Source organism: Notamacropus eugenii, chromosome 5 (assembly GCF_028372415.1).
Source record: "Notamacropus eugenii isolate mMacEug1 chromosome 5, mMacEug1.pri_v2, whole genome shotgun sequence".
Lineage (NCBI taxonomy): Eukaryota > Metazoa > Chordata > Mammalia > Diprotodontia > Macropodidae > Notamacropus > Notamacropus eugenii.
This window is the reverse complement of record NC_092876.1, coordinates 3,107,127-3,177,744: the sequence shown is the minus strand read 5'-3', so window position 1 is coordinate 3,177,744 and position 70,618 is coordinate 3,107,127. Positions and strand designations below refer to the sequence as shown.

General features: G+C 39.1%; 1 long non-coding RNA gene and 1 pseudogene across 1 annotated transcript; one reads left to right on the top strand and one right to left on the bottom strand.

The window, feature by feature from the left end:
- Positions 1 to 32,324: 32,324 nt before the first annotated feature.
- LOC140508194 (uncharacterized) lies at positions 32,325 to 36,227 on the bottom strand. The gene is made up of 3 exons (XR_011968326.1): positions 34,945 to 36,227; positions 33,894 to 33,989; positions 32,325 to 32,783 (listed from the first exon to the last, which is right to left on the bottom strand). It is a non-coding gene; the product is annotated as an uncharacterized lncRNA (long non-coding RNA).
- A 7,850-nt stretch (positions 36,228 to 44,077) lies between these two features.
- Positions 44,078 to 44,576, top strand: LOC140508180 (nuclear cap-binding protein subunit 2 pseudogene; annotated as a pseudogene).
- Positions 44,577 to 70,618: the final 26,042 nt, after the last annotated feature.

The following is a 70,618-nucleotide window of genomic DNA, read 5'->3' as shown; positions in this document are numbered from 1 at the left end:
GGGCATCTCTCAGAGCCCCTCCTCATCATCACTACCAGAGGACTGGGGACTTTAGAAGATGGGAGGGGGTGAGCCAGGAAGAGGCGACCTGGATATGGCCAGAAAAGCACGTGATTAACAGCGAAACAGGGCTTAGTTATGGGATGGAGGTTGTTCACAAAATGCTGTCAGTTGGCATGTTTCTCCTAAGTTAAAGTAGAATGTGGGCTCATTTACAGCCAGATCCCAGGGGCATCATTGGGATCTTTGACCAGCTAAGGGCAAATCTACCCTTAATGTAAAATACACTTAAATGTGGCGTGTGAGGGGATATGTTTAGGAGCTGAGAGAATGAAAATTAAATGGAAGTGGATTCGAATCACCCTGTTGTCCTCTCTGAATGCATTCAGGCTACAAGGTCAAGGAGAACTCGATAAAGTGGTTTTTATATCTAAGAAAAATATGAGCTACTCAGGTGAATGGATGCTACTTGACTGGCAATTTTGTTTCATGTGTTAAAATTGTAACATTCTTTATGTTTTTATTATGTTTCACATTTTTCTCATTTAGGGATTTGGAGGAAATCATGCTCTAAGTTATGCTCTTAATTTGAAAGATTTAAAGGAATATTCAATTGTGCCCTTACAAAAGGAATGTAAACCAGCCAGGGGTTAGGGTTAGGGTTGAGAAAGTTCTACGGTCTGCATTGGCCAATCAGGAGACACATTGTTGCCCTCTCTGAGCTTAACCTTCCATAATGCCTTGTGTTCTCTGGCATAACAGACAGTGAACTCCCCTATGTATCTCTATGTGTATGATCTACTAGCTTTGAGAGAAATAAACAGGCACATGCCACCTAATTTTGTTTCTCCATCAGACTGTTGACTGATACAAGGGGACACCTTTCTGCTGAGTCATTGCATTTTTTTTCTCCCTTCTGTCTTGGGAGGCTGAGACAAAGCTGCTAGGAGACTGCTAGGATGGGAAATTCAGGGGAGGAGATCTTAAGGACAAGCCCCTAGTGTTGTGCTGTAACACAGCCTGGACTCCACATAATCTAGAAAAGTGATTTGTGAAAGGGATTTCTAAACCAGACAAGCTTAGTGAGAAACTGGGCTCCAAGCAGAGTGAAAGACATTGTCACTGACAAAGGTAATGAACAAGTTTCCCTATTGGTCAACTTGGAACATTCCAGGGAACCTGTGAAGAAATAGATTAGGGTGATTAACAGCTTCAGTTAAGTAGTGAGATACAAAGTAAGTTCAGGGAAACCATCAGCATTTCTGTACAGTATTTAAGAAAACCAGGTGGAAGAGATTGGAGGAATTCCATTCTAAGACTTCACTTACCAAGGGAAAAGAAAGACATTCAAATGTAACTACATAATATTTTTAATAGAATTAAAGGAAAACAAGTAATTACAGAGACTCAGTGCTTTTTCAGATTGCGTGGCTTGTGCTGAGCAATTTTCCACCACCGTGTGACCTTGAGCAAGTCACTTATGTACTCTTATGTCACTTTCTATATCCTTAGAATGAAAGAAGATAATCTCCAAGATCTTTCCAAACTGTAATCCTGTTCTAAGATTTCATGCCTCACATTGCTCAGACTTTAAACTGAATTTCTTTCATTCTTCCTGTTCAAATGCCCTTGATTAGGAGCTAAAACATTCCTTCCAGAGGTCCAAATCAGGCACAACTAATGTACATAAGAAGAAATTTGCCAGAATTCAATGAACAGATATTTCACATCTCATTTTCCTTGAATATATTCATCGTTTTAAAAATCAAATTTATTTTATTTTCATTTCTAAATTCTCACTCCCTCCTCTTGACCTCCAGTCATTGAGAAAATAAGAAAAACAAAACCCATTGCAGAGGATATAGTCATGCAAATGTACATACTCTTAATAATCATTTTGGGGTGGGGTCCCTCTTGCTGTGGCTGAAATGGACCAATGCAAGACCAGAGCTGAACCAGACAGCCACACCTCAGTGAACAGGGAGGAGAACCTAAGCCCCACAGGGGTGGACCCAGCAATCATCAACACCAGGACCCCAAGTGTGCCTTAGCACCCCAGGAGAAATGGGAAGACACTAGCAGAGATGGGTTCGCCAACCACTGAGTTTGCCTACGCTCTACTTCAGCAGAAGAGACCTCTTGTGGCCAGACTACCCCTCTACCACATTAATGCAGCTAGCTACAGGGTAACTCCCTGGAAACCCAGAAAAACTTTACATGATCTCTGCTTTGGAACATCATCCAGCTCAGCATCGGGTAAGCTGCAGCATTTTAGCTTCTACCTGAAAGAACCAGAGGCCACAACAACAAAAGTCTCAACTTCTAGGCACAAGAACTGTAGGACAGAGCCCCCTGTGCCCCAGACAAAGAGATCTACTTTAAAAATCAGGAAAAGGGTGATCATCATGAGTAAGAAGCAAAGCAGAAAAGAAAAGACCATAGAATCTTTCTACAGGGACAAAGACCAAAACACAAATACCAAAGAGGTCAGCATTGAGACTGTACTCCCATCTGAAACTTCAGAAGGGAATATGAACTGATTTCAAGCCCAAAGAGCATTTTAGAAGAGCTCAAGAAGGATTTTAAAAGTCAAATTAGAGAAATAGAAGAAAAACTGGTCAATGATTTTAAAAATAGGGGAAAAAAATTCACTGAAGAGAACAGCTCCTTGAAAAGGAAAATTGGACAAATGGAAAAGGAAGCACAAAGCCTACCTGGAGAAAATAACTCCTTAAAAAGAACAATTGGACAAACGGAAAAGGAAACTCAAAAGTTAACTGAAGAAAACAATTGGATAAAAATTAGAATTGGGTAAGTAGAAGCTTGAAACATCAAGAATCAGGCAAACAGAATCTAAAGAATGAAAAGATAGAAGAAAATGTAAAATATCTAATTGGAAAAACAAGTGACCTGGAAAATAGATCCAGAAGAGAAAATCTAAGAAGTATTGGTCTACCAGAAAGACTTGATGAAAAAAAGAGCCTGGACAATGTCTTCCAAAAAATCATCAAGGAAAACTTCCCAGAAGTCCTAGATCCAGAGGGCAAAATAGTCATCGAAAGAATTGATCATTTATCTCCCCAAAGGGATTCCAACCAAAAACAACAAGGAATATCGTTGTCAAATTCCAAAACTATCAAGCAAAGGATAAAATACTACAGGCAGCCAGAAAGAAATAATTCAAATATCGAGGAGCTGTAGTCAGGTTCACACAGGACCTTGCAACTTCTATATTAAAAGACTGAAGGGATTTGAATAAAAAATTCAATAAGGCAAAGGAACTGGAACTACAACCAAAGGTCAATTACTCAGTAAAGCTGAGCATAATATTTGAGGCAAGGAGATGGACATTCAGTGAAATAAGAGATTTCAATACCCTCCTGATGAAAAGGTCACAGCTCAATAGAAAATTAGATCTTCAAACACAAGCCTCAAGACAGGCATAAAAAGGTAAACAGGGGGGAAAAAACTTTGTATTCAATGTGGGCAAACTGTTTACTTCCCTATAAGGGAAGATGATACTTGTTAATCTTCAGAATTGTATATCTATTATGATATATACAAGAGATATACATAGATAGAGGGAATGTGTATAAAGTAAATGATGTGATGATAAAAATGTGATTTAAGGGAGCAAAGGGATTGTAACAGAAAATGTGAAAAGGAGCAGGTAGAAAAAGGTAAATTACATCACAGGAAGAGGCACAAAAATATATTACAGTAGAAGGAAAAGAGGGGAGGGAGATGAGTATTGTCTGATTGGGTTCAAGGAGGGAACAACAAACTCAGTTAAGTATAGAAATCTAACTAGCTCTATACACAGTAGGAGGGGAAGAGGGAAAGAAAAGGGAGGGGAGGCTAAAAGGGAGGGAAGAAGTAGTAAGGGGAAAGGGGAGTAGAAAGGAGGGGGACCAAAAGAAGGAAGGGAAAACTGAGGCAAGAGGTGGTCAACATTTAAAACTCTATAGTGGAGAGGAAGGGAGAAGGGAGAAATAGAAGCATAAACAGGGGGAAAGAGGATGGAGGGAAAGACACAGTAATCATAACTGTGAATGTGAATGGGATGAACTCTCCCATAAAATGGAAATGGATAGCAGAATGGATTAAAAACCATAATCCTACAATATGTTGTTTACAAGAAACATATTTGAAAGGGGGAGATACACACAGAGTAAAGTTAAAAGGTTGGAGCAGAATATATTGTGCTTCAGCTGATGTAAAAAAAAAAGTAAAGGTAGCAATCCTAATCTCAGACAAAGCAAAACCACAAATAGAGTTAATCAAAAGAGATAAGGAAGGAAACCATATGCTGCTAAAAGGCACCATAAACAATGTAGCAATATCATTACTAAAAATATGTGCTCCAAATGGTGTAGTATCCAGATTCTTAGAGGAGAAGTTAAGAGAGTTATAGGAAGAAATAGAGAGCAAAACTATACTAGTAGGGGACCTCAACCTCCCCCTCTCTGAACTTGATAAATCTAACCTCAAAATAAACAAGAAATAAGATGAGGTGAATAAAACTCTGGATAACGTAGATATGATAGATCTCTGGAGAAAATTGAATGGGGATAGAAAGGAATATACCTTTTTCTCAGAGAAATGGCACACATAAAAATTGACCATATAGTAGGGCATAAAAACCTCACAATCCAGTGCAGAAAGGCAGAGAGAGTCAATGCATCCTTCTCAGATCATAATGCAATAAAAATTCTATGGAATCAAAGGCTATAAAAAGATAAACCGAAAATTATTTGAAAACGAAATAATCTAATCCTGAAGAATGAGTAGGTTAAACAATAAATCATAGAAATAATCAACAACTTCAGTCAAGAGAATGACGATAATGAAACAACCTACCGGATCTTATGGGATACTGCAAAAGCAGTGCTTAGGGGAAGTTTTATATCTTTGAATGCCTACATGAATAAAATAGAGAAAGAAGAGATCAATGAATTGGGCATGCAGCTGAAAAAAACTAGAAAAAGAATAAATTGAAAATTCCCAAATAAACACCAAATTAGAAATACTGAAAACCAAAGGAGAGATTAATAAAATTGAAATTAAGAAAACTATTAAACTAATAAATAAAACTAAGAGTTGGTTTTATGAAAAAAACTAATAAATTTGATAAACCTTTGGTCTGATTTAAAAAAAGAAAAAAGAAAACCAAATTACCAATATCAGACATGAAAAGGGTGAACTAACCCCCAATGAGGAAGAAATTAAAACAATAATTAGAAATTACTTTGCCCAACTGTATGCTTATGAGCATAAGACAATCTAAATGAGATGGATGATTATTTTTAAAAAATGTAAATTGCCCAGATTAACCGAAGAAGAAATCGAATACTTAAGTAACCCCATATCAGAAAAAGAAATTGAACAAGCCATCAAGGAACTCCCTAGGAAAAAATCTCCAGGGCCAGTTGGATTTAGAATTGAATTCTATCAAACATTTAAAGAACAGTTAATCCCAATACTATATGGACCATTTGGGAAAATTGGGGAAGAAGGAGTCCTACCGAACTCTTTTTTTTAATACAAATATGGTTCTGATACCTAAACCAAGAAGAGCCAAAACAGAGACAGAAAATTATAGACCAATTTCTCTAATGAATATAGATGCAAAAATTTTAAATAAGATATTAGCAAAAAGAATACAGCAACTTAATCATGAAAATAACACATTATGATCAGGTAAGATTTATGCCAGGAATGCAGGGTTGGTTCATTATTAGGAAAACTATTAGCATTATTGATCATATCAACAACAAAGCTAACAGAAACCACATGATTATCTCAATGGATGCAGAAAAAGCTTCTGACAAAATACAACATCCATTCCTATTGAAAACATTGGAGAGCATAGGAATAAATGGAACTTTCTGTAAAATAATATGCAGTATCTACCTAAAGCCATCAACAAGCATTATATGCAGTGAGGATAAGCTAGATGAATTTCCAGTAAGATCAGAGGTGAAACAAGGATGTCCATTATCACCACTATTATTCAATATGTTATTAGAAATGTTAACTGTAGCAATAAGAGAAGAAAAAGAAATTGAAGGAATTAGAATAGGCAAAGAAGAAATTAAGTTATCACTCTTTGCAGATGATATGATGATATACTTAGAAAATCCCCAATAATCAAGTAAAAAACTACTTGAAATAATAAACAACTTTGGCAAAGTTGCAGGTTACACAATAAACCCACATAAATCGTCTGCATTTGTATATGTTACTAACAAAGCTCAACAGGAAGAGATAGAAAGAAAAATCTCATTTAAAACTATGGTAGACACTACAATATATTGGGGAGTTTACCTTCCAACAAATCCAGGGACTATATGAACATAATTACAAAACATTTTTCGAATAAATAAAATCAGATCTAAGTAAGTGGAAAAACATCAGTTGCTCGTGGGTAGACTGAGTCAATATAAAAAAAAAACAATTCTACATAAATTAATTTACTTATTCAGTGCCATACCAATCAAACTACCAGAGAATTATTTTCTAGACCTAGAAAAAAAGAATATCAAAATTCATATGGAAGAATAAAAGGTTCAGAATATCAAGGGAACTAATGAAAAGAAATGCAAGGGAAGGTGACCTAGCCCTACCAGCTCTCAAATTATATTATAAAGCAGCAATCATCAAAACTACTTGCTGCTGGCTAAGAAACAGAGGGGCAGACCAGTGGAATGGGTTAGGTACTCAGGACACAGTAGTCAATGAACATAGAAATCTACTGTTTGATAAACCCAAGGAACCCCGCTTCTGGGATAAGAACTCATTATTTGACAAAAATTACTGGGAAAACTGAATAACAATGTGGCAGAAACTGGGCATAGACCAATGCCTGACACTATACACAAGAATAAAGTCCAAATGGATACATGATCTAGGTACAAAGACTGATATTATAAACAAATTAGGGGAGCAAGGAATAGTATATTTATCAGATTTTTGGAGAATGGAGAAAATTTTGACCAAACAAGAGATAGACAACATTATAAAGTGAAAAATGGATAATTTTGATTACATTAAAAAGTTTTTGCACAAACAATCACAATGCAACCAAGATTAGGAAGGAAGCAGAAAACTGGGAAAGAGATTTTGCAACTGGTGTCTGTGATAAAGACCTCACTTCTAAAACACATAGAGAACTGAGTCAAATGTACAAGAATACAAGTCATTCTCCAATTGATAAATGGTCAAAGGACATGAACAGGGAGTTCAGAGGAAGAAATTAAAGCTATCTATAATCATATGAAAAAATGCTCTAAATCACTATTGATTACAGAGATTCAAATCAAAACAACTCTGAGGTACCACATCACACCTATCAGATTGGCTAACATGACAAAACAGGAAGATGATAAATGTTGAAGAAGATGTGGAAGAGTTGGAACACTATTTCATTGTTGGTGAAGCTGTGAGCTGATCCATCCATTCTGGAGAGCAATTTGGAACTATGCCCAAAAGGCTACAAATACATACATACCCTTTGGCCCAGCAATATTGCTTCTGGGACTCTATCCCAAAGAGATCATAGAAATGGGGAAGGGTCCCACATGTACAAAAATATTTATAGCGTCTCTCTTTGTGGTAGCCAAAAACTGGAAATCAAGGGGATGCCCATCAATTTGGGAATGGCTGAACAAGTCGTGGTATAAGAGTGTAATGGAATACTATTGTGGTATAAGAAATGATGAACAGGAAGACTTCAGAGAGGCCCGGAAAGACATGTACGAACTGATGCTGAGTGAAAGGAGAAGAACCAGGAGAACTTTGTACACAGCAACACCCACAGTGTGGGAGGATTTTTTTTGGTAGACAGTACTTCATTGCAATGCAAGGAGTTAAAAAATTTCCAATGGACTTGTGAGGCAAAATGCCTTCCACATCCAGATAAAGAACTATGGAATTGGATCACAGTTTGAAGCAGACCATTTTGTTTTCTATTATATTTTGTTTTGTTTTATTGTTTCTCCCATTCATTTTAATTCTTCTATCCAACATTACTAAGGTAAAAACATATTTAATAGAAATATATGTGTAGAACCTATATAAGATTGTATGTGGTCTTAGGGAGGGAGTGAGAAGGGAGGGGAAAAAATCTAAGATATATGGAAGTGATTGTAGAACACTGAAAACAAATAAAATAATTTAATCTTGAAAAAAGAAGATAATGTTACCAGGAAGGGGATAAAGAGTCCTCTGAGTATTCCCTTGCAAGCCTGTTTGAAAGAATGTTGACTATTCCTTCCCCCATCTGCTCCTGAAAGAGAGCAGAGAGGAGGAAGGGGGAGGAGGGGGAACCTAAATTCTGGGAAGGATCATTCAAAATTGGCTAGAAATCAGTCAGAGTAAATAAAAACTCTGTGTTTTTGACTATTCTGAATTCAAATTAGAAATTGGTGTGCACTCTATAATGCGTGTTAAATGTCTTGTCTGTGTGTGTTTGTGAAGTGTTAATTGTTTTGTGGTGAGAAATTTCTAAGGTCTGTAATTAGAGAAAGAGAATAGTAAGAGGGAACTCCCTCCTTAGACTTTCAGTGAGACATTAAGATTTTTTCCTTTGGAGTCCAACACTGGCCAACTTGGAATACCAGACTAAAAGTTAAATAACAAAAAGCCAGTAAAATAAGGTAAAATTTGTAAGAATAAATCGAAAAGGCAGGCACAAACTCTGCTGGAAACTGGTGAAAATTAACAAGGTCTTTGCAGAGGCTGGGAATAAAAAAATGTGGCTCCCTTGATATGTACTGTTGACCTGCAAGTTTGGTTGAAGTCGAGGCAATAGGTTAAATGCATACATTTTATTATTTAGTTAACTTATGTATTCATTCTCTTTAAAGTAACAGTACATCGATTCCACAGAGCTAGATATTAAATCTAGCTACCAGATACCAAAAAGAGCCAGGCTTAAATCTGTTCTAGGACAATCGAAGGCAGTCTGTGTCCTTCAGATTTATGGTCTCCATGAGTGATTAACTAGACTATTAGAAAGGAATTTCTTAATTACATAGGTTGTAAATACAATAAAATAACAGAGTTTGACACAGTTTCAATTGAAATTATGACCCAAGATGTCTGTGTTTTCTTTACCATTAAAATGCCATAAAATGCCATAGTATATGTCCACAAAATATTAAGATATGGAAAACATTTCATTACTCAGAAAAAGTGTCTTAGGTTAAAGGTCTCTTAAGGAATATTATCAACCCCATTTTCTCTGTTGACATAGAAAGAGGCACTCTCTGAGTTTGCTTCAGAGAGAAAAAAGAGATTATTCCAAAAGTTTTATATTAAATATTATCAGTACATTTTTGGTCACTTAACTTCTCATTTTCTTTTTGAAGGAGCTGGAGGCTGGAAGAGATTAGTGAGTATTTGATTTATTTGAAATGTAAAGGCAGAAAGATACAGGTGGTACAGCACCATGTCCATGTGCTAGGCCCTGGAGCTTTTAAAAGCTACTCCCTTCCCCTGTCTCCTCATTCCACTTCAGAAAATGTTTAGCCTGATTGGGAAACCAATAGACAAAATTATGGAAGGTTATTGAATTTATAAGTTATTACGTTTTCAAGGTCCATGCTTGGAAGCCATACCTTGTCAGCTTTGAAGTTTTTTAGATGGTTATCCCATTTATTTTAAGAACTCAATAGGGAAGTGGCCTCTTTAACATTTTTTTAATGTTTTTAATTTTTTAATGTTTTAATTTTAAAATATTTTAGAAAAAATTTACATAACAGCATGTATGTAAAGGCATATTTTCCTAATTAAAAGAGAACTCGCATTCCTAATCATAGGTCTTCCAACATTGCTGTATTTTCCAAATTCAACCATACAAGAAAAGTTAGAAATCTAAGAAATAGCATGTTTGTTTGTTGTTGGTTTAGATACAACACCATATTTGTATCTCAAGGTCTTTTGCTGTGAAATTTCAGCTATTCAGTTAGACAAAATCTTTTTTTTAAAAATTTATTTAAGTTTTCAACATTCATTTCCAAAAAATTTTTGGGTTCCAAATTTTCTCCCCATTTCTCCCCTCCCCCCACCCCAAAACACTGAGCATTCTAATTATCTGTATCACCAATCTGCCCTCCCTTCTAACATCCCTCCCTTCCCTTATGCTCATCTTCTCTTTTGTCCTGTAGGGCAAGATGACTTTCTACACCCCATTACCTGTATTTCTTATTTCCTAGTTGCAAGAACAATACTGAACAGTTGTTCCTAAAACTTTGAGTTCCAACTTCTCTTCCTCCCTCCCTCCCTACCCCTTCCCTTTGGAAGGCAAGCAATTCAATATAGCCCATATCTCTGAAGTTTTGCAAATGACTTCCATAATAGTTGTGTTGTGTAAGACTAACTATATACATTTCCCTCCATCCTGTCCTGTCCCCCATTACTTCTATTCTCTCTTTTGATCCTATGTCTCCCCAAGAGTGTTGACTTCTAATTGCTCCCACCTCCCATTGCCCTCCCTTCCATCACCCCCCCCACCCTGCTTATCCCCTTCTCCCCCACTTTCCTGTATTGTAAGATAGGTTTTCATACCAAAATTAGAGTGCATTTTATTCCTTCCTTTAGTTGAATGTGATGAGAGTAAGCGTCATGCTTTTTCTCTTACCTCCCTACTTTGTCGGTCCTCTGAAAAGTCATTTACTTGCCTCTTTTATGAGAGATAATTTGCCCCCTTTCATTTCTCCTTTTCTCCTGCCAATATATTTCTCTCTCACTGCTTAATTTCATTTTTTTAAAGATGTGATCCCATCCTATTCACCCTATGCTCTCTGTCTCTCTCTCTCTATCTGTGTGAGTGTGTGAGTGTGTGAGTGTGTGTGTGTGTGTGTGTGTGTGTGCAATCCCACCAACTACCCAGATACTGAAAAAAGTTTCAAGAGTTACAAATATTGTCTTTCCATGTAGGAATGTAAATAGTTCAACTTTAGTAAGTCCCTTATGATTTGTCTTTGCTGTTTACCTTTTCATATTTCTCTTCATTCTTGTGTTTGAAAGTCAAATTTTCTTTTCAGCTCTGGTCTTTTCATCAAGAATGCTTGAAAGTCCTCTATCTCATTGAAAGACTACTTTTTCCTCTGAAGTATTATACTCAGTTTTGCTGGGTAGGTGATTCTTGGTTTTAATGTAGAAGGTGCTAGATCTTGTGTTATCCTGATTGCATTTCCACAATACTTGAATTGTTTCTTTCTAGCTGCTTGCAATATTTTCTCCTTGACCTGGGAACTCTGGAATTTGGCCACAATGTTCCTAGGAGTTTTTCTTTTTGGATCTCTTTCAGGAGGTGATTGGTGGATTTTTTCAATATTTATTTTTCCCCCTGGTTCTAGAATATCAGGGCAGTTTTCCTTGATAATTTCATGAAAGATGATTTCTAGGCTGTTTTTTGATCATGGCTTTCAGGTAGTCCCATAATTTTAAAATTGTCTCTCCTGGATCTATTTTCCAGGTCAGTTGTTTTTCCAATGAGATATTTCACATTATCTTCCATTTTTACATTCTTTTGGTTTTGTTTTGTGATTTCTTGGTTTCTTATACAGTCATTAGCCTCCATCTGTTCCATTCTAATTTTGAAAGAACTATTTTCTTCAGTGAGCTTTTGAACCTCCTTTTCCATTTGGCTAATTCTCCCCCTAGAAATAAGGAGGGAATAGAATAATGTGTTCAAGAGAGCCAGAGATCAGGGTGGAGCTAAGGAAGACCTATCCTGCAGATATCAGCATAGCAATGTGGGAAAAAAAGTGTATGGTCAATGACAAAGAAGAGTCTGAAATATTTTTTGAAAGAAAACCATAACTGAAGAGATTATTTACTTCTCAAACAACCCAAAGAAGAGAAGGCAGGAAGAGTGAATAATTACAGACAATAATGACAACAGAGTGACAATAGAAAGACCAGTAAGAGTCTTCTTTCTAAAGTACACGAGAGACAGGAATGAAGGAGGAAATCTGGTAGCGGTAACAGTGAACCGGAGGGAGTGTTATGGACAGAATCTTGTGACATCCTATTACAGGTGAATGCTTTTTTTTGTGGGATTACATTGCAACATGGGAAGAAACCTAAAAGGTGACAGGAAAGGAGGAAGACAGAGAGAAGAAGAGAGTGATACGCCCAGGTCTTATCAAAGACCACAAATTTTCTTCAATTTTACACACATTTATGAAGCACCTACTATGTGCTAGGCACTATGCTAAGCTTGTGTTTGTCTTTTGTTCTCCAAGAGGACCAAACTATGTTAAGCACTGGGGATACAAAAAGAAACAAACAGTCCCAGCCCTTAAGGAGTTTACAATCTAATGCAGGAGGCAATATGCACATAAAAGTATAAAAAGCAAACTATGCAAAGAACAAATGGAGATACAATTTAAAGAGGGAAGGCATGAGAATTAAGAGGGGTTAGGGAAGGCTTCTGGTAGAAGGTGGGATTTTAATTGGAACTTAAAGGAAGCTTGGAAGATCAGCGGTCTGATCTGGGAATGGAGGGTACTCCAGGTATGGGGGGAGGCCATTGAAAATACCTAGAGCTGAGAAAAGCCATGAGGCCAGTGTCATTGAATCAAAAAATACATGTTAGGGAATAAAGTATAAGAAGACTGAAAAGACAGAAAGGGGCTAAGTTATGGAGGGCTTTCAATGATAAATAGAATATTTTGCATTTGATCCTGGAGGTAATTGGCACCACTGGAGTTCCTTGAGTAGAGGGGTGACATGGTCAGAATTGCATTGTAAAAAGTCACTATGGTGACCAGGTGCATGACTGGAAAATGTTCTGGATTAGACAGAGGGCTGATGGAGGAAGACCCAACAAGAGGCTATCTTAATAGCCCAGTTGTGAGTGATGTAAGGCCTGCACCAGGTTGGCATCAGTATCAGAAGAGAGCAGCGCTATATTGTAGAGGTGTGATGAAGGTGAAGTAGACAGAACTTGGCACCATATTGGATATATGGAGTAAAAGATAGTTGGGAGTCCAGGATGACTCCCATGTGGTGATTCTAAGGGAGAATAGTATAGCCCTCTATGATACAATGGGAAGGACTGATTGGGAGAGAGATCACAAATTTTGCTTTGGACATATTGAATTTAAGATATCTATCTGAGATGTCTCTAAGGCAATTAAAGATGGAAGACTAGAGGTCAATATAGAGGTAGGGGAAGGTACGGTAAATTTGAGGACCAAACTGGAGCCTCTGAGATCATTAAGTAAAGTAGTATAGAGGGAGAAGAGAAGAGGAACCAGGTTAGAAGCCTGAGGTTCACCTATGTGTGGTTCAAGGGTATACTCAGGAGGACAAAGAAGAAGGCATTTGAGAAGTAGGAAGAAAACTAGGAAAGAAGGGTGTCCCAATAACCTAGACAGAACAACACATTAAGAAGTAGAGAGGTATCAAAAGTGTTGAAGGCTTCAGAAAAATTAAGAAGAATGAAGATTGAGAAGGTGACCATTAGAGTCTCAGAAAGAGAAAAGTATAGAAGGAGGATAGGTGAGGAGAGGGGAAAGAATGAAAAGGTAGAGAAAAGGAGACCTCACTTTGGAGGGGGCAGGGGATTCTACTGATGAATGTTCTTATGGGCTAATGGAGACAAGCATTTCACACTGAGGCCTGGGGGATTTAGTGTTTAAAAAGTCTACTTGTTGTGGAAAGGAGTAGGGAGTTGGAATCCTGGGGGCAATTGCACTAAGACGACTAAAAGAGCAGGGACATAGGGATATGATTTCCATGAAATGTAGAGAAAAAAAAGTTACCAACAGATTCTATAGGTCAGTAGGATGAGATGTTCTCTACCATGGAAGGATACCAGAATTAATACACATTATTCTGAAAGTAAGGCCCAATGAAAAAGGGGAAGCCACGGCGTAAGTTCTACAAGGCAGTGTCAGAAAGAACCTGGAGGATGGAGCTTAAAATGGATATATTGGAGGATCTGAATGAATGAAGTACACAGAGAAAACAGAGAGACCAGATGCTTACAAGGGTCACCAGTGTATCAGTGAAAGAGGGTCTAGGTAAAACCAAATGAAAAGATGGATAATGAAGAGAGTGAAAGAAAGGGGTACAAAATTGATGGAATTAAAAAACTAATAAGCAGGACGCCCTGAAAGGGAAGAGTAGAAAGGGAATTTACATGCCTACAGAGGAAAAGGGAGGGGAAGAAGTAATACTAGAACATAAAAGCAGAAGAGATGAGCAAATTTCTGGGGAATCTAGAATTAAAAGACTTATGGTACCTTCTAAATGGAACAGCAAAGGAACATGCATATTTCTTTGCACCACATGGAGCTTTTACAAAAATTAACCATGGACTATGGCACAGAGATAATACAAAGAAATGCAAAAAAGCAGAACTTATGAATAAATCCTTTTATTCCATAATGAAATAAAATTAGGGACCACAAAAGATATTACCCAAATGGATACTTAACAACATCTTCCATAATGACTGAGTCAAAGAATAAATTACAGAAGTGGTTAATAACTTTGTAAAAGAAAATGATTATAATGCAGTTACTTTTGGGGGATGCAGCTAAAGCAGTCTCCAGGGTAAAAAACACTTATGTATTAAGAAAACAGAAAGAAAGCTAACAGAAGATTAATCAAAACATGCATTTTAATAAAATAAAAATCAGCAAATAAACATAAAATAAGCAGAAAAGGGAATGTATTAAAAATTAGGAGAGAAATATATACAATGGAAGCCAAAACCTCACAGAAATGATAAATCAAACTAAAAGGTGGTTTTTTAAAAGAGATGGATAAAATCGATAGTCATTTAACCAATCTGATTAAAAAGACAAAAGAAAATTAAATCAGTAAAATGACAAACGAGTAAGGTGAAATAGCAGCAAAACTAGAAATGGATAATCAGAACATATTACACACTATTTTATGCTAATGAAACTGAGAACCAAAAGAAATGAAAAATATCTCATTAAATTACTCAAGAGTATCAGAAGATCAGATAGAGAAATTCTGAATAACCTGATCTCAGAAAGGGAAATAGATCTCAATGTAAAGGAAATACCAAAGGAAAAAACTCCTGGGTTTCACAAACTCACAGGAGATTTCCAGAATCTGGTACCCAGACATCAGAAATAATTTCTCCAGATAAGAAAGTATCCTACCAGAATCCTTTTATGAGACAAACATAGATGTAATATTTAAACCAGGGATAGAGAAAACACAGCAAGCTAACTACAAGGCAGTAGCACTTACGCAAAGTGACTCAAAAATGTTCAACAAGAAACTCTCAACACAATTGACAGCAGACCAGCTGGAGAATTCCAGAGAGAATTCCAACGTGGAGAGATTGACATGAATGGATACAGAGGGAAGGGAGCAGTATATCATATACAGTAACTGCCGTATTGTATGAGGAACAAGTGGGAATGACTTAGCTCTTCTTGGCATTTCAATGGTCCAAGATAATCCCAAAGGAATCATGATGAAGAGTGCTATGTGCCTCCAGACAAAGAACTGATGGTGTATGAATAAGGGCCAAAATACACTACTTTTCATTTTCTTTCTCTCTTTTTTTTAGTTCAAATTGTCTTCCACAAAACATGGAAATGTTTTACATGATTGCACATGTATCCCCAACCATCTCTGGAAGGGATTGGGCAGGAAAGCAAGGGACAGAATTTAGAACTCAAAACAACAAATATTAAAAATTGTTTTAAATGTAATGGGGGGAAAATAAAATATCATATAAAAATGACTACAGTGAATTATTCAAGAACTCCTCTAAATGTCTCCCCTCTCTGCTATTATTTGATATAATTCTGGGAATGCCAGAGAAAGGAATGAAAGAAATACAAATAGATAAAGAAGGGATCAAATGATCCCTGTTTGCTGCTGATATGAAATTTTACTTGGAAAATCCCAGGGAATCAGCAAAATATTGAGAAAATCAATAGCGTTTCTATTGTATTAGTAATATAATAATAAAATACAAAAAGGAACAAGAGAGAGAAATCGCATTCCAAAAAAGTAAAATCCACACATAATATTTAGGGATCAGCCCCCCAAAGTACAGCACAGTTGTATAGATTCAAGTACAAAGCAATTACTTAAAGACATGAAGGATGACCTAAACAGCTGGAGGAATATTCAATGCTCATGGCTTAGTTGAACCAATATAATAAAATTGACAATACTAGCTGTAAGAATGAATATTATTATATCATGTTTTGCTTCCACAAATATTCTTGAGAAATAGGAAAGCTTCCAGGCTGATGGGTTAAGTATGAATAACCTGCTTTGCAAGGACAATGGTCAAGCACATTCTGGCTTCATTGGGAACTAGAAAGATGGGGACATGATAAACAGCTGGACCCTAGAGGTCATGTCCAGGTCACAAGTGTCCTCACTACTACACCTGTTTAATTTGCATAAGGAAGGAATGTAGGGTAATGAAGACTGTAACTATGAGGAGTCTGGACCAAACCTAACTCTTATGATAGGGATAGAACTGTTTAACCTCCTTCCAGGTTCTGCATCAGTATGGGTGTTCTTAGTGAGCACCACACCCACTTCCTCCTGAGAACACCTTCCTCTGCCCACTCTGTTTCTGAATTCTTTCAGTGAGAATGGGTCTATCACATGGGTCTTGGAGAAGGCACATTACCAGGGAAGCAGTGGACAGCAGTAGCTAACCTGGGCTAACTCCCTGACCTTACCTGGGAAGTCCTAAGCTCCCCATAAGCATGTTTCTCACACTAGCCAAAATTATTTACCCTTTTAATGCTATACTAATAAAATTATGGGGTCAGCTAGGTGGTACAATAGAGAGAGTGCTGGGCCTGGAGCCATAAAATTGGCTTCAATGTACCATACTTGTTATGTGACCCTGGACAAATCACTCAACACTCTTTGCCTCAGTTTCTTCATCTGTAAAATGAGATAGAGAGGAAAATGGCAAACCATTCCAATATCTCTGCCAAGAAAAACCTAAATGGGGTCACAATGAGACGGACATGACTGAACAACAACCATAGAGTTAGGAAGGAGATCTTTTACAGGGCTGAATAAAATCATATCAAAATGCATTTGGAAAACAAAGGATCTACAAGATGAAGGGAAATGATGAAAAGAAGGACAAAGATGGAACAACACTTCCAGAAGTCAAATCATTTTATAAAGCAGCAGTCATCAAAATCATCCGACTTTGGTAAAATGACAGAGAGATATCAATTGAAGAGATTAAACAAGGGAGATGCAGAAACAAGAGAACCCAGCATCTCAGTGTTTGATAAAGGGGAAAACAAGCAACCTTGGGCAAAATGAGCTGTTTGGTTTAAAAAAAAAAAACTGTTGAGAAAACTAGAAAGTCAGGGAGAAAATGCGGCTTAGAACAACATCTTAAACCACATTCTACAATATATCCATAAGGATGTTACCATTGACGTTCAGTTGTTTCAGTTATGTCCTATTTTTGGTAATCCCACTTGGGGTTTTCCTGGCAAAGACACTGGAATGCTTTGCAGTTTCCTCCTCCAGTTCATTTTACAGATGAGGAACTGAGGCAAACAGGGTTAAGTGACTTGCCCAGGGTCATACATCTAAGTATGTGTCTGAGGTCAGATTTGAACTCAGGTCTTCCTGACTCCAGATCTGGGCCTCTATGCACTGCTCCACATAGCTGCCCTTTCTATATGGATATGTGACCTTAATACTAAAGATTACACTACTAAAAAATTAGGAGAGAAATAGATTATGTACTTCTCACAGATACATGTAGGGGATGTTTTTTGGCTAAACAAGAGACAGAAGCAATTAAATAAAATAGAAAACTTTGATTATTTGAAACTAAATAGCTTCTTCTGCACAGACAACATTATGCATGCAGGATAAGAAAGTGGTTGAATGATAAACAAAACCAGCACCAAAAACCTTGGTATCAAAGTTCTGTGATAAGAGTTTGGTGTCTAAGATATATACACTATTAATAAGGTATGTGGAAAGATGGTCACACTAATACAGTATTGATGGAGCTAGGAAATGGTAGAAGATCATGAAGATCTGAGTTCAAATCCAGCCTCAGACACTTACTAGTTATATGACCCTGGTAAGTCAATGAACCTGTTTGCCTCAGTTTCCTGAACTATGAAATAGATATAGTAAGATCACCTCCCACAGAGTTGCTGGGAAGATGGTTAAAAGTGGATTTGGGGGAGAAAGTCACTTGTGTCTGTCATAATTCTTTGCCTTTGAGCCTAATGCCTCCTTGACAAGAACTGGGTGTCTCCTTCAGTGCCCCCTTTCCCCCACTGGAAAAGAAAACTCCCAGAACTTTGAATAATTCCCCAAACTCAGCCCTTTCCCTATATCCTCTCTATCAAGGGAAGTCCCAGGCCCTTCACAAATGCTAATGCACTAACAGCTAAAGAAGGTAATCTTTTCTTTGGCTTGGTCCAAACAGCTCTACTAAGGGCCTGTGAACACCTGAAGCTAGTCTTTGGTGTCCAAGATATATACACTATTAATAAATGTAAGACTAACAGTCAATCCCCAGTAGATAACTGGTCAAAGGATATGAACAAAGAATTCTCAAAAGAACTGCCAAGTATTTCCAAGCACAGGAAAAAATGCTCCAAACCACTAATAAGAGAAATGTAAACCAAACAACCTGGAGCCTTCATCTCCTAGTCTGTAAAATTGACATGGAGGTCAAAATTGACCATTTCTGTACCTTTTTCTGCTTAATGGCTCTATCTGGTCTTACTCCAAAGTATTTTGACTGTCTCTAGGTTTGGTAGCTCAGGAGTAACGGACACACACATACACGCACACTTCAAGTCTCAGCTACATGTGTGTGTGCACCCATGTGTGCGTGTACGTTGTATGGGTCACACACAAGGGCAGCATGCCTGTCTGGCTGCATCCTGTGCTGCTTGATTCAGGCTATTTTCTAGCAGGGCCCCAACAATTCTTGCAAGAAGAGAAAAAGAGATTCAGTTTGCAAGGTTTATGGCACACGGCTGACAGCACATAAGCAGCCCCAAATCACTTCTTAGACCTTCCTCCCTGCCAGCTCCTCTCTGACCTAGAGACAATGGCCTCCTGGCTGATCCTTGACCAAGACCGTCCATCCCCTAACCCTGTGCCTTCCCAATGGCCGTCTCTCAGGCTTAGAAAGTCCTCCCCCTCACCTGCACCTCCTGGCTTCCTTCATATCTCAGCTAAAATCTCACCTTCTGAAAACAAGCTTTTCCTGATCCCTGACACTGCCTGAGTCTTCCCTCTGAGGCTGCCTCCCATCTGCACAGTACAGAGCTTGTTTGGACACAGCTGCTCCCAGGTTGTGTCCCCCATTTTAAACCAGGAGCTCCTTGAGAGCAGGAAATGGTTTTTCCCTCCTTTGTGTCAACTGAAGTTTTGAACAGGACCCAACACAGAGGAGCAGCTTTCTAAAGGCTGGTGGACTAAGAACTGGCAAATGAGAGGGATTTCCTGGGAAAGCATGTGTGACCCGAGGCAGGAGGACAGGAGCAGCACCAGGACAATTTCTGCTCTGCTGACATGCCTGCAAAGGACCAGAGCTGGGGGAGCCTTCAGGGCTCTGCTCCAGGCCTGGCCAGGCAGGACTCAGTGAAGGGGTTTCTTGGGCCTTAAGCTGGTACCAGGGACAGCTCCAGCACAAGAGACAGAGGAGGAGGGAGAAGGGGGTGTGGAAAGAGGTGTGTGAGGCATGCATAAAGAGACCAGAGACTGACCCCTACAGGGCAGGAAGGGACCAATGATCATCTTTGTGATTCAAGGATCATGAAGGAGAATTTAAAAAATGAACATGGGAGGGCAGAAATTGGCACTGGGGGGCAATTTGGTGGACAAGATGCCAACGTTTCAACAAATCGGTTCAAAACACAGGAGAGAGCAGGGCAGTGTTGTTACTACTGTTTTCAATTTCCTGTCTGTTTTTGTAATGAAGCAATTGTTAGGAAAGGTATCATCAACCTCAGAGACAATTCTCTAGGTCTGTGGAAAAGGTCTCTTTGGCTGATACTGGCTAAGTCTACGAATGGACTGCACTCACCTGCGCTGCGGGTCTGTGGCTCCCAGGGATCATTCCCTCAGGCTCCAGGCTCCCTGCCTGGGCCAGGCCTTGGTTCTCTTCTGGCTGAGTTAGAGAGAAGGATCCCAGAGGAGCAGAGTTTCTTCCGTTCTCTTCCTGGGCAGGAGGCTGGCGTACAGGGATTTACAGAGGGTGAGGTCCCATAGGAGTTAAAAAGAGCTTGGACAGAGACCCCAACATACAGGGAGAAAGAAAGCAGGTAGGGACAGTTTGGAAATGGAGGTAGTCTGAACAGGAAGACTACTTCCGTCCCTCTCCTACTCTGTCTCTTCTATCACCTTCCCCTCCCCCTTTCTCCTTTAGAGGCCTAACAGGCAGAAGAGGCATGGGATCCCAGGTGGGATGAGACCAATCAGAGCCTCAGTGGCTCCTGAATCAGAGATCTCTCTCCAGCTGGTCCTCTGCCCTCCCTGAACCTTCTCTCCCCAGCAAACACACACATTATCTAGACAACAGACTGACTGCTTGCTCTAGGGAGGAGGGAAGCTTAGGAAGGTAGGGGATGGGGAGGGCTCTGGGATGGGACTACCAGGAATGACCAGGGGAAGCCTGAGGCGGGGAGACTCAATCCAGTCTGAGATTTTGCCCCATGGCAGGGGCTCTGAGGGCTCTGCAAGAAGAGGGGGCAGGGAAGCAGGAGGCCAGGGGAAAGGGAGCCCAGGCAGGGTCTGGGAGGAAGACATTCTACCCTAGGGGGACACTGAGCCTGGGAGAGCAGGAGGCCTGTGTTCTGGGGTCTAACTAGGAGCTGGTGAGGACACCTGGGACCCTCTGTGAGAGCTCAGGCCTAGAATCCCCCAGGGGAGACCAGACACAGGGAGTCAGTGGCTGGGATCAGATAGGGAAGCAGCCCAGGGGCTCTGATAAGAGGGGACAGGTAGCTTTGGTTCCTGCATCCAAAGTGGAGTGCTGAGAGTTTGAGGGAAAAACTTGTGGTTCCTTCCAGAGAGGGCCAGGTCTAAAGGCAGAACAACCAAATCTCTAACCAAAGCTGAGGGACAGGAAGACAGGTCACCTGGGTCCTGATGGGAAGATGGAAAGCAGGATTCCTGGGTCCCTGTAGGCAAGGTCTGAATTTTAGGAAAGGGTGAGCCAATGGTAAATCTGGGGAAGGTGACCCCGGGCATTTGGAAAGTGATTGGGAGTCTGGAAAAGAGTTAGGGATATGGAGTTCACCCAAGAGCCTGACGTGAGAGTAACGCATTCTCCTGGTGGAATTGTAAAACACTGAGCATAAGGTCAGACGTGGAGGCTAAGATCCAATGGTAAGAGCAACTAATAGAAACCAGGAGGTGGAGGTGAGCTGAGGTGAGGTGGGAGGGACGAGCTCGGACCTACCTGGGACCTGCACCCACAGAGCTGGCGTCCAGAGGGCAGAGATCTCAGCTCTGGGGAAGAATGAGGCAGAGATCTCAGCTCCCAGGGAGGGGATAATAAGGAGCCATCTCAGCCCAAGTTCCGGTTCTCAGCTAACCCCCTGGGGAGGGTCCTCCCTCCCTCTGCCAGCCCCCGAAGCCCCAGGGTGGGCCCTTTCCTCCAATCATACCCAGGGCCAGGAGCTCCGCCCCAAGCCCCGCCTTCCATCACGTCAATTACCTCCCTCCCTGGGATGAGCCCTCCCCTGCCCCAGACCCCTCCCAGGCCTCCAAACTCCACCCCCGGGCTTTATTCCACCTAGGCCACCACCCACCAGGCTGGGCATCTCTCAGAGCCCCTCCTCCCCCATGCTTCCATCACCTGATTCCTTACTGGAGGAAAGATTGGGGAATTTAGGTGTTGGTTGGGGGAAAGCCAGGAAGAGGCAACATTGAAATTTCAAGAAAACTAAGTGATTGACAGCAAAATGGAATTTAGTTTTATAATAAGAGTTGTACATAAAATGCAGTCCATACGATTATCCCATTTCTCCTAATCTAAATTAGAATGTGGGCTCATTTAAAGTAAGATGTGTTCTCCCAAGAGGACAATTGGAATGTTTGACCCTCTGAGAATAAATCTACCCTTAATGCAAAATACACTTAAAATTTTGCATTAAATATAGAAGCTATAAGAATTAAATGTAATTGGATCAGAATTATGCTGTGTTATTCCCTGAATGTCGTCAGTCTAGAGAGAGGGTCAAATGGATAGATGGGTAAAATGATTTTTCTAAGATAATTCAGATATACACTCAGCTAAATTGATGTTTTTCATAATTTTGTTTATGTTTTAGAGTTGTAATATTGTAATATTTTTATACTTTTAATTTTTCTTATACTGGGATTTTTGGGAAGCTGTTTTGTAAGAAATGTTGATTTGAAAAATGATTTCTAGAGGGCTATGTAAATGAACTCTTCTTTTGATCCAAATAGTGTAAAATTGTGAATTAATATGTAAGAGAGGAAGATTACAATGTTTAGAAACTGTTACATATTTAATTGGATATATTTTGCTTTGGTTGTTGTTCTTCGTCTTTGCAGAGGACCAAAATGACACCGCCATTATAAAGTGATATATCAGTGTGTCTGACTGTGGCTGATCAGGCCAATGCGAGCTCGGAATGCTCTACCACAGCTTGTGCACAGATAGTCCGTGTGAATATTTGGGGTGGGTATCCCAAATTTGTGCATCCTGTGTTTACTTTGTGCTGTCTCAATTCTGTTTTACTCAAAGAGCACAGTACCTTTTCTTATGTGAGTACGCCATGCTGAGTGATTCTGTGCCAGCATCTCCCATGTTGCACAGTCAAATCCAAAGTTCTTCAGAGAGACCTTGAGAGTGTCCTTGTATTACTTCTTCTGACCACCATGTGATTGCCTGCTCCATGAAAGTTTTCCATAAAATAGTCTTTTTGGCAAGCGTAGGTTTTGCATTTGAACATCGTGGCCAGCCTGTCAGAGTTGTACTCTGAAGAATAGTTTGAATACTTGGCAGTTCTGCTTGAGCTAGGACTTCAGGGTCTGGTACCTTATCCTAAGACAGTTCAGATGGAAGTGATTTAGTTTCATGGCATGGTGCTGGTAGACTGTCCATGTTTCACAAGCATACAACCATGAGGTCAGCACAACGGCTCTGTAGACCTTCAGTTTGGTGCTTTAAAGTCAATAGTAATAATAATAACAACAACTTACTCTTTTGAGAAAAGTGCAAAGGAACTAGTAAATTATCCTTTTGGTTAATAGAAAATTACTCCTTCAGACTTTGCTCTGATTAAGGAGACAAAGCTCAGGACTAAGAAATAAAAAGGAGCTTATCTTCATATGTCAAAGTAGAAGCACATTGAGGTGCTGATCACTGCAGATCCACAAGGGATTCAAGATGGAGCCAGTTTTTATTGATAACATTCATCATGAGATAAAAGGCAATCAGTAAAATGGGATGGACTATTTTATCTTGGGGTCTCCCCAATGGCCAGTACATGAGAAGTCAAGGTACAAAGAGGTACGGGTGACTTGATATGAAATGAATATCAGATAGTAACAAAGCAGAGGACTGGGTAATGCTTCCCCCAACACTGGCTGCATTATTGTATGGAAAAGGTTCATTTTATAGTTTTGTTCTTCTGAATTTCTTGTGAGCTTTTCAGTGTCTTAATACATTGTCAGTTTGTGTGAAGGTGCCGTACACAGCTGAAAAACAGGTACACTCCATCCTATTTTTATTTGGATTTCTTCAGGAACCTATCATATCTAATTTTTCTAAAATCCTATTCTTTTCCTTAATTCTTTATTTTATTTTATTTCATGGTTAGATTTATCTAGGCATGAAAGGTGTAAATTGTGGACCCCTAAATTTACTATAACAATTTGCTGTGAAAAAAATACTAAAACCAGTGTATTTATATTATTTCCTCCTGTAAATAATTTAGCTTTTGCTTCATGATTATGGATACTCTGCTATTTGATACATATATGTTTAGTATTGATTTTAATTCATTATCTATGGTATGTTTTTAGCAAAATATAGTTTCTCTGATTATTTTGTTTAATCAGGGCTATTTTTTTCTTTTTTCTTTTTGTTTTGAGATCATGATTTATACCCCTGCCTTTTAAAAAACATTTTTTTCTACTGAAGCATAATACTTTTTACTCCAGCCCCCCTTTTTAACTTTGTGGGTTTCTTTTTCTTTCAAGTATGTCTCTTATAAACAACATATTGTTGGGTTATGGTTTCTAATCCATTATGCTATCCTCTTCCATTTTATAGGTAAGTTCATCCCATTCACATTCACAGTTATAATTATTAATTTTGCAGTTTCCTCCTTTTCCTCTTTTATTTATTCTTATTATTTTTACCCTGCCCCCTCCTCAAAAGTCTGTTTTGCTTTTGATGACCAACTCTAACCTCCCTGAATCTACCTTCCCTCTTGCCCTACTCTTTCTCTTAGTCCCTTTCTCTCCTACTTCTCTGTTAGGTAATACGAATTTCTCTCTTCAACTGTGCAGCCACACACAAACACACACACACACACACACAGATATATCTATGCATATGTGTATATGTATGTGTATTGCATGTGTATGTACATTCATATTTTTAAATGTATGTATGTATATGTGTGTATGCTACTTACTTTGAACCAGTTCATTTCTCTCTCCATTAAAAATCCTATTCTTTACATACCTCTGTTATATGAGATAATTTCCCCATTCTTCCTTTCCCTTCCACCCTTTCCCAGTGCATCCATCTTTCTTATCTTTTCATTCTTCTTTAGGGGTCATCCCAACAAAATAGACTCATACTCATGCCCTCTGTTTAACTAGTCTCCTTCTCACCACCCTAAGGATCCTGAAGGTCTTAGGAGATACGTGTATCATCCATCCCCTCAGATTGGAATGTAAACAGTTTTAACTCATCAAAACCCTTATGATTACTCACTCATATTTACATTTTATACTACTTCTGCATCTCATATCTGAATCTCAAATTTCTTATTCAGCTCTAGACTCTTCAAGGAATGCTTAAAAGTATTCTATTTCACTATATATTTGTTTGTATATAAATAGATCAATTCTCTGCTTCCTGTGCTAATTTTGGCCTAATAATTTACACCAAAAAAACACAGGTGTTCCATCAGCCACCACCACACCATCCATACATGGAACCAATGGTTACAACAAACAGAGAGGTTTTGAATGCTGTGGATAAGTTCACTTACCTTGGTAGTGTAGTTTCCAGGGATGTACACATTGACAACGAGGTTGATGCATTCATTGCCAGAGCTAGCTCAGTGTTTGGGAGGCTCTGAAGAAAGCTTTGGGAGAGAAGAGGTACTAGACTGACTACCAAATTGAAGGTCTACAGAGCTGTTCTGCTGACCTCACTGCTATATGCTTAGGAAACATGGACAGTCTACCAGCCCCATGCCAGGAAACTGAATCACTTCCATTTGAACTGTCTTAGGAAGATTATGAGGATCACCTGGCAGGATAAGATACCAGACACTGAAATCCTTGCTTGAGCTGAACTGCCAAGTATTCAAACTCTGCTTTAGAGAGCGCAACTCTGATAGGCTGGCCATGTTGTTTGAATGCAAAATGTACATTTGTCAAAAAGACTTTTATGGAGAAATTTCATGGAGCAGGTGATCATCACATGGTGACCAGAAGAAATGATACAAGGACACTCTCAAGGTCTGTCTCAAGAACTTTGGATTTGACTGTGCAACATGGGAGACACTGGCACAAGACAGCTCAGCATGGCATGCCCACATCAGAAAGGGTGCTGTGCTCTATGAGCAAAGCAGAATTGAGACAGCACAAAGTAAATGCAGTATGCACAGATTTGGAATATTCACCCCAAATATTCATATGGACTATCTGTGCCCAACATGTGGTAGAGCATTCTGAGCTAATATTGGTCTGATCAGCCACTGTCAGACACATTGAAATTTCACTTTACAATGGTGATGTCATTTTGGTCCTCTTCAAAGATGAAGAACAACAACCAACCAACCAACCAATTCCTATATGCTGTAGGAATATACAAAGTTTGCTGGGTACCTTATTCTTGAATTTAATCCTATATCCCTTGTTTCTTAGAATATCATATCCCAAACCCTATAGACTCTAATAGTAATATCTGCTAAATCTTATGTGATCCTGGTTGTAACTTCCTGGTATTTGAATTCTTTCTTTCTAGGTGTTTACAGTACTTTCTCTTTGACCTAAGAGTTTTGGATATTGCCTATAATACTCCTGAGAGGTTTCTTTCTGGAATTTCCTTCAGCTGGTGGCCCATAGATTCTTCTAATGTCTCTTTTTCCGTTGAATTATAAAATATCTAAACAATTTTGTTTATGGTTGTTTGATATTGGGTATCTAGGCTCTTTCCTTGATTATGGCATTCAGATAGACTAAGAATTCTTAAAATATCTCTCCTTAATCTGTTCTCCAGATAAATTTGTTTTCCTATAAAATATTTCATACTTCTTTTCTGTCTGTTATTTTATTGTTTCTGGATGTCTCAAAAACTCATTGGCTTAAATTTGACCAATTCTCATTTGGAAGGGATTATTTCCTCATTTAATTTTTTTATATCATTTACCATTTGGCTAATTATAATTTTTAAGGAATATATTTTTTGGTGTTTGTATGACTTTTGCTAAACTGTTAATTCTTTTAACATCATTTTCTTCCATTACGCTTATTTCTTGTTCCAGTTGTTCCTCTAACACTCATTTTAATTTTTTTTAAATGCAGTCTTTTAAAAAAAAAATCTCCTTCTTGAGCTCTTTCAGGTATTTGGGATTTGTGTCCAATCCATATCCCAACTCGCTTCCTTAAGGCTTCATTTTTAGATGTTTTCAAGTCATCACCATCTATGTTTGAGTCTTGAGCTTCCTTGGCACCAAAGTTTGACCTTCTCTTATGGTCAGGCTCTGTATTGTTGCTGTCGTTTTCTCATTTCCCAGCCTATCTCTGACGTTGTACTTCATGTTAGAGTTGGGCTCTGCATACCCTTGGAGTGGGGAGCAGGGAACATCTGGTCTGAGTTTCAGAATTTTATATCTTGCTTCTCTTATGTTAGGTCTATGGGCCTGTAGGTTTGGGTGCTTCCAAAGTTCTGCGGTCTAGGAAGAGATCTGTCATTTTCCTCCTGGTCTGCTCTCTGGTCCTTACACAGCTCAGCCCCCTGCTCCATCACAATTTTCACCACTCCCCCCTAACTTGAAATTCTGAGTGGGAGTTGAGTCATGAGCAACAGAGCTCCTATTTTCAGTTCTGTTATTATGTTGACTATTTCCTCCTCAACTCTGCTCCCCTTCTTGAATTGCCATTTTCATCTTTCCCTGTATTTCCTTATATCCCAGTTGAACTTAACGTACCTCCATACCAAAATACCCCTTTTTGCCTGGATCAGGTAAAATGGAGGCTCATGATTCATTGCTTCTTCTCAAACTATTGCCCTGTTTTTATATGAATTGGAGTCTTTTGCCTTTTTCTCCATCCCAAGCTTACTTTGTCCAGTGCTTAGAACATAGTAGGCACTTAATCAAAGTTTATCGATTGACTGTCTGGACTCAGGGACAATACCAAACCCTATCTCATACCTCAATCCATGGAATCTGGTCTCTTTCCCAGTGGTCAGCTGCAGGTTTTGGCCTGAGTCATGTTTTCTGTCTCCTCCTTTCACCTATAAGAAGGGACCTTTTTCTGGCTCTAACTGGAATGGGACCTGACCAGCCTAATTACTGGGGATCACAAAGGCTGCTCAGGGTCTCCTGCTGTGAGTATTCTGGAAAGTATGTCCCTTGAATGTCTTTTTGTTAAATTTTTAAAATTTATTTGTTTTCACTTTTCTACAATCACTTCCATAAGGCTTAGATTTTCTCTCCCTCCCTTTTCTTTCCCTCCCCAAGATGGCATGCAACCCTGTATAGGTTTTACACATACATTCTTATTAAATACATTTTAATGTTAATCATATTGCAAGGAAAAATTAAAATGGATGGGAAAAACCATGAGAAAAACCCATAGAAAACAAAACATAACACAAGAGAAAATATTCTGCCTTATTCTGCTTTCCAATTCCACAGTTCTTTCTCTGGATGTGGATGGTATTTTGCCTCGAGTCCTTTGGGAAAGTTTTAGGTCCTTCCTTTGCTTTGAAGGGCTAAGTCTACCAGAAAAATGCCTTGCACATTATGGTTGTTACTGTGTTGATCTCCTGGTTCTGCTCCTTTCACTCGGCATCAGTTCATAGAAGTCCTTCCAGGCCTCTCTGAAGTCTTCCTGTTCATCATTTCTTACAGCACAATAGTATTCCATTACATTCATATACCACAACTTGTTTAGTCATTCCCCAGTTGATGGACATCCCCTTGATTTCCAGTTCTTAGAGCAGAGAGCTGCTATAAATGTTTTTGTACATGTGGAACCCTTTCCCATTTTTATGATCTCCTTTGGATACATTTCTAGAAGCCATATTGCTGGGTCAAAGGGTATGCACATTTTTTTAGCCCTTTGGACATAGTTCCAAATTGCTCTCCGGAATGGTTGGATCAGCTCACAGCTCCACCAACAATGAATTAGTCTTCCAACTCTCCCACATCTTCTCCAGCATCTATCATCTTTCTGTTTGTCATGTTAGTCAATCTGATAGGTGTGATGTGGTACCTCAGAGTTGTTTTGATTTGCATCTCTCTAATCAATAGTGATTTAGAGCATTTTTTCATATGACTATAGATAGCTTTAATTTCTTCCTTTGAAAATTCCCTCTTCATATCCTTTGACCATTTATCAATTGGGGAATGACTTGGATTCTTGTACATTTGACTCAGTTCTCTATATATTTTAGAAATGAGGCCTTTATCACAGATACTAGTTGCAAAAATTCTCTCCCAGTTTTCTGCTTCCCTCTGAATCTTGGTTGCATTGGGTTTGGTTGTTGCATCTCTTTATATCCCCAATGCTTAGCACAGAGTGTGGTGCATAGCTGGGGCTTAAATGCTTGTTGACCAGAAGAAAGTCTAGGAAGGAGCTCATGTTAGACAGTCCTTCTGAGACAACTTCAGGAGAGCACAAGCCTTCAAATGCCAAATATAATCACCCTTATGGGATCATAGATTCATCACTGCAAGGGAACTCAAAGACCATAGACTCCATCCCCTTTCATTTCATGGATGGGGAAACAGAGGCTCAGGGGTTTAGGGACTTGGCCAGGATTCCACTGCTAAAAATGTTTGAAAAAGAATTGCAAGTAGGTATTCCTGCCCCAAGGCCTTTCACTCTGACTTCTTGTGATAGCAGCCTCATGTACGTGAGGCTCACTCAGCTGCCCAGGAGGTTCTTGGGCCTTCCTGCTCCATGATCCATGGGGCTTCCCTGACCTCAAAATGGGAGATCACACCTTCTCTGCAACTAATAGTCCTGGGCATGAGGAGCAAGGAAGGGGTGAGGATGGAGAGACAAAGGAGGCATGCAGGAAGGGCCACAGGATGGTTCTCAGGGTTGTTCAATAGTATTTATTGTTAGGAACTTTGGTGGCAGATGGGAAGGAGATCATTTGGAAGTAAATTTGGAATCAGAAAATCATGTTTTCTTCCTTTACAGAAGGATAGCCTCCCATCAGCTGTTAATGCAGTGGACAGAGCCTTGGGCCTGGATTCAGGAGTTCAAATCTGGTCTCAGATACTTATCAGCTCTGTGGGCCTTGGCAAGTCATTTAACTTCTGTTTGTCTCAGTTTTCTCAACTGTAAAATGAGATTGATAATACCACCTAACTCACAGGATTGCTGTGAGGTCCAAATTAGAAAATATTTGTAAAGGAAGCTCTTTGCTTGGCACATTGTAGGTATATACAAATGCTTTTCTCATTCCTTCTTTTCCCACCATTAGTGGTAGAATTTGGGGAAAGTATGAAGGAGGACCAAGGATATGCTGGCTACACTAGGCTTTTGAGATTAAGACCAGGAGCAATGAGGTACAAATTGATGCCTGTCAACAAGAGGAATTTCCAAAGACAAGATCCAACCAAAGGGAAGAGGCTGGTTTGGGAGGTAGAGGCTTCCCTTCACTGCTCATCTCCACGGAAAAGCTGCCTCAGCACTTTCCAGAGATTTGGCAGACCAAATTCACATCCAGGGAGAGGTCAAACTAGATACAATCTCTGAGATGACTTCCAAGTCTGAGATTCTCAACACAGGTTTAATCTTTGACCTCAGGGAACTAGTAAGAGACCGCATCAGGAGCAACAGAGTATAGAAATGGTTCATTTGGATCCCTTCTGTTTCCTTATCAGTATTAGTCAGTTTGCTGTGATTCCTTAGGGGTAGTGATTATACAATCTGCATATTAGGCCCCAGAGCTGTGCATTATAGATTGTAAGTTCAGTTGCTTAATCATAGGAAGTTAACCAGGCCCCCCACCCTGGTTTTTCCTTGTTTCGGTGAGCTAGGCCATCATGGCAGAGGTTTTTCAATTACATAGAAAGTCCCCCAACTTATGTTTGTATCTCCAGATCACTCCAGACCACCAATCCAACATGAGTAAGTGACCATCTTATGACCACTTGTTCAGTGGAGATGCCCCATGCTTTGCCAGACTGGAGACTCCCCTGCTGACATACCATTTCTAGCTGATGCATTGTTTTTGGACCTCGAAGCAAGGTCTGTCAACCAATGGAATTCTCTTCATCGTGTAGCCAGCCCTTCTAGAATGTTCAAGTACTGACTCTGGTATCAGGTCTTATCAAATTCAAGCCCTGGATGATGGAGGCATCTCAGACTGTGAGTAAGGTCTGGAGTCCATTTTATTAGAGGGGACCCTTTAATACCTTTAAAATCATGGACCCATTCGCTCAGAGCTCTGCCTCAATGGTTTTTCTTTTTTTGCAGACGGGGCAGCTATAATCCCCACAAAAGGACACCTCCTGCTCTCTCTCACGTAGTGCAAAGACTTCTTACAGGAGAACCAGGCAGCAGGAGGACCTTGTCTTTTGGACATGGGAGACCAACACTTTGGCCTTTCTAATAATTGATAAATACTAAAAACCCTGCACACTAAGGAAGGAATGAAGGTAGTCCCTTCCATGATAGATTCATGATAGATAGGGTTAGCCAGAGAGAATAGTTTCTGGGCAGTCTCCAGCCTGACTTTCTTGTACAACTCCTTCTGAGGATGGTCCAAGAGTCCCCACTCCTCTGGGCTCCAGTTCAGAGCCACATCCTGGGATGTCACCCACTCCTAAACCATCAAAAGTCATAGGACTGCACAGGTAGGAGGCACAGTGGATAAAGCACCAGCCTTGGAGTCAGGTGAACCTGAATTCTGACCTTACACACTTCACACTTACTAGCTTTGTGACCCTGGACAAATCAATTTACTCTGATTGCCTATAAAATATATCATAGGACTTAGAGCTGAAAGAGGCTTCAGAATGCATCTAGTCTAACTGTCATCAGTTTATAGGATGAAACTGAAGTGCAGAAAAGAGGTTTGCCCAAAGGTCTTACATACCCTTGATGAGTGTCAGAGCCAGCGCTTAGAAACGCAGTCATGAAAAGTCGAATGGAATGCTGAGGAAACACTTTTCATATTTGCAATTAGAATAAAATGGAGAAACCTGTTACCATAAATTGCTTCTCCCTATGGAATCAGAGATGTTATGTGATCTCTCAGTGAGATGTGAGGATCTCTGGAGCAGAGAGATGAATTTTTTTTCCTCATCAGAACAGAGATAAGGTATGTGTTATAAAGAAAATTCTATGAAGAGTTTGTGGGAAGAGTGAGAAAATGACAGCAATAACCCGGTCACTGGGACCAGAAATTTGTAAGGGACCAGTGCTTTGGGGGGACTAGAGAGGGGGTCGAGATGGGGTATAAGTTAATTGGCCCATTGCTGAGGACTGTGGCTGATCTGATACAATAACACTTACTCCAGGTTTAGGGTTAGGAGTTCTGCATAATAGGATGAAGGTGGTGGTGTCTGGGCTATAACATGACATGTCCTACTTTGGGTTACTTGCATGACAAGCATTCAGCACAGGGCACAGACATTTATGTGTCTACAAAACAGAGTGGTGACCACGCATTAGCTAACAAATGTTATCTGTGATCACTGAAAAGAGAGTAAAGAAAAAAATTTAGTTCATTTCCTGAGAGGCCGAAAAAAACTCTTAACTAGATAAAGCATGAAGAGGATCTAGAAGAGATAGGGATCTCAATCTGGACTGAAATGAGTGGTAGGGAACACTTTCCAGCCAAGTCAGGGTTGAGACTTGTTATACTGAGGGCTTGACGTGGCTCTGGGCAGGATGTCTCATGGCCAAAAGATCTTGGGCCTTTACTTTATGATTGTTTCATTTGTCAGTAGCATATATTCCTTAATTATGATATTTAATCATCTGGAAATAAGAGTAACTCTGATGGAGAGAGTTCCTCCATTGATTAAAAAAATAACATTTTATTAACTTGAGTTGGAGTTTAAGCTAATTCATGAGAAAGCTATTGCTAGTTTCCTTATGAGAAATAAATTCTCTAAACATTCCCCTAGAACTCTCAAAACATGAAAGAAGTCAAGAGAATGAGTTAAGGGGCTGACTGAGAAGTGACATATGGGAGAAGCTGGCCAGATCTGAAAACATCTTGATATTTCCATGGGGCCATCTGTTTTTCCAACCTGCTACATGCAGAAAACATGTTTACCCAATCTGGCAGGAATCTCATGGTCTTCTACCTCATTATTTTCCATTTCCATCTGAAGAAATTAATAGATTAAGAAGGTTTTATGAATAATTATTACTCATCAGTGGATAATTTCATACATATCTCTTCATACAAATAGTCTTTGCATTAAGCTAAATACTAGAATGCTTTTTCTAAGGGTTAATTCATTTTTCCAGTTTAATGGGTAAGTTCTTCTTTTCTTCAGGCTCCTGAAGTAGACTTCTTTTTCTAGCAACTACAGAAATCCACAGGTGGCATTGCAGCTGCATTACTAACCACAAACATGTGGCTGTAGAACAAGATTTCTAAGCAATCTCCCTTTGACAGCAGGATGATAGATATACATCCTAATCCAACAGAATGCTAGATTTAATAGTTGCCACACCCAGAAACACCCCATTACACCCCCAACATGCCCATACTCCTAATGTTAGCAATGATCTCAAGGTATACTCCACTTACATCAGGAATTACCTAGCCTAACCACAAGGCAAGTGACCTGCCTTGTCAGGTTTTTGTCACTTTCCAACACCTGTAAGTTTCTCATTCTCTTTTTTAAAGATTTTATAATACAAGAGAAAAATTTGGCACACCCAACATCATTAATTTAAAGTATGAAACATTACTAGTCAAGTGATAATAATTCAATGGAACATATTTTAAAATCATGTTACAGGAAAAATCATCACTTTTATCTCCTTTGACATTTTATAACCTCCAATGACATCTAAAACTTGGAATACACTCTGTCAGTATGGAGTAGCTACAGTCACTTAAGGAGGTAACAATAGTTATTTATATAGTGTTCACCACATTTCAATGAGGATGAACACAGCATCAAGGTCAACTACCTTACTGATGGTAAGTTCTTCAATTTGAAAAGGCTACAAGCCAAGACCAAAGTGGAGGGAGTGTAGGTGCATGGTTTTCTGTTTGAGATGATTGTGCACTCAATGCAGCCTCTGAAGCTGAGATGCAACAAAGTATGGATCAATTCTCTGCTGCCTGTGCTCATTTTGGCCTAATAATTAACACCAAGAAAACACAGGTGCTCCATCTGCCACCACCACACCATCCATACATGGAACCATTGGTTACAAGAAATGGAGAAGTTTTGAATGCTGTGGATAAGTTCACTTACCTTGGTAGTGTGCTTTACAGGGATGTACATATTCACAATGAGGTTGATGCATTCATTGCCACAGCTAGCTCAGTGTTTGGGAGGTTCTGAAGAAAGCTTTGGGAGAAAATATGTATTAGACTGACTACCAAACTGAAGGTTTCCAGAGCTGTTCTGCTGACCTCATTGTTATATGCTTGTGAAACACTGACAGTCTACCAGCCCCATGCCAGGAAACTGAATCGCTTCCCTTTGAACTGTCTTAGGAAGATTCCGAGGATCACCTGGCAGGATCAGATACCAGATACTGAAGTCCTTGTTTGAGCTGAACTGCCAAGCATTCAATCTATGCTTCAGAAAGTGCAGCTCTGATGGGCTGGCCATGTTATTCAAATGCAAAATGTACACTTGCCAAAAAGACTGTTTTATGGAGAACTTGCATGGGGCAGGCGATCATCACATGGTGGCCAGAAGAAACGATACAAGGACACTCTCAAGGTCTCTCTCAAGAACTTTGGATTTGACTCTGCAATATAGGAGACACTGGCACAGGACTACTCAGCATAGGGTGCCCACATCAGAAAGGGTGCTGTGCTCTTTGAGTAAAGCAGAATTGAGACAGCACAAAGTAAATGTAGGATGCGCAAATTTAGGATATCCACCCCAAATATTTATATGGACTCTCTGCCCAACCTGTGGTAGAGCATTCTGAGCTCGTGTTGGTCTGATCAGCCACAGTCAGACGCACTGAAATTTCACTTTACAATGGTGATGTCATTTTGGTCCTCTTTGAGGACAAAGGATAACAACCAACCAAGCACATGCCAGGCCTTCCCTCTAATTCTTAAAGACTACTCTAAGAATCTTAGAGGCAGCTTTCTGTAACACTCTAGAATGCTTACATTTTGATTTCTTGGTTATTGCTTGAGCCACAGAGCAGTAAGAAATAGAGACTGAAGTCTTTCCCTTTAGGAGGCTAGTTTAGAGGAAACTATGACCCCCTGAACATTTAATCATTTTAGAACAATCTCTCTATCTTGTAGCAGTTCAATTCATAAAGTACAAAACTTACTTTAGCCAAATGACATCCATTCAGTCCATTTCAAAGTAATTTTACCCAAGGATAGTTACAAAGCAGATCACAGCTTTGGTTAGGGTGGTGGAATCCTCAAATCTCTGGTTAAATCACAAGAGTTAAAGGCAAAAAGCACTTGATTATCACAATTTTTTTCAGACCGTTATGCCATTTATTTTCTTAACTCAACAGGAAAATGGGCTCTGTAAAGGAACTTGACAATATTTTAGAAAAATTTCACATAACAGCACATATTTAAAGGCATATTATCCTAATTAAAAGAGAACTCACATTCCTAATTATATGTCTAATATTCTCTCAAGTTCCACAATAGAAAAACCAGACCAAAATAACATTTCTTTGTTGTTATGTTGTTTTAGACATAATGCCAAATTTGGCAAGGTCTTCTCACATCAAATTTCGTGTATTCAATTTGGAAAAATCTTATCACTCGTAGAAAATCATCCACATTATTATATTTTGATATGGCATTTCATCCAAAACCCAATAACAGTCAACATTTATATGTTGCTCACTGTGCTAAGCAAATTACAATCATTTAATTCCTCTAACAGTCTCCACTTTACATATAAAAATACTGATTAAATTCTCTGATATATCACCATTATAACATAGTTTCAGAATGACATTTTGACAATTTGATCAAATCCAGATTAATGATTAATCCCTAATGCTACTCTTTAAATCTCAGTTTTGTTTTCAGCTTACTTCGGCTGTAATTTTCAAAATTCAGTATTTTAAATGTATATTACAAAGCTTCTCAACACCACAAATTGAAAAGTGATGCTGAGGTGCAATGAATAGTAAACATCATTTGCTATGTCTAATTAAGACAATTAAATGTAAATTAAGCAACAGTACGTTGGCATATGCCAGTGTGCTTGTACAAATGCTTTGATTTTTTAAACTGTTATATCAATTTCCTTAATTCTTTCATAGCAAAGTAGATTATAATCCTGTGGGATTTTTAATAAAATTTGCAGTATCATCAACTGTTCAACAATGGATTTTATTAGAAGAAGCCTTTGGTTTGTAGCATAATAATTCCTTGATTTATGAATCTTAATGTAATCTTAATTCTTAATTCTCCAAACTACTACTTTAATGTAAAACAGCAAATGGATTGTTTTAAATTTCAAATTGGAGAATTATCTAAACTCACAGGAGATTTGTTCTAATTACTACTGTACTGTTCTCCTAAGTTCTTCTTAACACTTCTTTTTAAAAAAAATAATTATTTATTTTAGTCTTCAACATTTATTTCTGCAAGATTTTGAGTTCCAAGTTTTCTCCCCATCTCTCCCCTCCCCTACCCCGAGATGGCATGCATTCTCATTATCCCTTCCCTTAGTCTTCCCTTTCCTCTATCACTCCCCCTTTCCTGTCCCACTCCCCCTCACTTTCTTGTAGAGCAAGATAGATTTCTATATACCATTGCCTGTACATCTTATTTCCCAGGTGTACATAAAAACAATTTTTTAAGATTTGTTTTTAAAACTTTGAGTTCTAAGTTGTCTCTCTTCTTTGCTCCCCACCCACCTTCATTAAAAAGGCAAGCAATTCAATATAGGTTATACATATGTAGTTATGCAAAACACTTCTGTAATAGTCATGTTGTGAAAGACTAACTATATTTCCCTCTATCCTGTCCCAACCCCCACTTATTCTATTCTCTCCTTTGACTGTTCATTTTCAAATGTGTTTGCTTCCATCTATCTCCTGCTCCTCTCTGCCCTCCCTTCTATCATCCCCCCCTCCTCTTATCTCCTTCCTCTCTACTTTCCTGTAGAGTAACATCAATTTTCATACCCAATCAAGTCTGATGAGAGTAACATTCACTCATTCACTCTCACCTCCCTCCTCTTCCACTCCATTGTAAAAGCTTTTTTCTTGCCTTTTATGTGAGACAATTTACTCCATTATATCTTCCCCTTTTTCCTTCTTCCAATATATTCCTCTCTCATCCCTTAATTTTAATTTTTAAACATCTTCTTTCTGTGTAGGAATGTAAACAGTTCAAAGTTAGCAAGTCCCTTATGATTTCTCTTTCCTGTTTACCTTTTCATGCTTCTCTTCATTCTTGTATTTGAAAGTCAAATTTCCTATTCAGCTCTGGTCTTTTCATCAAGAATGCTTGAAAGTCCTCTATTTCATTGAATGTCCATTTTTCCCTCTGAATTACTATACTCATTTTTGCTGGGTAGGTGATTCTTAGTTTTAATCCTATCTCTCTTGACCACTGGAATATCATATTCCAAGCCCTCTAACCCCTTAATGTAGAAGCTGCTAGATCTTCCATTATTCTGATTTTGATTCCACAATGCTCTAATTGTTTCTTTCTCATTGCTTGCAATATTTTCTCCTTGACCTGGGAACTTTGAAATTTGGCTGCAACATTCCTAGGAGTTTTTCTTTTGAGACGTCTTTCAAGAGGTGGTTGGTTCCTTCTTTCAATTTCTATTTTACCCCCTGGTTCTTGAATATCAGGACAGTTTTCCTTGAAAGATGACATCTAGTAAATTTTGGAGAAGATGTAGAGTTAGAACACTAATTTATTGTTTGTCAATCTGTGAGCTGATCCAACCATTCTGGAGAGAAATTGGGAACTGGGTCCAAAGTGCTACAAAAGCGTGTATACCCTTTGACCCAGCAATACCACTTCTAGGACTATATCCCAAAGATATTATAAAAATGGGAAAGGGTCCTACATGTACAAAAATATTTATAGCAGCACTCTTTATGGTGGCCAAAAACTGGAAATCAAGGAGATGCCCATCAATTGGGGAATGCCTGAATAAATAAAGGTATATGAATGTAATGGAACATGATTGTGCTATAAGAAATGATGAACAAGAAGACTTCAGAGAGGTCTGGAAGGACTTATATGAACTGATGCTGAGTGAAAGAAGCAGAACCAGGAGATCAATGCAGTAACAACCATAGTGTGCAAGGCATTTTTCTGGTAGACTTAGCCCTTCAACAGCAAAGCAAGGACCTAAAACTTTCCCAAACGCCTCTTGAGGCAAAATACCATCCACATCCAGAAAAAGAACTGTGAAATTGGAAAGTAGAATGAAGCAGAATATTTTCTTTTGTGTTATGTTTTGTTTTGTTTGGGTGTCTCTCATGGTTTCTCCCATTCATTTTAATTCTTCCATGCAATGTAATTAATATTAAAATGTATTTAATAAAAATGAATGTGTAGAACCTATATAAGATTGCATGCCATCTTGGGGAGGGAAAGGAAAGGAAGGGAGAGAAAATCTAAGACTTATGGAAGTGATTGTAGAAAACTGAAAACAAATAAATTAATTAAATTTTAAAAAATTAGAATTAGTTAAGTGGAAACTAATGACTCCATGAGACATCAGGAAACAATAAAATTAACCAAAAGAATGAAAAAATATAAGACAATGTGAAATGTCTTGTTACAAAAATAATTACCCTGCAAATAAGTCAAGTAAAAATAATTTAAAAATTATTCAATGACCTGAAAGCCATTATCAAAAAAAAAAAAAAAGAGCTTAGATCTCACCTTTCAAGTAATTATTTTAAAAAACTGCCCTGATATTGTAGAACCAAAGGGTAAAATAGAAGTTAAAATAATCCACCAATCACCTCCTGAAAGATTTCCCAAATGAAAACTCCCAGGAATATTATAGCCAAATTCCAGAGTTCATAGGTCAAGGAAAAAATAGTACAAACTGTCAAAAAAAACAATTCAAATATTTTGGAGCCACATCTAAAATAACACAATATTTAACAGTTTCTATATTAAAAAAATCAAAGGACATTGAATATGAAATTCTGAAGGGCAAAGGAGTTAGGATTACAACCAAGAGTCCCCCACCTAACAAAACCAACTATAATTCTTCAGGGGGAGAAATGAACATATAATGAAATAGAGGACTTTCTAGTGTGAAGAGACCAGAGTTGAATAGAAAATTTGGCTTTCAAATACAAGACCCAAGAAATTCATAAAAAGGTAAACAGGAAGGAGAAATTATAAGGGATCCAATAACATTAATCCATTTATGTTCTCACATGGGAAGATGACACTTGTAAGTGCTAAGAACTTTGTCATTATTAGGGCATTTAGGAGGAGAATACATAGAGGGCAAGCATATAAGTTTAGTATTATAGTATGATATTAAAAAATATAGTTAAGGAGAAAGAGGAATGAACTGGGAGAAGGAGAAAAGGAGGTGCAGAATGGGGTAAATTATCTTACATAAAAGAGGCATGAAAGAGCTTCTTTTGATTCATGTGTAAATTGGATTTAAGTGAGACAGAATTGCATGAAGTTGTCAGCCTCACTCACTCCTCCAGTCATTATAGTCCAGTGGCAGGAGAGAGTCCAGATGGCTGACAATGGCTCAGGGTGCAGTGCATGACTTTGGTGTCTTTGGTGTCTAATCAAGCTCTAAGTGCTTCATATCGCCTGCTTCATCTGCCTTTATGGCTGTTGGAACAAATTGTTCTCATCCACCCATTCCACCAGATGAAGTCTTCACATGCTTGGGGCAGACACCCCCTAACTTACCAATGGGTTAGAGACCCCTTGGTTACCCTCAACCTGGTTTGGCCCTCCTGCCAAAATGGTTTACCAAGGTGTGACCACTGTACATACTGCAGCTTCTTGGAGTCACAGGTGAGAGTTAGGCAGAACAGGTGGGCACCAAAAGTGGAAAGAGCCCCAAAAAGGGCTTGGCAGCCATCACACCAAAAGTACTGGTCCTCCCTGAACACACCCTATACCCCAAGAAAGAAAGAACTTCTACATTGGAGCAGAAGATAGGGGAAGGGGGGGAAGGGCTTGAACCTTACTCTCATCACAAATGGCTCAAAGAGGAAATAAAACACACACTCCAGTATAGAAATCTATCTTATTCCATAGGAAAGTAGGAGAGGAAGGATTTGTTTAAAAGGGGTTAGGAGAAGGAAAAAGAGATTGGGGGCTGGTAGAATGAAGCAAACCACTTTTTAGTAATTTAGTAGTATTGTCTCTCACTAGATGAGATAAATAAAGGAATCTCACCACCAGAATGAAGTTGAAGGGAGGATGTCCAAAAAGGGCTTGGCTATTACTGCCTTAGTTTCAACTATACAGACAATTAAAAAACTGTTCTCCCTCATCATCATGTGGTTAGTGGACCAGAACCTGTTACAGAAGTTTGATGGGAACTCTACACTTTCCATGGAATTTCTTCTTCACTCCATTACAATTCTCCTGGAAGTAGGCTGTCCAGGTTCTCCCCCTGGTGAAATACTATTGTAGGTCTCTGTGTACTGAAAGACCACATTTCAGTATAATTAACAGCTCCTCCCCAGTCAGAACACCTGAGCTTGAGTCCTACCTTAAACTGTTGATAACTGGGTGTAGGCAAATCACATCACCCCTCAAAGACCCAGTTTTCTCATCTTTTGTTTTTGTTGTTCAGTTATTTCAGTAGTGTTTGACTCTTAGACAGAATGAAAAGAGAGAGAAAGAAAAAGTAGAATAAACAAGGGGAAATCAGGATCGAGGAAAATACACAGTCATCAAAACTGAAAGAAAATTTATAGCAAGTCTCTCTAATAAAGGCATTTTTCAAATATATATATATATAATGTGGAGAGAGAGAGAGCTGAGTCAAATTTACAAATATATGAGTCATTCCCCAACTGATAAATTGCCAAAAATATGACCAGACAACTTTCAGTCAAAGGAATCAAATATATCAATAGTGATATAAAAATGGTCTCAATCACTATCGATTAGAGAAATACAAATTAAAACACCTTTGAGATACCACCCCACATTCATTGGATTGGCTAATAATATAGAAAAGGAAAATGAAAAAAGTTGGATGAAGATAGGAAAATTGAGACACTAATGCACTGTTATAGATTTAGCCATCCTGTAGAGAAATTTGGAACTATGCACAAAGAGCCATAAAACTGCATATTCTTTGACCTAGCATTAGCCCTACTATATCTATATCCCAAAGAGATTTTTAACAAAGGAAATGGACCTACCTGTAGAAAAATATTTAAATCAACTCTTTTAGTGTGGCAATTCAAAACTGAACGATGTCCACCAATTGGGGAACAAGTTGTAGTATACGATTGTGGTGAAATATTATTGTGTTGTAAGAAATGATGAGCAGGATGTTCTCAGAAAAACTTGGAAAGACTCACATGAGCTGATGCAAAGTGAAATGAGCAGAACCAGAAGAGTGCACACAGTAACAGCAATATTGTAAGATATTCACTTGTTGAATTACTTAGCTATTCTCTTTATTACATATATATTTTTATTGCCTCATGATCTGTAAAGGATATATTTAATATTTCTGCCTTTCTGATTTGTGAGCTTTTTTTGCCCTAATACATGGTCAGTTTTTGTGTAGGTGCCATGTACAGCTGAGAAAAATGTATTTTCCTTTCTATCCTCATTCAATTTTCTCCACGACATTTGACTATGTCACTTTCTCCTCGATAAACTCCAGTGGCTCCTAACACCAGGATGACATATAAAATCCTCTGTTGGGCTGTTTGGGGTCTTCATCACCTTCCCCTCTCTTCCCTTTCCAGTCTTCATCTTACTCCCTCTTCATACATGCTATAATCCAGGAGCAAAGGTCGTCTTTCTATGCCTTGAACAGGAAAAACCATCTCCTGAGTCCATGGGTCTTCTCTGGCTGTCTCTCATAACTAAAACGCTTACCCTCTCTTCTCTGAAGTCCTGGTTAAAACCCCATGTTCCAAGGTGTTATAATCTAAGTGACTTCCTGCTCTTAATTAGCTATAATTTATCTCTTATATAAAGTGTTTTACATAGTTCCATCCATGTTGTCTTCCCTATTAGTCTGTGAGCTCATTGAGAGCAGGGGAAGTCCCTTGCCATTCTTTGAATTCCCAGCGCTTAGCGAAAGGCTGGGTACATAGTAAGCATTTAATAAATGCCTGTTGACTTAAAGAAGTTCTGGGAAACAGCTTGTATTCAACAGTCTAAGCACTTTTTTGACATTTTCTGGAGAATTCCATGCCTTCAAATTCCAAATAATCACTTCTTATAGGATCATAGATTCATCACTGCAATAGAACTCAAAGTCCATAGAATCTGACCCCTCTCATTTCACAGATGGGAAAACTGAGATACGGAGGTTCAATGACTTCTAGGGATTCTGGGGAGGTACAGAGGGAGAACAATGTCACATTTACTATACTAAGCTTTTGAGAGTAAGAATAGGAGTTGTGAGCTACAAATTTATGCTTGTTAAGAAGAGCCTTCCAAAGACCAGACCCAACCAAAGGGGAAGAGGCTGCTCTGGGAGTTAGGGGCTTCCCTTCACTGCTGATCCTCAAGGAAAAGCTGCCTGAGCACTTTTCAGAGATTTGGCAGACCAAATTCATATTCAGGGAGAGGATAGAGAGGTTAGACTAGATACAACCTCTAAGATGACTTCCCAGTCTGATATCCTTCAGTCTGATTTGATCTTTTATCTGAAGCTCCCTAGAATCATTAAGTGACAGCTTCAGGTGCAAAAAAAAAAAAAAAACCCTCAGCTTCCTGTTACATGATACAAATACCTTTTAAAGGAAAATGAGGCAACAGAGACCTCGTGTCTTGGAAACAGAAGACCAGCACTGTGCCCTTTCCAATCACTGACAAATGCTAGGAAGTGCACACAAGGTCAGAATGAAAGTAATCCCTTTGATGGTAGATTCAAAGTTACAAGGGAAGTGATCCTTACTGAGGGAGAGGAGGTTCTGGGCATTCTCCAGCATGATTTCCTTGCACAGCTCCTTCTCAGAATGGCCCAAGAGGACCTACTCTTCTAGGGTGAAGTCCACAACCACATCCGTGTATGTCAACAACTTCTAAACTATCAAAAGACATAGAACTTAGAGCTGAGACTTCAGAATTCATCAAATTCAACTCTTATTAAGTTATAGGAGGAAGCATAGAGAAGGAATTTGCCCAAAGGTCGTACCTTTTATGAATGTCAGAGCCAACACTTAGAACCACAGTCACGAAAAGCTCAATGAAATAATAAGAGCTTTTATATATATATTTGCAGTTTGATTAAAGTTGAAAAATGTATTACTATCAATTGCTTTTCTCTATGGAAGTTATGTGTTCTTTCAGAGATACATGAGGATCTCTGGAAGAGAAAGTGATGTGAAATTTCTTCCTCATCACAACAGATGTGATGTGCTATAAAGAAAATTCCCTGAAGAGTCGGTGAGATGTTATTAGGCACTATGCATTTGAGGCAGGAGCGGGTGGGGAAGGTTCCAGTGATCACTGAAAAGAAAGTAAAGAAAGAAAAAAGATTGCGCAAGTGGGTGAAATAAAGTCTTATCTAGATGAAAACAAGAAAATGATTCTTAAGAAACACTAATCACAGTCTGGACTGAACTGTCTGGCAAGAGACTATTTCCATCTCAAGTGAAAATGAGCTATCATTATATTGAGGGCTTTAGGTGGGTCTAGGTATCATGGATCGTAAACAAAACATCTTATACCTTTTCTTTATGATTGCTTTTATTAATGGAATTTATTCATTAATTTTGATATTTAGTTATGTAGGAAGAAGAGTAACTAAGAAGAGAAAAGGAGGTTTGACTTGAGGTCCAATTCAGCCTCAGACACTGACTAGCTACATACATGGAAAGCTAGGTGATGCAGTGGTTAGAGCACTGGGCCTGAAGTCAGGACGACATGAATTCGAATCTAGCCTCAGACACTTTCCAGCTGTATGACCCTGGACAAGTAACTTAAACCTATTTGCTTCAGTTTCCTCATCAAATGAACTGGAGAAGAAAATGGGAAACCACCCTAGTATCTTTGTCAAGAAAACCCGGAATGGGGTCATGAAGAGTCAGATACGATTCACCGACAATATTTTATTAATCAAGGTTGGGGTTTGATCCAATTCATGAGAAAGACATTACTGGTTTCCTTACGTGAAATAAAGGATCTTGGCAGAGTCGCCTCAGTGAGCGCCTGGATTGCGCCCCGCGTCGTCGGAGTTTTCGGGGCTCCTCCTCTTCACTGCCGCCAGTTGGGCCGTCCACCTCGCTCCACCGCGTTCGCCGTTCGCTGCCCCGCCATCACCATCATGCCGAGGGGACTCCTGAGCGCGCTGCGGGGGGACTCCTACGAGGAGCTTGGCTGGTACCGCGACCAGCACTTCCGAGGTAAAATGGACGGCCAAGAAGTGCTGCACGCTGTACCTGGGCAACCTGGCCTTCTACACTACGGAGGAACAGATCTACGAACTCTTCAGCAAAAGCAGGGACATCCAGAAGATCATCATGGGCCTGGACAAGAGGAAGAAGACGGCCTGCAGCTTCGGCTTCGTGGAGTACTACTGCCGCGCCGATGCCCAGAACGCCATGCGCTACGTCAACGGGATTCACCTGGACGACTGCATCGTCCGCGCGGACTGGACCGCCAGTACAGCCGGGGCAGGTCCGGCGGCAGGACTACGACCCCGGCTGGGGCGGCTATGGCAAAATAGTGCAAAACAAGTGAGCGACCGGAGCCCGTCCCTGGACAGCTCGGGCTTGTACACAGGTCCTGGTGGTTCTGAGAACAGCGGACTGACTGATCACAAAACTCTCATTTTGGTCCTGGCCTTGGAACCTCCCAAGTTTGAACATATGAGGAACAGTAACTGAGAGGATCTATATTATTTATTGACCCAGTATAGCAATAATTTCTTTTAAGTAGGATTAGAAAGTAATAAGTACGCTGTTCCAGAGGGTTGGAGCGATTGTTTAGAATAGCAGTTCTAAAGTTGAAGTGAATTAGGACCGTTTTATTTTTTTAAATTTCTAAGCTTTTTTTGAAGACGTTTCTTGCTTTCCAAGGTGATTTCTGAACCGTAAAGAGACAAAGGTTATTGAGTAATCCTAGAGATTTGATTTTAAAAAAATTCCTGGGAGAACACCCTAGCTCTGGTGCTCTTGAGTTTTAAAGAAATTTATAATGAGTTTGTTAATAGCACTCATTAAGTGCGTCCTTTAATCCTTCACCTGGAAGCCAGTGCAGACAATGTTATCCTAAGGTTATCTTCCTAAGAGATGAAGAAAAAAAGGATTTTTTAACGGGAAATTTCTGATTAAGACACTGTTGGGGTGGCATGTTAGGTGAGGTCAGAAGATGTTAGTTCTTAACTTTGAAATTCTTGGAAGTTCAGATGCATTTATTTCTTTTACCAGAATTATAAGAGAATGGGACAGATTTAAAAGAAAGCCTGAAAATCAAGGAAAATGAAGCATTTCTTATGAAATATCAAATAAACTTTACTTAAAAGGTGTGAAATTGTCAGTTTCCTGGTCAAGTAGCATACACTCAAATGATACAATTCTTGTGTATCACCATTGGATTGCTCCTAAGGAGCAATTTCAGGTGACCCTGAAATCTTTACTGAACTACCATAGTTGGAAGATATTTGCTACAACTTAAAATTTCAAGGACTGGAAAGGCAATTTAAATGCTGTCTAAACTGCTGACAACTTTAAATATTTTCCGTGATAGATTTATTTGAGCATGTATATTGGGAAGGACAGGTTTGAGCTAATTGCCTTAACTCCAGAAAATTAGAAAGTGTATTGAAAAGCTGACTCAGTGCAGTTGATTTCTTAAAAACCTGGGTGATTTCCAGATTATTAATTTAAAGAAATTGTTATCAATGTGAAAGAATCAAGTAGAGTTAAAGCTGATGATAAGTAACTCTAATAAGCCTCTTTTCCAGTAGTCTTGTAGCATAAGATAATTGAGAATGAAAGCTCTTTAGTGTGAACTTTTTTTTTGATCTTTAATAAAAATGATTTGTTGAGTTTTAAAAAAAAAGAAAGAAAGAAAGGATTTTCCTAGCACTCCAGATCCTGAGAGAATAAGAGTCAATTGGATGAGTTGTGACAGACTGATGAAGGATATACAGGAGAGATTGGCCACATCTGAAAATGTATTGATACTTGGAACAGGTCATTTATTTCTTCAACCTGCTAAATGTAGAATGTGTTTGACCAATGGAATTTTATGGTCTTCCTTCTCACTTTCTTCTATTTTCATTATAGTGGTATGACACACTCTTTTAGAGTTTCTACTTGGAGTAATTCTCTTTCATACGGATAAAATTACTTTTACTTTTTTCATTTTAATTTCTTCTCTAAAACCACAAATCTATGCTCTCTTTGTAATCTATCTTTCACCTATAACTTCCTTATTTTTATTATCTTCTGAACAACTAAGGAATTCATTGATCTTTTCCCATTTTTGAGATTCCCTAGAGGTTACATACCTTTCCACTAGACTCTCATAAGTCACTATTCCTAATTTCATGTTATTTATTCATAGTATGGCCTCTCACTGTAGGAGAGCAGTCCATTTGTTGACTGATAATTTGATTATCTAACTCATGCCCAAAAGAAACTTCCAAACATCTTTTCCTTCTATTCCAAACTTCTTTCTCAGTCCTTTCACATACGTCTTTCACCAATGTGGGGCAGGGTCATGAACTCCAAACCTCCATTTAATGGGAGAGTTCAGCTCACACATCTCATTTCTTACATGACTGCACTACTTTGGGATTTCTGATTAATTTCTCCACTGTGCTCCAGTATATGGTACCTTTTCCCATCTCTCTTCTTTTGTCATCAGATGCATCTCCAGCTGAGCTTCCTTTTTGACTTCGGTGCAGCTGCTTCAATTCTTTCTGGAGCTACTTGTAGTTGTTCTTTCTTCTTCCCAGTAACATACTGGATATCTTCAATGATAGGGGCTTATCTTCCAGTGTCATATCTTCTATCATTTTAATACTGTCCTTGGGGTTTTCTTGTCAAAGATACTGGAGTGGTTTGCCATTTCCTTCTCCAGTGGATCACCTTTTCTCAGAACTCTCCACTATTACCTGTCCATCTTTAGTGGTCCTTCATGGCATAATTCATAGTTCCACTAAGCTATGCCAGCCCCTTTGCCATGATAAGGCAGTGATTCAAAAGAGGAGATGAATATGTTATTCTATTTTTAACCCAGTTCTTATAAGAATATGGTTCCTGTCTTGCCCATCCTCTACCCCATCCTCTTTTCCACTGTAAAAGCCTTTTCATTAATACCTCTTTTATGAGATAATTGTCTCCATCTTGCCTCTTCCTACTCAATTCTATATTTTATATTTATAATCAGCACAGCTCCAACCTCTTTAGTGTGTACTCTTTCTAACAACCTTAATGATAACATTCTTAAGAGTTATAAACATCATTTTCCTTACACGAGGTGAACAGTTGAACCTGATTAAAACCCTTATGATTGGTCTTTCATGTTTACCTTCTTATGTTTCTCTAGATTCTTATATTTGTAAGTCAACTTTTCTATTCATTTCTGAACTTTTCCTCAAGAATGTCTGAAAGTCCTTTAATTCATTAAGTATCTATTTTTTCCCTTGCTGGATTCTACTCAGCTTTACTGATTAGGTTAATCTTGGTTGCAAATCCAGCTTGGTTGCTCTCCAGAATATCACATTCCACACCATTCAGTTTTTTAATGTGGAAGCTGCTAAATCTTGTGTGATGATCCTGCCTATAGCTCCATAATATTTGAACTGTCTCTTTCTAGTTGCTTATAATATTTTCTCCTTGACCTGGGAGCTTTGAAACTTGGATACAATGTTTCTATGAGTTTTCATTTGGGGATTTCTTTCCAGCAGTGATTGGTGGACTTTTTTCAATTTCTAAGGGAAAAAAACTCAAATTGCAAAGTTGGCCTAACACTATTATTGGAAGACAATATCAAAGGGAATTTTAAATTAATTAATTAAAATAAATTTTAAATAAAAACCAATGCTTGTTTATCAGTCATGATAAACAAATCCTTATACTCTTTGAGGCTATTATCATGGTTTCTATTTCTTTGACAGTCATATCAGGTGCTTCAACTACAGTACATTTGCTGTGAGACATGTCTGTAATTCATTGAGATGTGGATAAAGATTTCTGCCCCTACTAGCCCATGTATGAAGATTTTAAAATGAGAAGACAATTCAGACTGTACTGCTAAAATATCTTAATAATAGTAATGACATTTTCATCATATTAACAGTGTGGGCATATGTTCATGATAATGTTTAATATAAAATTTTGGAATAATCTCTTTGTTCTCTCTGAAGCAAACTCAGAGAATGCCTCTTCCTATGTCAGCAAAAGCCAGCCAAACCTGGCTCTGCACTCCTTGGGAGACCTTTAACCTATGACATATCTTGAATAATGGGACTTTCCTTTGTATCTTATTATCTATAGACACATACTATGTTATGGCATATTAATGGTAAAGAAAAAATAGGCATCCTGGGTTTCTATTGAACATTGTTTGCCCTTTCCTGTGTCAGTTATCTGTTTGGGGCAGGAAGCCTGCCACTTACTAGTGGTGGGATTTCCTTACCACCTGGGACATATGTTTACCCAGCTTGGAATCTCAAGACCTGACTGACATTGCTTTGTTAATTGTCCTGTCTTACTGAATTTATGATTTGCTTAATTAGGAGAGTTTCTTTTTCATGGCAAAATGTACTTAAGACAGATAATTTCTGTACTAGGTAGTCAGAGTCACCTCTGACTCCATAGCGCTATGTAACTGTTTTCTTTATGGGGAATTGATCAATTAATTAATTAAATCATAAAATTTATGCATTCAGCCTGTTGCCGTCTTTAACAAAGTTTTCAGGTCAACATTCAGTAATTTTTCTAATGTTTTAAATTTTGCTTTCTATAATTGCTATATTATTCTTGGATAATCTTGGATCAAGAATACATTTTTTATCCTTTCCTATTACATTACATTCAAAAAGAGATAAATGCAGTATTTTAAAATTTTCTAATTGCATAGTTCATTGGGCTGAGACCAATTATCAGATTTTACATACATCACCCTCTTTTGTTTGTCCTTCATTGCGGAAGAAGACCAGTACATCTCCACATAATAGGGTGAATATAAATAAGGTGATTACTTGATTTGAACAAATTCAAACCTAGTTGAAGAGCAGGGACGAGGGGTGGGTCAATGTACACTTTGGATGTCAGTGATTGTGGAATTGTGATTCCAATAGGAATTATAATTAGAGTGGTTGAATGCATACAACAATCAACCAAACTTGGACATTTTGGCTCAATACATTTTTGTTGGGGGTGTAAGCTCAGTTCCATGTGGACAGTCTCGGTCGGGTAAAGGTGAGGACTTCTAAACCTTAGAGTTCTCATGAGGCCCCCCAGGGAACAGCAGGGAATTGAGGTGTGAGACCGGGCTATCTCGTGCATTTCCGCCTCTTCCCCGAGGGAAACGTGCTGGGAGAGAGCATCCCCGCCCTTGAGATTGGCCCGGATCTGAGCACACCTATTGTTGTCTAACAGGAACGGTATTCAGGTGCAAACTATGTGGCAGGAGAGCTTAAGTAGGGTCAGGAAAGCCTGAAGGCGCTTTTAGCGCTGAGGGGCCCTTAGAGGACAGAAGGCCCCTCTTCCTTCTCTCCTCTCTTCTTTCTTCCCTCTCCCCTCTCTCCCCACTTCCACTTCTGCTTTCATTCTCCTACTGTAAGATCTTTGCCTCCTTGGGAGATTCCTCGCTCCCCAGGAAGAGTTCCCCCTGCACAAGTAACCAAGACCCTGAATAAAGCCTAACCCTTGTTCGACTCTGGAAAGTCTCTTCTCTCATACGTTTATCCGGTTTGGCCAGCTGAAGACCTGCAATAGGTAAGGTAAGACTCGGGGAGCCCTCAGGCCTCTAGGCCTGGCACATTTTGGTTCATTTTGAACTGTAGAGTTCAGTGTTTTAAATCACAATATTCTTTATGAAAAAGGGAATACTGTAAGCTAATTATATTTCATTGATAAATCAGTATACTTCACATGGGGTTATGAATTTTGTAAAAATACTTTTTGGTAGCTAAAGTGCTGGACCTAGAGTCAGAAAGACTCCGCTTCCTGAGTTCAAATCTGGCTTCAGACACTTACGAGCTGTGGCACCCTGGGCAAGTCACTTAAGCCTACTTGCCTCAGTTGCTCATCAGTAAAATGAGTGAAGAAGGAAATAGCAAACCATTTTAGTATCTCTTCCAAGAAAACACTAAATGGGGTCATAAAGAGTTGGACACAACTGAAAAATGACTGAATGATAATGCATTTTTAGTCAAATTGTTTATGTAGACAAGGGTTCCTACCAAACAAAGGAACTTTTTTTTTTATGTGAGACCTGCGCACTTAAAGGTGACCCTTCTATACTTACCCCATTCTTGCTCCAGGCTGCTTGAATTCTCCCTCATATTACCATAGTTGGTGAGTAGAGATGTGAAAGATGCCCCATTTTCTTAGAGTATTGATACCCACAAGTATATTGATGATGTTGTATTTACTGGAACCCATGAATTTGGAGGCAAAGACCCTTGATCAGATGGTAGCTCATATTAGAGAGAAGTTGAAGGGAAGGAGGAAAGGTAGGTCAACCCTAAGAAACACTCAGAGTCCAGCCAACTCAGTTAAGTTTTGTGGAATATACATGATAGCAAGGAATCCAGAGAACTCTGGATCCAGTTCATAATAAGCCACTGATTTACCCTCCACCACTGTCTAAAATAAGCCCAGGAACTTCTTCAACCCCTCAGGTTCTGCAGAACCTCTATTTCTAATCTAGGTATTTGGCTGGCTCCCATTCATTAAGTCACCTTAGAGAGAATTTGAGAGAACTTGGGTGAGTGCCTGCCTTCTCTTAACAATCTCTGCTTTGCTCAATAGCAACAAATTCTTAATCAGCAAAGGATAGATACAATTAGCAAAAAATAAGAGATTATTTTGATCACTTGAAATGGAAAAGCTTCTGCATAACCGAAATTAATGCATTTAGGATTAGAAAGGAAGGAAACTAAAGACTAAACATTCCTTGTTGTTCATTCATTTTCTAATTTTGTCCATGTAAGGTCTGGAATTCCCCTGGCTGGGGAATCCTGTACCTCCCCCATACCCATGGAGTGACTGTGAAGAGGTCAAGAGGCTCCAGATTGCTTATAGGAGTTTAATCAGTCATTATAGATTCTTACAAATGAGTGATCTGGGGCAGGTGCCAGATGATACAGTGGATTTCTGTGAAGACCCCCAAAATTCCCGTAGTAATTATGGAAAGCAGACAAAGGAAAGAGGAGTCATAAGGTGCAAACAACACAAAAAGATCCTCTCCATAAAAAGTCAGTCAAGGAACCAAAGACAAATTCAACAGAAGACATCAAAGTCAAAACTGATGCATCCAAAGCCTCAAAGAAAAATGTGCATTGTTCTCAGGCCCAAAAAGAATTCCTGGAAGAGCTCAAAAAGAATTTAAAAAGTCAAATAAAGGAGGGAGAGGAAAAAATAAATGAGTGATGCAAGAAAATCATGAAAAAAATAATCAACAGTTTGATACAGAAAGCAAAAAAAATTACTAAAGAAAATAACACCTTAAAAACAGAGTAGGCCAAATGGTTAAAAGAAGCACAAAAATCCAAAAAAAGTGTAGAGTACCTTAAAAATCAGAATTAGCCAAATGGAAAAGGAAGTATAAAAGATCAATGAAGGAAATAATTCCTTAAAAAATGGAATTAGGCAACTGGAAGCTAATAACTCCACCGAATCACTTCTATCTGAATTGTCTTAGGAAGATTCTGAAAATCACTTGGCAGGGCAGGGCACCAGGCACTGTGGTCCTTACTCCAACTAAACTGCCAACCATTCAAACTATGCTTCAGAGAGTACAACTCTGATGGCTGGTCATGTTGTTCAAATGCCATATGTATGTTAGCCTAAAAGACTATTTTGTGGAGAACTCACATATGGTGTTCACATGGTGGTCAGAAGAAGAGATACAAGAACACTCTCAAGATCTCTGATGAACTTTGGAATTGATTGTGTGACATGGGAAACACTAGTATAGTATCACCCAGCATGGTGTGCCCTCATCAGAGAAGGTGCCATGCCCTTTGAAAAGAGCAGAATTGCAGCAGCTCAAAAGAACATGAGATGCACAAATTTAGAGAATCTACCCTAATGTTCCCATGGACTATTTGTGCCCAAACTGGTAGAGCATTCTAAGTTCATATTGGTCTGATCAGCCACAGTCTGACACACTGTAACTTGACTCTAACATAGTGATTCATTTTGCTCCTCTTCAAGAAAAAAGGACAACCACCATATGCTATAAATGGTTCCATGTATGGATAATGTGGTGCTGGCTAGTGGGGGTCCTCTGTTTCCTTGTGTTATTAGGCCAAAATTAGCACAAGCATTAGAGAATCAATCCATACTTTATTGATTCTCAGCCTCACAGCTTAAGTTTTAGTCTTGGCTTGAAGCCTTTTCAAGTTAAATAATTTACCATTGGTGCATTAGCTGACCTTGATAAAGTGTTTCTCCTCACTGAAGGCATCTGACAACGTTGCTGAAAACAAAATGCAAAAAAGCATGGGAGCAAACTGATTGACTAATATGAAAGAAAAGGAAAATGAGAAACATTAGAGATGTGGGAAAATTGAGACACTAATTCATTATTGATGGAGTTGAGAACTGAGCCAACCATTCTACAGAACAATTTGGAACTTTGCCCAAGGGGTTAATAAAACCATGCATGCCCTTTTGACTCAGTAATAGTACTACTGGGCCTGTGTCCCAAAGAGATAAAAAAAAGAAAAAGGACCTATATGTATAAAAATTTTATAGCAATTTTTAGTAGTGATAAAGAATTGGAAATTAAGGGGATGTCCATCAGTTAGGGAATAAGTGAACAAGTTGTGATTTGTAATTGTGATGGAATACTATTGTGCTATAAAAAATGACAAGCAGGATACTTTCAGAAAAACCTGGAAGAACTTGCATGAACTGATGCAAAGTGAAATAAGCAGAAGTAGGACAACATTGTACACAGTAACAACAATATTGCATGATGTTCACCTGTGAATGACTTAGCGATTCTCAGCAATACCATGAATGATCCAAGACAGTTGCAAAGGACTTATGATGAAAAATGATTTCCACTTCCTGAGAAATAACTGATGAATCTGAATACAGATTGAAGCATACTGTTTTTAAAAAGATTTTTTGTCATTTTTTATCTGTTTTCTTTTATGACATGACTAATATGAAAATGTTTTGCATGATGGCACATGCATAGTCTATATCAAATTGCTCGCTTTCTCAGTTAGAGGAGAAGGAGAGGAAGGAAAGAAGAAAATTTGGAGCTCAAAATTTTAAAAAGAGTATTAAAAATTATTTTACATGTAATTGGGGGAGAAATAAAATATTAAATCAAAAATTTGTTGCTGTTCAGTCATGCCCAAACCCATTTGCAGTTTTCTTGGCAAACATACTCAAGTATTTTGCCATTTCCTTTTCCAGATCATTTTATAGATGAGGAAACTAAGCCAAACAGAATTAAGTGACTCACCCAGGATAACAAAGCTAGTGAGTGTCTGAGGCCAGATTTGAATTCAGGAAGAAGAGTCTTTCTGACTCAAGGTCTGGCATTCTATCCACTGTGCCATAGGAGGGGGTCTGCAGAAATGGGCTAAATCCCAGGGCAATCTACCAGCAAGGTACCCCCTCCTGCAAGTAAGTAGCCCCAAAGGCAAGTCAGTGGTCTGTGCAGCATAGCAAGGCCCCACTTCAGCAGCCCCATCCCCAGCACAGGCCATCAACAAGGCCTAGCCCCCATTGTTGACCAAAAGTTAGATAGGATACCTCTCTGGGAAAAAAATTTCAAATGGGAATAGAAAGGAATATACCTTTGTCTTAGCAGTACATATTACCTACATAAAAATGACCATGTATTAGGACATAAAAACCTCACAACCAAATGGAGAAAAGCAGAAATAATAAATGCATTATGCTTTTTGATCATAATGCACTAAAAAAATACATTCGATAATGGACAATGGAAAGACAGATTAAAAATTATTTGGAAACCAAAAGATCTAATTGTAAAAAATAAATGGGTTGAAGAATAAATCACAGAAACAATGGATAATTTCATTTTTAAAAATGACAGCAATGTGACAAAATATCAAAATTTATGGAATGCAGCCAAAGTGGTGCCTGGAGAAAATTTATATCTTTAATTGCTTACATCAGTAAAATAGAGAAACAGCAGATCAATAAATTAGGCATACAACTAGAAAAAACTAGAAAAGGAACAAATTAATAATTCTCAATTAGATGTCAAATTGGAAGCCATGAAAATCAAAGGAGAGATTAATAAAATTGAAAGTAAGAAAACTATTGAGCTAATGAATAAACCTAGAAGTTGATTTGATGGGATGGAGGGAATAGTAAAATAGATAAACCAATGGTTAATTTGATTTAAAAAAAGGAAAGTGTGGGAGAGAAGAATTATTAGACTGCCTATCAAACTGAAGGTCTATTTGCACAAACAAAATCAATGCAACCAAAATTAGAAGGAAAGAAGAAAATGGGGGGAGGGAGGGAATTTTCACAACAAGTACCTCTGATAAAGACCTCATTTTTCAACTATATAGAAATATGAGTTTATTTTTTCAGAATACAAGTCATTACCAAATTGATAAATGGTCAAGGATATGAATAGGCAGTTTTCTGACAAAGAAATTGAAGCTATCTATAGTCATATAACAAATGCTCTATATCACCATTGACTGGAGAAATGCAAATTAAAACAAGTCTGAGGTGTCACCTCACAACTATCAAGTTGCCTAATATGACAAAAAAAGGAAAAATGATAAATGTTGGAGGGGATGTGGGAAAACTAACACACTTTGGGTGGAGTTTTGAACTCAACCAACCATTCTGAAGAACAATTTGGAACTATGCCAAAGGGCTATAAAACTGTGTGTCCCCTATGATCTAGCAATACCACCACTAGATCTATATCCTGAAGAGATTTTTTAAAGGAGGGGAGGACGTATTTGTACAAAAATATTTATAACTCTTTTTATTATGGCTATGAATTGGAAGTTGAGGGGATGCTCATCAATGGGAGAATGGCTGAACGAGTTATGGTATATGATTGTAATGGAATATTATTGTGCTATAGGAAATGACAAGTAAAATGATTTTGGAAAAATCTGCAAAGACTTACACAAACTGATACAGAGTGAAGTGAGCAGAGCTCTATGTGCTTCCAGAGGAAGAACTAAATGTTGTCTGAATGCACACTGAAGAATTCTATTTTTCATTTTCTTTATGTTTTTTTATTGGAATTTTCTTGTACAAAATGACTAATATGGAAATATTTTACATGACTACACATGTATGACTTACATCAAATTCCTTACCATCTCAGGGAGGGGGGAAGGTAGAGTAGGGTAGAATTTGGTACTCAAAATGTTTTAAAAAAGTTAAAATTGTTTTCACATGTAATTGGGGGGAAATAAAGTGTTATATAAAGAAAACAGAATATACTTTTTTTCTTGCTTTCTCTGTTGGGGGTGGGTGGGTAGGTATAGAGAGAAGGTGAAGCTTTTTAAAAAAAATTTAAATTTTTTTTAAAAAGTATCTGTGAAAGAAGTATTATGTATTTCTTCTCTAACAAGGTATAATCATTAATATTCATGTTATGTGTCCTTATTTAATTTTTGTGGAACACTATATAAGATGTTGGTGTAAGCCTAATTTTGTCTGACTACTTTGTAGTTTTCCTAGTAGTTTTTATCAACAGGGAATTCTTTCCCCAGTAATTGGTGTTTTTAGGTTTACCTAAATCACTGGGTTATTTGAGTATTATTATTTCTCATTCTCCCTTGTCAATTATTCATTTGACATACTTCATTATTTTTTAACTCACTGATATTGCTATATGATATTTTCTGGGATTTGGAGGCACTATTTGCCCATTCATTCCTAGCTTTTTAAATGAATGTTTTCCTTGATATTTCAGATCTTTTGTTTCCCCATTGAATTTTACCATTACTTTATTGAGTGCTACACAGTATGTCTTTGTATTTTGCTTAGCATAGTGCTAAAATTACAAATTGATTTTGATTGTATTGCCATTTTTATTATATTGGTACAAACCAGATACGACAGTATTTAAATTGTTCTTTATTTCTTCAAAGGGCACTTTGTAATTGATCTAATGTAAGTATTGAGTGTACTTTGGTAGACTGACTTCCAAATAATATGTGCATTTTTAAATTATTTACAATGAGATTTGTCTTTTTATTGTTTTCTCTAGGATTTTGTTATTTTTACCCAGAAATCTTGCTGATTTTAGAAGGGTTTATTTTGTAGCCTATAATTTTATTTTTCTACTTCCTGCTTTTCCTTAATAAAACAATAAAAAATCTACAACAAACAAATTCCACAGAGCAAAGATACATAGCCCAGGAAAACAAATTCCCATGATAGTCTTGATTTAAAATGCATTATCTCACTTTGGATTTTTATTTGATCACTTCTCTGGTAGGAGATGGGAAGCATGATTCATTTCCAATCCTCTAGACTCATTGTTTATGATGATTTTAAGCAGAATTCTAAAGTCTTTCACAGTTGTTTTCCCTAAAATGTTATTGTCATTGTGTAAATTATTCTACTAGTTCTGTTCATTTTACTGTTTCAGATCATAATTTTCCTATTTCATCTGAAATCATTCAATTTTTCACTTCTTATCACACAGTAATATTCCATGTGGTATATTCATCTACCACAACTGGTTTAATCATCCTCAATATATGCACATCTCACTGGTTTTTAGTTTGAGGAATACTATGGAAAAAGATGCTATTAATATTTAGGGTTCTTTTCCTATGGATTCTTTTCCTTCTGATTCAACTGAGAGAAATGGCTATTAATAATTAATGATATGAGAAAATTCAGAGTTTCCCTTTTCTTTTCTGTTTTCAAGACCTCAGTCTTGAACATCCAGTTAACCTTCTCTATCTGACCCAACTGAACCCTACAAGGAATCTCTAGTCTCAGCTGAATTCCATTCAGTCAAGCTTAGGCAGAGACAGATCTTTTTGTCTAGATAGCCCAAGGCTGGGGATAGTCTGAGTATAGAGATAGTTTCTCAGTCCAAGGGTGACATGACGTCACTCTCAGCACCTCATTTTAACATATTTCACCTCCTGTTAATTAACCAATCAGAATTGATAGCCACTCCTCTTCCCAAAGAACACAAAAGCCCTGAGCCCACAGCCAAGATTGTCTTTGGTCCTAGAGACATAAACAGATGACCATCTTTTTATTAACAATATGTTGACCTTATTAATAAAATGATTAAATTACCAAGAAATTATGTCTTTCAAATCTTTTTAATCATCACAAAATGTAGTCTACAATTTTGCTAAAGTTTTTGTCTTAATTATTTTTTTTGCACATTCCCTAGCATTTTCTAAATACCATCATTTCATTAGCAAATAGTGATATTTTATCTCCTCTTTGCATATTTTTATACCTTTGATTCTTCTCCTTGTCTTATTTGTCTTAATAACATTTCTAGAAAAAATATTTAATAACAGAGAGGAGAATTAGTTTCCTTGCTTTACTCCTGTATTTACTGGGAAAGTTTCTGATGCATTTTCATTCCATATGATACTTGCTTTTGGTTTTAGATAGATGTTTTTTCTTAGGTCCTTCTATGCCTATGCCTTGTAGTGCTTTTGGCATTGTATGGGATACAGCGACCCTTACTCAAATTAAACTCAGAGGCTTCTCAAAGTAGAAGGCAAAAAGGAATTTATTATAATCTCATGAGAAGGGGCACTTCCCACGAGACCATGGGCAGTGTCAGCAAGGGAGTGCACCTGAGCAGAGTGGAGTACAACATTATATAGTCCCTAATGAAAGCCCACTAGCCTCTCTTCCCATTGGCTGGAAATCAAGGCACACAGTCTAAGCCAGGTAATTTACCCCAGAGACAAAGAACACAGAAAGGATCATTGTTCACCAATGAGGGTTTTTATTACCAAATATGGAACTTAAGGGAAGAATGCTGATGTGGCAGTAAGAGGATAGGGAAGGGGAAAGGTACACCAGGTCCTGTGACCAGAACTTTGGTGGTTCTCCTCCATCCTGGAGCATTTTATTTGCCTAAGGGGGATACTTAGTTATTCTAGCTTTGGCAGGAAGGGTGGGGGTTTGGGGGAATTCATGCCTGAGGGGTCTTCACTTAACCTGATTTCACTCAGCATTAAGCAGTATTGGACATTTTCTAAGGCATTTTCTGCATCTGTTGAGATAAATTACAATTTGGAGTACTTTTAGAATGTCTAGTCATGTAGTTAAGGGAAAGTTGCTTAGTCTCCCAAACTTTAGACACTCTGAACATCCTCACATTTCCTCCAGGTGATAGACCCCATTTTGAGGATCTGAAAACTTCACCTTCAAAGGGAGATGGGAGCAGGGGAAAGGAGGACTCTGACAAGGCAAGGAGTTTCCAGCTCACCAAGAAAGCTTCATCAAGGAAGAAGAAGAGTCCTCAGAAGTGAAAATGCCTAGGACTTTGTTCTTGAGTTCTCCTAGTCTTTGGAAGGTCACTCCTTCTTAAAGAGATTGGCAGAAATATTTGGGATTAATTCAGAGCCTTCTCATGGCTCTCCAAAGCACAATAGGTACTCAAAGGCCATCCTCCAGCCCCTAGTCTCCTTTTCTTCTTCTTCTAACAGGGAGGATAATTTCCTTTTGAAGGAATTCTCTAGTCTTGGGAGTCATGTGGGTCATGTCTGTAGGAGGACTTTGGGGATGAGATAAGGACCCCATAGCTGATGGGGGAAGGGAGATAAAAATCTCTTCCTTATTCCTACCTCCAAGAGGTGAACAGGTTGATTCTCTCCCCAATCCAATCATAGAGTCTCCAGAGTCTCTAGAGAAGTATCAATGGTCTGACTTTCTTGATTGCCATCAGAGAAATGGGTTGCCTTTTGACACAGGGCAGGTTAGATAACAATAATTTAATACATTAATGTATCTTCCATAATAATTCTATTCTGTGACTATTTCGAGTGATTTTTGGGTGGAAACAAATCTCTCTTTATGTTTATAAGGAAGGAAAAATCTGCCTCCAATCCCCTTTCTTTATCTGGGGCTCTTTGTGGTAAAATGACTTTTGTGGCCAAGATAGGAGGAAGCCTCCCTGAAGGCAGAGTTTTCTCTCCTTAACCTCCCCAACCCCACCCTCACTCCACCCTGGAATTAGACAAAGAAACTGAAAATTCCTTGTAATGGCTAGTAAAGGAGGATGTTTGGTTGTTTTTGCTTTAGACAATCAAGTGCCTCTGATCAAATCTTGCCTCTGATTAATCCAGAATCTTTAACTGGAAATAGTATAAATATATATATATATGTGTACACACACACATATATACAAATATATGCATACATACGTATACATACACATCATACACACACACATATACATACATATGAGACAGTTTTAACCAAGAAGACATGTACAAGTAGACTCTAACCAATCAAATATGTGTAGGCTCTAGCCAATCAGATGATAAATAGAACTGTATATAAAGAGAGCCAGAGTTGAGAGAAGCAAACATGAAGAGAGCCCATATTGAATGGGTGAGGCACCATTGAGAAAAACAGAGCTGAGAGGAGACTTCTGAGAGCTGGGAGGAAGCCCTGTCTTTTGCTCTGTGTTGATTTCTCAGACAGAAGTCCTGTCTGTTGTTCTTTATGAGTGAATTGAGATAATAGTGCTGGTGGTATGTGTTAGTATTGTGGTTGCCCTGCTTAGCTTTGCTTTCTCAGAGGCAAAAGCTGCAGAGCGGAGCAGTCCCCCTGAGATGAGACATGGAACAGGAGCAGAAACCTGCCTATGGGTGCATCCAGGCAAGAGTCTGTAGTCAGCCATGGAACTTGGAAGCCAACATGGAGTCAAAATGAAAGAGGACTTTATTTGGACACTTGGTATTGATTGAATGATTTGTTTTACTTAAGGACATTGCTATTGTTATGAGATATAGACTTATTTAAATATGAGTTTTAGTTAAGGATGTTGCTATGAATATCATGCTTTACTTTGTTGAAAAACCCCCTTAGTTTGTTGCTAAATAAATAGATGGGATTAGATCTTGAAATCATTCACAGCAGCAATCCTCAGGTGTCCTACCTGTGATTGGTTTTACACTCCTGAGAGTAAGTCTCTTCCCTCCCTGGACTTTGTTCCTGAGCATCTGTGAATCAGAGTAGACAGAAGGAGTTCGCACCCCCTTGTGGTGATATCCTGCCTACCTGGCGGAGGAGCCTGAGCCGTGAACAGCTGAGATATAAATTCAGAGGCAACCAGAGGCTGAAAGATAGTGGCCCAGTGGAGGAGAATGAGGCAGCCCAGGAGCCCAGGAGCCCAGCAGCCCAGGAGCCCAGGAGCCCAGTCGATAAGTAGATGAGCAGAGCATCTGGCAGCAGCCCAATGGAAGAGTTGAGGTTCAGTGGGCAGAGAAAGCTAATGGAGAGCCCCAGCAGCATAGGCAGTGAGAGTGAGTACCCCTTCCTTAAGGGGGGATGTTCTTATTTTTAATTTCCCTGCATTGAACCTGTTCCAGATTGCCCCAGCTGTTTGAGCCCTCCCTTCTAAGTTAAACTTTCCTTCTCCTCCATGTACTTACTTATTTAATTTAAATGTTGTCTCTCCCTTAGAATGAGAGCTCTCAGAGGGCAGGAGGTGTTTCAATTAATCATCCCATAAGCTTTTTTTAAGTGCAGACTGTGTTCCAGACCAGAGGATACGAGAGCATGAAACAATTCCTACAGACTTCAACTGGGGAAAAGAGCATACATATAAAGTTAATACCACAAGACTGCTAGGGATGGAGGGCACCAGCAATGGGGGTAACCAAGAAAGATACATGAGATAGTGCCTGACCTGTTTGCCAAAGGAAGAGAGCAACCCCCTGAGGCAGAAATAAGGAGTGCATGCATTCCAGGCATAGGGCAGGTCTAGTGCAAAGGCATGGAGATGGGAGATGAACTTTCTTGTGTGAGAAACCGAGAAAAGGCCAGTTGGACTGCACCAAAGAGTATGGGAGGGGAAGCAACGTCCAGTGAAGCAGGAAAGTAGGTTAGGGCCAGACAGTGAATGAATTTAAAAGCTAAAGAAAAGAGATCATATTTTATCCTAGACCAATGGTCAGAACCATGTTTCAGGAAAATTACTTGGGCATCAATGTGGAGGATAGATTGGAATGAGAAGACATTTGAGGCAGGGAGACAATTAGAAGGCTATTGTACTAGTCTAGTTAAGTCAATAAGGTCCTAAAGAGTTTGAACTCATTTTTTTCTTTATGTTTTATCAAAGCCTATCACCTAGAAAGTTTAATATATTCTTGCTGATTGATTGCTGATTGATTGGCTGGGAAACTCCCTATTGGAGTGGGCTTATCCCACCTGATCTCTGCTGCTCCAGGATCTCACATAATAGACCTTATCCTTGTTTTCCACATGGACTTGAAGGACTTGGAAACAAGCTCGCTAAGTGATAACTCCTGGTATTGTTACATCATACATAGGGACAGAAGCTCTGTCTGTCCTCACCTGGCACTGACCTGAGACCTGGCTCTCTATCTGCTAAGGGCTCTATGCCCCTCTGGTCTTTTCCACTGAAGCCTCTTCTCCCTCCTGATCTGGCTGATCTGGCCACCTCCACTCTTACTGGAACTGCATCTCAGGCACAGAGGTCTCCTCTAAGAGATTCCCAGGTTGGGGTGTTAAGGACATCGCTGCTTTGGAAGAGCACTAGAACACAAACAAGGCATTTATGTGCCTACTCTGTGCCAGGCCCTTGGCAAAGCATTTTACAGATCCTGACAACAACCCTGGGAAGGTGCTATTGTATCCATTTGACTTGACTCCATGCCCCACCCTCTATCCACTCTGCCACCTAGATGCCCTTTTTGTTGGTGTTATCATTTTAGGGACAATAGGGAGCCACTGAATAGATGGTGGCCACAGGGTTACAGGAAAACCTAAACCTTTGGAATGTGACTTTGGCAACTGTATCCAAGACGGATTGGAAAAGGACAGAGCACGGGAAAGGAGGTCAATTAGAGCTTTGGATGAGAGGTGACCAGGCCCCATGAACAGAGAAGGTCAAAGAAGATATGAATCTAGATTGTAAAAGATCTGGGAACTGGGGACATTTATACATCATTTTAATCTCTTTCAGACTTGGAGACTAGGACTGAAACCACAGAAGTAACACTAGTGCATGAGGTTACAGAAGATGAATCACCCAAGGGGGTGATAGTTAGAAGACTCCAAAAGCAAAGTCTTTGCTCCTCCATTGATGGGGAATCTGGGAAGCAGAGAAACCAGGAGAAGAGGCAACATGGAGATCAGAAGAGAGATTTGAGACAAATAGCTAAACACCAAAAGATTCATGTAGAAGATAAGGCTTATGAATGCAATGAATGTGGGAAAAGCTTCAGCTATCGCTCAACACTGATGAAGCACCAGCTGATTCATACTGGCTAGAAACCTCATAAATGTATTGACTGTGGGAAAGCTTTCAATCAAATGGCAAACCTTACTGTGCATCGGAGGACTCACACTGGAGAAAAACCTTATGAATGTCAGGAATGTGGGAAAGGCTTCAGTACCTCTTCAAATCTTAATGTTCATAAGAGGATTCATTCTGGAGAAAAGCCTTATCATTGTAATGAATGTGGAAAATCTTTCCGAGAAAGCTCCACACTTATTCAGCACCATCAGATTCACACTGGAGACAAGCCTTACCACTGTAATGAATGTGGGAAAATATTCCATCAAAACTCACATCTTGTTGTCCATCAGAGGATTCGCAAGAAAGAGAAGCCTTATGAATGTGAAGAATGTGGGAAAGATTTCCGAATTTCTTCACAGCTTATTGTACATCAAAGAAATCACACAGGAGAGAAGCCTTTTAAGTGCAATGAATGTGGGAAATCCTTCATTGAAAGATCAAGACTGACTCTGCACCATATGATTCACAATGAAGGGAAGCCTTATAACTGAAGTGAGAAAGTCTTCTCTAACAGGTCAAACTTTATCAAACATCAGAAGACTCATACTGGAGAAAAGATCTTATAAATACAAGGACTGTGGGAAATTATTCAGTGAAGGTTCAAACTTTATTTACTATCATACAATTCATACCAGAGAGAAGCCTTATAACATACAAGGATGTGAGAAATTACCTCAGATTTTCAGCCTTATTATACTATAGAGTATTCATATTATAAAGTATATATGTATATATACTCATTAATACATATATATGTGCATATATATATATATATATATACCCTAACCCTGACTGACTGTAACTCTAAATACACACATACATACACACACATACATACATACATATATACATACATACATACATACATACATACATATAGTTGGAAGGGTTCCTGCCTGCCTCCTCAGACCTTCTTATATACATCAGAAGATTCCTATTGGAGAGTAGCTTTATAGATGTAATGAATGTGATAAAATGTTTGGACTGCACCGAATCCTTGTGAAATACTGAAAAATTCCTCTCAAGAGTTCCCGGCAAGCTGAAAAATAAGGGGGAAATCCTTTCACGTTAACTCAACAATAAGAATTCCTTCTGTGGACATACCAGTCCTCTCATCTCTAACTACATGAAATGGGTCTCCCTTGTAGAATGTGTACGTTTCTGTTTGCTTGGTTTTTGATCCATTCTGCAACTCATTTTTGGAATCAGAATTCAGACCATGCATGCCTGTCATTATAAATAATAAATATGATTTTTCTTCTGATATTTTCTTCCTATTGCAAATGTGACTAGACTCAAAGAAATGTAATTCTGAGATTTTTGGTTCTTCTGGAAAATCCTGCTTTGTACCCCAGGTCACGAGGAAGGGTCAGGGGAAAGAGAATATGCATTTATTTATTGCCTTCTGTTTTATTCTCACAGCAACCTTGGAGGGTTAGTGCTGTTATTATCCACATTGTACAGTTGAGAGAACTGAAGTAAGCAGAAGTCCCAGGATCACATAGCGAGTGAGTGTCCTGAGGTTCGCTTTGACCCAAGACTTTCTGCTTCAGGCCTACTACTCTGTCCTCTCTACTTAGAAGGCAGCTTTCCTGCCCTTGTCAGATGCTGATGAGCTATTCAAAACCTTAGGCAATTTGCTAGGTGCAAACTCACCCAGTCTGAAAGGTCTCTCACTTTACAACGTGTGAATGTCACTTAGTAAATAAACATTTAGGCCAGGCTTGTACAACTTGTAAACTTGTTCAGATACAGAGGTTAGACTAGAAACTGATGTTTGGTTGCTGTGGGTCACATGACAAATGGAGCATGTGCAGGGGCAACCCTTCATTTGTCTCAGGCTGGGAACCAAAAGCGCTGGCCATGTTTTGTAGGCCTGCATTAGACAATGTGTCTAAATCTGTGTGAAGTACCTGGACTATGAAAAAGGCAAAAAATAGTCCTGATCCCCAAGCAATGCATGGGCACCTAGGAGTGTCACAGTGCACAGAGTGCCTGACCTGGAGTCAGGAAGATCTGAATTCAAATCCTTTCTCAAACACTTCCTAGCTGTGTGACCCTGGGTAAGTCACTTAAATGTGTTTGCCTGACTCCTCATCTGTAAAATGAGCTGGAGAAGGAATGGTAAACCATTCCAGTATCTTTGCCAAGAAAACCCCAAATGGGGTCATGGAGAGTCAGGTGTGACTAAAAACACAACAGAAGAACACAACCCTCAAGGAGCTCAGTTTAGTGGGGGAGACAACATGCAAACCAATACACAGACAAATGAGGCTTGGGTTTGTGATACAGTTAAACCTGGGCTTTAGGAAAATCTCTTTGGTGGCTGGGTGGAAGATGGACCGGAATGGGGAGAGACTGGAGGCAGACAGATGCACCCCACCCCCAGCAGCCATTGCCCCCCCCATCAACCATTGCATAGTCCAGGTGTGAAAATGGTAGTACAGATATGAAAGATTAGATAGGAGAGGACTCTTCCCATAGTGAGAAGTCAAGGAGACATGGAGCTTGTAAGTGTGGGCTACTGGGAGATGAGGGAAAGATAAAGATACTTTGCAGTCTGAGTAGGGCACACCCTTACAATGAGTATAGTCTCACCATTTTTTAAAGGAAGACTGAGGCTCAGAGAGAGACAATGACTGGCCTAGGGTCACATAACCCAGGCTTCCTGTGTCTAGCCTCACAGCATTTTCCACTACACTGGAACTAGCTTCTGTTGCTACAAGAAGGGCTGCAAAGTCCTTGCCTCCAAATAGACCTGGATACCTGCAGGAACAGGAAGGAGCCGACTGATGGATCTCCAACAAGCCTTTTTTGAAGCCCTTACTATACCTACTAACCATTGATAATATTGAATATAAATTTTGGAATTTAATAAGGGCCAAAGCTTGAATTAAGAAGAGTTGGGACCTAATAGTCTCCCTTGTTATCTTAAATAAACTCAGAGAATGCCTTTTGGTGTCAGGGAAGCAAGGGGCTGACTTAGTAATTTCCTTAGGAGACCCTTTTCTTGGCATTTTAGTATAAGAAAAAACAGATGTCCTGGGTTGTAATTTCAATTGAACCTTTGCTAAAGGTACCCTTTCCTGTGTCAGCTATTTCGAGTACCTGTTTAGGACAGGAAGCCTGCCACTAGAGTGGTGGGATTTCTCCTTATCTTATGTCACACAGACATATATTACAGAGAGGAAGTTTACATAGCTTGGGATCATAACTGACATTGCTTTGTTAATTGTCTTGTCTTACTAAACTTACAATTTGTCCAACTAAGAGAGTTCCTTTCTCTTGGTAAAATGTATATAATCCAGAAGATTTCTGTATCAGGTGGTCAGATAATTTTCTGGCTCCATAAAGCATGTTACCATTTTCTTTAAAAGGAAATTAATTAATTAAATCACAAAATGTATGCATTTAGTCTGTTGCCTTTTCTTTAATCAAGTTTTCAGGTCAGCACCACCAACCTGTCCTGACTGAGGCAGGCACTGAGTGTGGCCTGGAGGGCAGAGTCTGTTCTCCCAACAGGTTCCATGTTCCTGGGGATATACAGCTGCCAGAGAGTACAAAGAGAATTTACCGGCCCTGATGGGGACCTTAACCCTAAAGCAGGAGGAAAGGAGCTGGGAGACAGAGACATCTGGGTCCCTACTTCATTCACTGAAGTTTTTGACATTTTGAGTCTGAGGTCTTGTCACAGGAGAAAACTCCCTCCAAAAAATAAAAAAGTTCTTAGAAATAATTGTATTAAATCAATTCAGCAAAGGATCTCCCACTGGTTTGTTGATGTGGGGCTTGCTGCTGGCTTGCTGGGATGCTTCCTGTCCTGGAATTCACTCTCCCTTTGCCCCTCTAAATCGCTGTTGATTAGAAAAATGCAAATTAAAACAATGCTGAGTTACCTCCTCACACCTATGAGAAATAGCAAATGCTGGAGGGGATGAAGGAATAATATGTACACCAATGGCCTTCTGGAGGAGTAGTGAACTGGTCCAATCATTTTAGAGAACATTCTGAAACTATGCTCAAAGGCTATAAAACTGTGAATACCCTTTGATCATTTGATTATGAGGTCTTGATGATCATTTAAGATCCTTTGAGCCCCACACTAAGGGTCAAAACCTGGACTAACCAACAAGAAGACACACCCTGGTCTAACATACAGGATTTACTTTGCTCTCTGAGTGAACCCAAACTCTCCTGCTAGATTTTACTGACTGAGAACATTCCTCTGCCAAGGACCTGGTCCACGGGACATTTTCCTTCTAACATTTATTCCTTGTTACCCACCATCCCTCTTCCATGTGGTTTATGAGCAATGCTATATTATGTTATGTTATGTTGTATTATGTCATGTTATATCACATTAATGATAGAAGGAACACAGACATTCTGGAACAGGGGTGGAGAACCTGTGGCCTCAAGGTCACATGTGGCCTTCTAGGTCCTCAAGTACAGCCCTTTGACTGAATCCAAACTTCACCAAACAAATCCCCTTCATGAAAGTATTTGCTCTGTAAAACTTGGACCCAGTCAAAAGACCAAACCCAAGGACCTAGAAGGCCACATGTGGCCTTGGAGCTGATGATTCCCCACCTGTCTTGGAACCATAATTTTAATTGACACTTAGATTTAATTGCTTAATTGACAACTTCTCTTATCGTAGCTATCATATTAAGAAAATTCCTTTTTCAAATTATGGTTAACACATGCGGAGACTATAATTTTGACTGACACAGGCATCCTGGGCTGGAATTGCTCTCAGAGTGTAAAGGTCTCCCTGAGCTTGCTTTTCTTTGAGTTCAGAATTGTTTTGACTCCCATGCATGTATGTTTTCCACCAGCTTAATGGGAATAACCAATACATACATATCACCTAATTTGTTTGCCTCCTTTTAACCAAACTCTCAGATTGACAGTCTGTATCTCAAAGAGATCAAAGAGAAAGGGAAAGCATGTAATGCTCTTATACAATTCCAAAGGACTCACAATGCCAAAATGCCCCCTACCTCCAGAGGAAAAACTGATGAACTTTGAGTGAAAATGAAGTCCAATTTTCTCACTTTATTATTTTTTTTGCAAGAAGAATAATGTGGAAATATGTTTTACGTAATTTCACATGCATTCTTGATATATTGTTTGCCTTTTCAGTGAGTAGGAGAAAGGTGTGAAAGAGGGAGAGAATTGGGAACCCAAAATTTCCAAAGAAAATAACGTTAAATAAATAATAACTAAAAAAAACAAGAGACAATTGGTAATCTTGGAGAGAACAGTTTTAATTGAACGAACACATATGAGAAACAACTTTTGTTGTAGAAATACATTAAAATCAATATGGAAAGTGGAGTGAAAAGGTTGTTATGTGAATCTTTTATTTCTTTTCTATTTATTATGAGTGGGGGGCAATGGTGCAGGGCCATCTTTTCTAGTTAGTAAGTTACTGAGCTGGTTGAAACCTGTCCCATCTCATGTGAAAATATTTAACACCTTGTAATGTTAAGGTGTTTTTTGCTTAATTTGAGGATCTTTCCCATCCATTAATAGGCTCATGTGACTTGCTGGGGTCCCATGGAAGTCTGAGTCACATGGAGCCTGTGGTGGGAGGAGTTTGCTGAACAGGTGGAGCAATAAGAGATGGAGCAGGAAGTTGGAGCAGAGCCAAGGGGAAGTTGGTCAGACCAGTCAGAGCTGGGAAGGACAGAGGAAGCTGGCAGCTGGGGCAGCACCCAGCCTGAGTGGGAGAGCTTCTTTGGCATTTTGTTTAAGGGAGCTGGTTTGTGGGAAACCTAGGGGCTGGCGTTGCCCTCTGCATTGTTATTGTGTATCGATTTCTGTTACTATGAGGGATTCGACTTTCTGGTGTTGGGATTTGGCTTTCTGGTGTCTGAATAAATGTTTTGGTTCTGTCTTCCATGTGGAGAGTCTGTTGTATTTCTTGATTCAAAACTGTCCTGGCATATTCATGGCCACTGTAGGCTACACACCTCAAGCATTCTTCAGATAAGAAAGCAAAAAAGGAATCAAAGTTTCCCAAAAGAATCTCCCCTCTCACTCAGGCAAATGTGAACTCTCTAAATGTAGTTTAGTTGTTCCATTGTTTTTCAACACTACCCAACTCTTCATGACCCCATTTGGTTTTTGTTTGTCTTTTGTTTTCTTTTGTGGCAAAGATACTGGTGGTTTTCCATTTCCTTCTTCAGATCATTTAGCGGATGAGAATACTGACACAAATAGGGTTAAGTGACTTGCCCCGAGTCACACAGCTAGAAAGTGTCTGCAGCCAAATTTGAAGTCAGGAAGAGTCTTTCTTACTCCAGCCCTGACACCTACCCACTGTCCCACCTATATGCCTCTTATGGAATTTAATCTATAACTTAATTTAGTTTGCCTACAGAATGTTTACATTTCTTTCCTTAGGGGCTATTTTCTTGGAGGATTATGACTGCTTACCTAATTTTGCTCAGCTTTTATGATGTTGAAGGAAGGATGGAGTCACGAATTTATTTTTTAAACTTTTTTAGAATAACTAAAAGAATGTACAACATTGCTCTATGCAAAATTCATTTCACTAAATGTAAATTTTTTAAAATAACTATTTCTCTAGAGATTTGTGCATAAGAAACCTTGTATGAATCCTAGTCTTGGTTCAGGGTAACTTTTCTACCCCTCTGAACTGGTGTTTAAGGAAAATAAAGCCCAAGTTTCCAGCTCTATAATTTCTGCATTGTGGCGGAACTATTTCAGCAGCACTACCTACCACAAATTTAAAAAGGAGATATTTCTCCTGTACCAATTTCTCAGTCTAGTGCAGAACATCTGCACTGTCTTGGCTCCCCAAAACACACAGGGAGTCCAGCTTGGGATTCAAACAGCACATCATGTCAGCTCAGGAGAGGGCTTGGTCCATACCACATTCAGGGCCTCCTGCATGCTCTGGGTCCAGTGTTGCTGGAAAAAAAATAGCAACTCAAAAAGGCAAGTTCAAGGGACTCCTTAACATTTCTCAACAGAGGAAAAAGTATAAAGGGATAGAGTGGAGGGATGCAGATTTAGATACAAATAAAGACACACAAGATTCTAAATGTGAATGTGAAGAGGATTAACTCATGTATAAAATGGAAGAGCATCACAGAGGAGAAAGCAAAGCAGAGTCTAACAATAGGTTGTTTACCAGAAACACTCACACAAGTTAAATAAGTGTTTGGAGCAAAATCATGTATGTATCTTCAGCTGAACCAAAAAAAGAAGCAGCAATCGTGAGGTCAGACAAGGAACCCCAAGACACTTTATAATAAAATAGATTATTATAATAATACACTTTATAATAAAAGAGATTATTAGGAAAACTACAAAAAGGGTGGATAAACAATGAGCTAATTTTGATGTTGTTTATCCTTCATTTCAAAGAAGACTCTCTCTCTGCCATGGTCTGTCTTTCTCTCGCTTCCTCTTTTTCCCCTCAGTTCCCAAGGTTTGGGTTCTCATCTGAGGTCTTGATGCACTGGTTCCACATTATTGCCTGCCTCCCTGCCTGCTGGACAGCTCCCTCAAATCAAGCCCTTGGGTACAACCATAGGTGTGAGCTTTGATGGTGATGTCCTGCTCACTCTCATACATCCTCCACTGCCCAAAGACATTGGGCTTCTGAGAGCCCAGGGCGCCATGGACCTAGGCTAGTCCTCACACTCATTGGGTGTACTTTTTGATGACCAAGAACTGAGGCTTCATGGATTCATCTTAGTTTAGACTTTGGCCTAAAAAGGCCAAGGTCTCCCAGTGCATCTTGGGTCCTCTCCAGTCATCCTGAGGAATATCAGGTCACTGGATTCAGATGGCTCTGGAGGAGAAGTCAGGCTGGTGACCTTGAACAGCCCTCCCTCACTCAAAACAAAGCCAAGTGTAAGTCATGTCATCATTTCTCTGATGGCATAGTCTTCTTTGGCAATGAAGGACCAACACAACCCTGTGAGTAGACTCAGCTCCTCCTCTCCTGTCTGTCTACTCCTCTCCTTCCTTCTCTGCTCCAAAGGAAGGTAAATTTGGATGGTCAAAAGATGCCCAGTTGACTTTGGTTTTACTGGCTAGTCTCCCTTCCCTCCCCTCCCCTCCCCTCCCCTCCCTTCCCCTTCCCTTTCCCTTCCCTTCCTCTTCCCCTTCCCTTCCCTTCCC